Genomic DNA, 72,089 nt, shown 5'->3' with positions numbered 1-72,089 from the left:
CTTTATTTTTGTGTCATTTATCATTTCTGAGAGTTTCACCAAGTTTTGGGTAGAGGTCTAGATCCTATCTCTGGAAAAGTGGCTCAGATCTTGCAGTCGCTGGCACATAACTGAGTAATTTAGATTGCAGTCACTGGGATTGCAGACAGGAATGCAAACTCATCCAACATTTGTTAGATGGCCTCAACCCGCCCACTGGGAAACTAGATTTGTTGGCCATCTAACTGCATGATAAGCCATCCAAAATTCAAATGTTTTCAGAATGTCTAGAAGTGCAATATAGGTTTGAATATCTTTAACAGTCCTAATATCTAGATATCTACAACAACATGTAAATTTATAAGAAGTTAAACTAAACATTGCTCAAAATTTTCCAAAAAAAAACCATTATAATCTAACCCTTATTCGTCTGAAGATTCCACAAGTGTCAGATCTTTGGCATTGGAACCCGACAACTCAGTCTGTGGAAGACACAAGATATGCTTCTCAATCCGGCTGAGATAAACATTCTGAAGTTGAATTTGACGTTGAATCAACTGAAATTCCCTATGAATTTCCTGGAGCTCAGAATTGGGTTTAGATGGACCAGTTGAGCTGGACCCAATAGCTTTTTCCACTATGTTCTTCATAAGCCAGTATAAGTATATCGACTGCTGGAATTGGGTGTATCTTCCCCTGGAATGACCTGGATCCTGCACTAAGGATAACCACTCTCCCAAATTAGGATCAGTATTTTCAACTTGCTCCTTTAATTTTGCTTCCCATCCTGATATTAGTTGGCGAATAGGAGGAGGGGTGCTGCTATAATAAACATTGACAGCATCTCAAGCTTTTCCAACTATACACCGACAACCTCTGCCCCCCGCTGATGGAGTTGGAGTCTGCCTATCCCCATGCCTACGACCATGACTTTGACCTTGATCATTTCAGCCCCGACCGAAGTTTCTTTTGGAAGAGGCAAGGTAAGCCATAGTATTTAAACTTGAACAACCCCAATAACCATTGGACCAGAAACTGGTCACCTGAAACAACACAGAGCCTGGGCAAGTAATACTACCACTGCCTAGCAACCTAAACGTCACCCAAGAAAACACCCGTCCAATGAAAAGACTAAAAGGAATGGGAGCAGAGCCTAGCAGGAGGAAAAAGAGACCTATATAGATACGAGGGCATATGCAAAATATATATGAGCAAGAAATTCAAAAAACTAGTTAAACTCTCTACCTTTAATCCGACCATAGCTCAATGAGCTATCATTACTTTTCGACAAAGCCCAGAGCCCGAATGAGGATAGGGATATCCACCATGCGAGGTTACCATCATCCCAATTTTCCTAGATGCAATTGGTACTTTCTTAGGTAGCTCTCCTCCTGGAGTATCCAACCCCCCATACATTAAAAATGGGCCTAGACTGAATTTCTACATACAAAGTCATCAAAGACAGAAAAATTCCGTAAATCACAAAGAGATTGACAAAACGCAAAGGGTGTGCTTCGCATTTCATGCTTAAAGTTTCAGAACCAACGCAGATTGCCTCAGGACTTGCCAAAATCCACATTTTAGAAACAACCATTAAACCAACTGAAGATAGATACATGACTAGGTTCAAGAGGATGGAATTAGGGAAAACAAAAGAATGATACCCACACTATATGCACAACTTCTGGAGGCCACAAATAAGCCTACGTCTCCCACCCAAGACCAAACCTACAGCATGAACCAAGCACCTAATGCTAGTCGATGAGTGTATGATCTAATTGTAACCAAAACACTATAGAAAACCATGTCTCCGTCTCCCACAACTCCTAAGATATCCTCTCTCTGTCGATGCCACCTTACACATGCAAATGATTAAATTTGAGTCGTCAAATGACTACATCGCCTTATGGGTGATATTTCCATTGTCCTTGACTCGGATCCCACCGAGTTCGACACCCTAACACACATCTCGATCGGTGGTAAGTTTGCTATCTTTTTTGAGATATGAATATTTGTTTAATTTGTTTTATTGGTTTTATTAGTAGCTACATAATCAAAGATTCTACATCCACTCTTTTGAAAAGATATATGTTATTAATTTAATATATATATATTTTATAGGTGTCAAATACAAATATTCAATTGAGTTTTGGTTTCCAAATAAGCTAAATCTAGTCCATGTAGTTAGTATCTCTTGATGACACAAGATCTTTTGTTTCCATCCTTTATTAGAATTTGTTTGTTTTTAAGAAAACCTTGATACCAAAACAATGCTTCCTAATTTTTGGAGATCCATGTATTTATTTTAAACATTAGTTAACTTTGTATTATCATAACTCTATGAAGTATAAATAGAGTATGAAAAACTAATGAAGGGGGATGGAAAAGATGATACTTTCATGAATTAAGGCAATGAAATATTGTACTTAATCAAAATTTCGTAAGTTTTGTATTGAATGTATTTAATGCAAAATCATAGTTGTTTATCCTTTAAATGTTTCATTGCCATATGTTGTTCCTTCTGACACTTCTTTGACTGTGTTTCAAGTGTATTTGGAGGTTACATTACTGCCATGTTCCTCAGTTGTGTATAAGGGATTAATGGTTTAATTTTAGTTCATCTTTCCTACCTTTGTTATTTCTTTTTGCTTGAATTTAGATTGGATTAGTTCTTGCGGATGTTACTCATAGGAATAACTTTAACTCTTTGTGATATGTGTGTTATGGTTTATGGAATGATTTCATAAGTTAAAGCTGCCATATATACATCTTTGATGCAAATAGAATTAACTCTATGATTGTTTTGCTTTCAGGATGAATATAACATAGTCCTTCATTTTCACGAATTAAATGTCTCCCGTTCGTACTTAATGAATAATTACTCTATCAATTAGGAAGTGAAATCAATCATTTGATTCGTTTTAGCACTTGGCTAAGATAGGTAATTAGAATTTTTCATTTATTCCTTTTCTGATTTTTAGTGTGAATTAGTTAAAATAATCAAAGACTTTTTGTTTTAATTTTTTTAGAGAATTGACAAGTTAGATATGATCTATTTTGTTGCCTCTTATTTTATGTTGGCATTAGAAATCGATTTTGTTTTGTAGTTTTAGAATTATTCTTTCTCCTTATTTAGAATTCAAATTGCTTTCATAATTCTTTTATAGCTTATATTAAATATCGTTCCTCACTATTTTAGAGTTAATTCTGGTGATTTTATAGTTAGTGTATTTGTATATAATAGATGTAAATACTAGCATAGTACCCTTATGAGAGTTTTTTTATGCTTTCTTTCTCTTTAGGGGGGAGAATATTATTTGGTTAACAGAGCCATTAAACCCGTGAGGGACAACCATACCAAATAACTTGTTAGGATATTCCGACACATAGGATATAGTTAAGTTCAACTTGGTCTAGTATAGAGTTAGGTAAAGTGTGTTTCTTTACCGTTGTACATTTTGTAACTTACAATCCGACGGTCACGATATGTAGTGATCCGACGGTTCACTCTCACCTCGGTATTACCGACACTTGATCCGTGGCTTGACACCCGATTGGTCCATGAGTTCTATTTAAAGCGCATGGAGGGTCATTGTTCGGGTAATCCGTGCATGAGAGAAGCTTATGTAAATTTTCATTCTTTGATTAATAAATTGCCTGTAGTACCCACGTTGGGACAGGCCGTGGACTGTTTCCCTCCTTGCACTTTGAGGGTTTTAACCACGTCAAAAATACTGGTGTATTGATTTGAGATCTGGTTGTGAGCGGTGTCCTTTTGGTGTTCTTTCTGAGGAACTTACCCTGTAAATTCCTACATGGTATCAGAGCAATTTGAGGGCCGCGTCCGTTGGTGATCCAAATCTGAAGCCGGTAGAACTGCATGCGGCTGTCGTTTCCTAGATCTGCTGTTTCTGACTGCTTTCGGGCCGAGAGGACTGCTCTGTTGCGTTCAGAGCATCTGTTCCAGTGAGGAACCCCTTTCATTTCACGCGAAAAGGTTTCCGGTAGCCCTAGCTGCGTCATTTTTCAGATCGGGAGGTATACAGTGTTTTTTTTTTTTGCAGTTTACTGTTATTTTCTCTCTGCTTATTTCGGTCTCAGTTTATTTAGCCTTTTTTTTTAACCGGATCTATACCTTTCATTTCTGCGTATGCTCTTTGCCCTGCGACTCTGTTCGATCTGGGCAAATCAGAAACAGAAAGGAAGGATTTTTCTCATGCGTATGCTCTTTTCCCTGCACCTTAGTGTGATCTCGGAAAATCAGAAACATTGAGAAAAATATTTAGTTTTTCGACTAAAACTAACTTTGAGATTTTTTTTAAAAAAATTTCTAGTTTTTTGGCTAAAGCTAACTTCGAGCCGCAAGGTTCGTTTTTCTTTGCATATTCGTGTTGGGTTTTGTGTTTTGTGTTTTGTAGGGAAAAAAGAGCTTTCTGAAGGCAAGCACGCAAACCGAGGCCCCCCCCCCCCCCCCCCCTCTCTCTCTCTCTCTCTCTCTCAAATTTTTTGTATAGATCAATTGGTTCAAAGCTATTTTAAGAGAGTAGAGGTCTTGGGTTCAAGTCTCCATTTTGTGGGGGCGGATTTTTTCATTCCCGCACATTCGCGCACTTTGCCGGCAACGTCAACAATTTTTTTTTCAAAAAGCCATAACTTCTTCATCCGGAAGCCTTTTTCAGAGCCGTTTTTTTTAAAACCGCCTATTTTTTCGAGATCTATCCATTGGAACACTTACTTTCAGCATCTTCAGCTTCAGTTTTAAAAAAAAAATGGAAAGTCCATGCCAAGTCATTCTTGACAGCACTAACTACTTCCAATGGGTAGCCTACATGGAAGATTTACTTAGAAGTAAAGGTCTCTACAGAATAGCCACAGACCAAGAGAAGAGACCAAAAGATGAAGACAAGGCTGCAAAATGGGAAAATAGACAAGATCAAGCACGTGATTTGATAGGGATGTCTATTTCTCACGATCTTAGATTCCACATTGCAGAACTTGAGACTCCTCATGAAGCATTAGAAAAACTCGCTAAAGTTTTTGGGATTAAAAATGAAATTAGAACCCATCAACTTGAAAATGAGCTGCTTACTTTGGATCCTAATACTTTTTCTTGCATTGAAGATTTCTTGTCCAAATTCAAGACCCTTAGATATCTCTTGGAAGGTGTTAAAGTTAAGAAAGAAGATGGTAACCTTATTTATTCCATCCTTACTAAGTTGGGACCAGCCTACTCTGTATTTGTTTCAACTTTCCATTCTACAAGGGAAGCTTTCATTTGTCAAGGACAAGAATACAAGGCCCCTTCCTTTGACTCCTTTTGTGATTCCTTAATAAGAGAACAAGAAAAACTCTTACACCTTGGTCTTCTTAATCTTGGAAACTCTTCCACGAAAGCGTTAGCCGCCCAGCAGCAACCAAATTCAAAGAATCCTAAGAAGTCATATCCTCAAAAGAATGGTCCTAAACCATCTCAGCCTCAAAATGAAAGATCATTTCAGCAAAATGATAAGACCAATAAAAACAAATGGAAGAAGACTGATAGACATTGTAACTTTTGTAATCGAGATGGCCACTTAGAATCTAAATGTTTTAAGAAGATGGAAGCCTTGGAAGCCGCAATGAAGAAACATAACATCCATGTGGAGCCTACTTCAACTTCAACTTCCGGAATGGCACTTTCTGCATGTCATTGTCAATCATCTCAGTCTGGTTATGCATTAAATGTATCTTCTTCTTCTTCTCATTCTCATGAGTGGCTCATTGATTCTGGAGCCTCTTGTCACATGGCCAAAAACCAAGCCATGTTTTCTTCTTTAAATGATTGTAACACCAAAAATATATATGTTGGTGATGATAGATCTCTTAATGTTGTAGGGACTGGAACTGTTCATCTAGACAATGGTCAGTTTAATGATGTATTATGTGTTCCAACCTTATCCTGCAACCTTCTATCTGTCTATCAGATAACTCATTCAGGTGAAGGTAAAATTGTTGAATTTTCACCTCATGATGTTGTAATCAAGGATCTAAAAGATCCTAAACAGATTCTAGCTACTGGTCTTGCTGATGATTCCAAAAGGTTGTATAAGTTTCACAACTTTGGGTCATCAAATCTTCCCTCAGTATTTATTGCTCATAATGATGAAGTGAGCAAACTTTGGCATGAGCGATTTGGTCACTTAAACTATCGCTCCCTTCAGCATCTATGTAAAGAAAATATGGTGACAGGTCTTCCTATGGTATCTTGCAGAGATGGTGTTTGTTCCGGATGTGTACTCGGAAAACATCATCGGGACAGTTTTGACAAACGTGCCTCTTGGCACGCCTCAGCCCCTTTACAGCTTGTGCACAGTGATTTATGTGGTCCTCTTCCTGTTGCTTCATTCTCTGGCTGCAAGTACTTCTTAACTTTCATTGATGATTTCTCCAGACGCACTTGGGTATACTTCTTAAAACTCAAGAGCGAAGTATTTAACACCTTTTTGGCCTTCAAAGCCTTCGTTGAAAAACAATCTGGACATCAAATTCTTAAGCTAAGAACTGATAATGGTGGAGAATATGTTAAAAACACATTCATCAACTTTTGCACCGAAAATGGGATTCAAATGCAACATACTGTTCCATACACTCCACAACAAAATGGTGTAGCTGAAAGGAAAAATCGCACCTTAAAGGAAATGGCTAATTGTATGCTGCAATCTAAAGGACTCAGTCTTAGTTTTTGGGCCGAAGCAATTAATTGTGCAAATTATATAATCAATCGCACTCCTACTAAGGTTCTAGAGAATATCACTCCAGAAGAAGCTTGGAGTTCCATTAAACCAGATGTAAGTCACTTTCGTGTGTTTGGAAGTGAAGCATGGGCCCATATTCCAGATGAAAAGCATAAAGCTTTAGAACCTAAGAGTGAGAAATGTACTTTTGTTGGATATTCTGAAGATGTAAAAGGTTATAGACTTATTCCATTTAAGTCCAAAAATGTTATCATTAGAAGAGATGTAAAGTTTGATGAAAATAAATCGGCCTGCAGGCCTAGTCCGGCGGATGTGCCACCTCTTCCTATCTCTTCTACTTTTGAAAACATTTCTTCTTCAGATGATGAAAGCGAGGATGATAATCCTCCCCCACCTTCTCAGGATCCTCAACTTCCACGATGGGTCCATACTACTCGGGATGCAGCAGGTGATCTTGCCGGTGATCCTACAGATCAGCGACGTACACGTTCTCAGTTTGAAAGAGCCTCTTCTTTACTGGCTCAAGCTCCAGTAAATCATGATCCTGACACTTTTGCAGAAGCTTCAGGCCATCCACATTGGGAAGCAGCTATGAATGAAGAATATCATTCATTGATGACAAATGATACATGGGATCTTGTTCCTCTACCAAAGGGACGCAAACTTGTTAGATGTAAATGGGTTTACAGAACCAAGTATGGACCAGATGGGAAAGTTGATAAACATAAAGCTCGTCTCGTTGCTAAGGGCTTTTCACAGGTTGAAGGCATTGACTACACTGAAACCTTCTCCCCTGTTGCCAAAATGAACTCTATCCGCCTTGTTCTTTCCCTTGCTGCCTCTTTAAAATGGGAAGTCCATCAGATGGATGTTAAATCTGCCTTCTTGCATGGGGACTTGCAGGAAGAAATCTATATGGAACAACCCATTGGCTTCATACAAACAGACTCCAGCCTTGTTTTTCGACTTAAGAAATCCCTTTATGGCCTCAAGCAAGCTCCTCGGGCTTGGTATGCCAAAATGGATAGCTTTCTTTTAGAATCTGGCTTTTCTAGGTGTCATTCTGACAATACTGTCTACACCAAGAAAGTGGGCAACTCTCTTATCATCCTTGTTCTTTATGTTGATGATCTTATTCTTACTGGTAGTGATCCCAACCTTATAAACCATGTGAAGTCCAGCCTTAAAAAGAAATTTGAAATGACAGACTTAGGACACTTACACTATTTTCTCGGTCTTCAAGTCTTGCAATCCCAAGAGGGTATTTTCCTTTCCCAGTCCAAGTATGCTTGTGATATTCTTCGTCATTTTCACATGGAAGACTGTAAGCCAGCCCCTTCTCCCTTTCAGTCTGGAGTCAAACTTTCAGTCTCTTGTACTTCTCCTGAAGTTGATGCTACCTTATACCGTCAACTTGTCGGAAAACTCTTGTATTTAACCCATACTCGTCCTGATCTTTCCTTTGCTGTTGGCCTTGTTGCTCGTTTTATGCAAAACCCCCGTGAAAGTCATTGGAAAGCAGCTAAAAGAATACTTCGTTATGTTCGAGGTACAGTACAGTTTGGGATTCATTACAGTGCCAAAGCAGCTCCTCTGTTAGTTGGTTTCACTGATTCTGATTGGGCTGGTGACCATGATGATCGGAAGTCTACTGCCGGTTATGTCTTCACTCTTGGTTCAGGACCTATTACATGGGCTTGTAAGAAACAGGCTGCCATTTCTCTTTCGTCAGTAGAAGCAGAGTATCGTGGTGCCGTGGAAGCTAGTAAGGAAGCCTTGTGGCTTCGTCAGATCCTATCAGAGTTTGGCTTTGAGCAGCAGCATCCAACCACACTTTGGTGTGATAATCAAAGTGCCATTCAGCTATGCAAAGATCCAGTCCAGCATCAGCGCAGCAAACACATTGAACTACACATGCACTTCATCAGAAAGCTCTTTCATGACCATGTTCTTGAAGTGCAATATTGTCCAACAGATGATCAGGTTGCAGACATCTTCACAAAGGCTCTCACAGAGGCGAAGTTCACTAAACTTCGATACATGCTTGGAGTTCAGGAAGTTGTCACTAAGGGGGGATAGGCTCTAGTGCCTCCTTCCTTCTCCTATTGTGTCATATTTGTAAATCCTTCAATCCTATCCCAAGTTGTTCTTAAGGGGGGATGTTAGGATATTCCGACACATAGGATATAGTTAAGTTCAACTTGGTCTAGTATAGAGTTAGGTTAGAGTTAGGTAAAGTGTGTTTCTTTACCGTTGTACATTTTGTAACTTACAATCCGACGGTCACGATATGTAGTGATCCGACGGTTCACTCTCACCTCGGTATTACCGACACTTGATCCGTGGCTTGACACCCGATTGGTCCATGAGTTCTATTTAAAGCGCATGGAGGGTCATTGTTCGGGTAATCCGTGCATGAGAGAAGCTTATGTAAATTTTCATTCTTTGATTAATAAATTGCCTGTAGTACCCACGTTGGGACAGGCCGTGGACTGTTTCCCTCCTTGCACTTTGAGGGTTTTAACCACGTCAAAAATACGGGCGTATTGATTTGAGATCTGGTTGTGAGCGGTGTCCTTTTGGTGTTCTTTCTGAGGAACTTACCCTCTAAATTCCTACATAACTTGGGTTAGATCTAAAGAACCTTAGATCATGTTGTTTACTCTTGTTGACATATGGTTGATTACATCCGTCAACGAGATTCAAAATGAAAAATATATGGAAATGGGGACCCATATTATAATATATGCATCCAAAATGATCACTAGAAATGTTAAGAAAAGCGGCCTTGGCCTCCATTCTGGAGACAATAAATAACATAGTAAATAATGATTTTTTTCTTAGAATTGCGGGGGTTGGGCTCCGATAAATGAATGTCTGAAGTTAAATCTAATAAAAGAGGAAATGTCAGGCATACTCTTTCTATAGGAGATGAATCTGGGGAAATAGAGTCCCTCCAAAAGTTGTCAAAATTATGGAAGAATTCTAAACTTAGAGTGATTGGATCACATGGGGATTCTAGGGGGCTCTATTTGATTTGGTCTACCTTTGTTTTGAAGTTAACTAACTCACTTTTGACGCCTCATTGTTTGGTGGTTCACTTGATTCATCTCCCATCGAATACGATGTGTAATGTTGTTAATGTATATGTGTGTATTCAATATATAAAAAATATCAATGGTTAGGCGTCTCTCCTAAACCTCATAGGCTCTCCTTGGAGTCAAGATTGTTTTATGGTAGGGGATTTTAATACAACCCTCCATTCTTGGGAAAAAAGGAGGCTCCCCTGTTTGACATAAGTTTTAAGAATTTTTTGAGGATTTGATTACTTTTTTGGATCTAATGGATCAGACCGAATACCAAAAAAATTACATGGAATATCGTAGAACTAGCCTGGGGCATATTGGAGACTACCTAGACATAATTTTAGTTTCATGTTCTTTTTTATCTCAAGAATTTCAAGTCTACTCTCACATTCTTCCCTAGGCGATTTTAGATCATTGACCAATTTCTCTTGAAGTATCGTAGACAATAGAATATGGGTCATTTCCCTTCCACTTCTCTCCTTTCTGGATCTAAAGGGAAGGATTCTCGGATTTGGTAATGGCAACATGGAGCAGGTGGGAAATTGGTTCTCTAATTACCATATGGGGATAAAAAAAATTGAAGTTAACTATTGAGAAATGGATAAAAACAAATAATGAAGACAAGGGAGCCAAAATAAATATGCATAAATCAAATGTGGAAGAAGCCCAAAGGAAGAGAGAGTAGGGAGCTATCACAAAGGAGCTTCTACAATATAACCAATTAAAATTCAAAGCCTTCCATCATGTGCTCAAATTAATAGAGGAAGAATGACACCTCAAGTCTCATAGCTTATGGCTACTAGTTGGAGATTACAACACCAAGTTCTTCCATAATCAATATAAGGCACAAGTTTGGAGGAATAATATTAAATGTTTTAGCATGGTTGGAGTGAAAATAAGCACTTCAAGGGGATATAAAAGGTGCTTGTTGATTACTTCAATTTACTATACTCTACCCAATTTGTACCCAATTCAGAGATTGTCCAATATATGTTAGATAAAATCCCAAAATTGGTGTTCGAAGACAACAATTTGGACTTGCTACGATGCATTATAGAAGAGGAGATCTGAAAAATGATTTTTTCTTTAAGCCAAGACTAAGCTTCGAGTCCATATGGGTTTTCAACCCACTTTTATCAGGCTTATTGGAATGTCATTAAGTTTGATTTGATTCATCTAGTGGATTACATCTTTAAGCATTATTGTATGCGAGGATGGATTAACTCATCTTTCATTGCCTTGATTCCCAAAGAATTTAATCTATCCTCCTTCGCTAGGTATATACCAATCTCTTTATGCAATGTTTGATATAAAATAATTTCTAAAATTTTAGCACAACACGTAAAGCCTCTCCTTCCCAAGCTCATCTCTAAGAATCGGGGGGCATTCATGGTATAGGGGCACATAATAGATAATATTATCTTGGTCTAAGAAGTAGTACATTTGAGTTGCGTAACGAAGGATAAAGGTATGCTCATCAAACTTGATATTGAAAATTCATTTGACCGTGTCAATAAAGACTTTTATTAAAAGTGTTATCTAAATTTGGTTTCGATAGGAAATTTATAAAATGGGTGGAGATTTGTATCGCGTCCCCTTGGATCTCCCCCTCGGTGAATGGTTGCTCCTCAATCTTTATTAAAGCTTCTAGAGGGCTTCAAAAAGGTTGCCCCTTGTTACCTTTCCTATGAATCTTGATGGCAGATTCATTAAGCTAGCATCTTGAATATGAATGAAGGAATGACATCCTTTTGGGTATAAGATATGTCGCAAGTATCAAGAGTATAAATCACTTCCAATTTGATGATGATACCCTCTTATTGAAAGGATCCTCATTAATTATTGCATAGTGCTTCAAGCAGGTTCTAGATTAGTATTTATTGGCTTCTGGAGATCTTATTAATAATAGGAAACCATAGATTAATTCTTGGAATATCAACCCTCTTCTTCTGAACTAGTTGGGTCTTGTTAGGTCCCTATAATACTAGTGCATTCCCTTATTATTATTGTCATCGTAGCCCCTTATTCTTATTTTTGTGCCCATGTTGTCCCCATATTGTTATTATTGTGCCCCATAGAAGCCCACTATTGTAATTGTCGTGCCCTTACATTATTATTGTTATGTTGGCTCTGATTATATTGTGATCCCTTAGACTCCTATATATAGAAAGGAGGTCTTGTCATTTGTATCATCAAAGAATTGTTCATTTATGTAATGTAAAGGAGGTTTCCCCCTCGAAGAGGCTACTTTTGAAGTCATTGATCTTTCTCATTCTTCTATTTTATGAGCTGGTTGCATAACAATTGGTATTAGAGATTTGGATTCTAGGGTTTCATTGCTTCAAATAGGTCATCGTGGAATTTTAACTATAATTTTTTTCTACGAAGATTCAAAAGCTTAAATTAAAACCCATTTGAGTCAAAGCCGCGATGAACCTCAGGACCAAACATCAAATCTTGTATAACTATATTTTTGGAGATATGAACTGAGGAAGTTAGGGTTTTTGCAGGCTCCCGAATTTGATCTCAAACATCATTATAACTTTTTCTCTGAGCATCGGATTGAAATTTAGTAAACATTTATAGAAAGAGGATGGACTGCAGTTTTCTTTGTATCATTTTCAGGTCCGAAGTCAAAACAATGACACGTGGCACTTCGTACAAGTTCGCTCTACTGAACCAGTCTATAATCAGGTCATCGTGGGAGATTTGACATAACTGTTTCTTGGAGAATCCAATCTAGATTAGACTTATGGGGTTGGAAAGAGGACGCAGAGGGCTATCACAAGAAGAAATTTTAGACCTTGGAGATCCAAAATTATAGATATACAATAGATTCAATGTCGAGCTCCTATAAAGAGAAAAAATGTGTGTAGTCTTTTATTTATTTTTTGCATAAGTTTGGTTTGAAAAAATTGTTTGAAGTGATTTAAAGGGCACAATGAAGCATATCTATCATTAATTGATGCCTCGAAGAAAGAAAATGGAAACACCTAGTAACCAACCTGAAATCTCTAGCATGACTCATGAAGAAGAGGAAGAAATGAAACATGATATATCAAAATTACGAGACCAAGTGCAACAAATTTCACTCTCACAAAAAGTAACAGAAGCTAAGATGGATGGTTTAAAGAAAGGCGTGGAAGCTAAGATGAATGGCGTGGAAGCTGAGATGGATGGCGTGGGAGTTAAGATGGATGGTTTAGAAGTAAACATTGAAGATTTGAAGAAAGACATGGAAGGTTTAGCAAAGTTGCTACAAGAAATGCTTCCTAATGGCGAAAAGGTAGTAGAGGAAACTTATGATGAGAACAAAAGGAATGTTAGTCATGATTTCATAGAATCTAAAGTTGGATTGAAGACCCACCATGTTCCAAATATTGATATGAGGAAGTTTGATGGCAAGGATCCCGTAACATGGATACTACAGATGTTGCAATATTTCGATCTCCATAATGTGCAAAACACACAAAAGGTACGCATTACGACTTTATATTTGGAACCCAATCAGTTTGTATGGTATCAATGGATTTGCTTTCGTAAACATATTGTCACTTGGACAATTTTTATGGAAGAAATGGTAGCACATTATGAGGATACAAAAAGCAACACCTTTTTTAGCCAATTGATAAATCTCAAACAAAAGGGTTCAGTGGTGAAGCACATTGAGGACTTCCAAAAATTGAATATAAGGGTAAAATATATTCCAGGGGAGCATAGGATTGATGTGTTCATAGTTACTTTAAAGGATAACATCCAACACGAGGTTCGCCTTTGGGAACTTGATTCATTGGAGAAGGCATTTAGGTTGGCAAGAAAAATTGAAAGCAAAATTATGGCAACAAGGAATCCTATCAATCACAAACATAAAGATGGAAGTGTTGTTGCTCCTAGCCCTCCAAAACCTACAAGGTTGACACCACAACAATTGGAAGAAAAAAGAGAAAAGGGGATTTTTTTACAGTTGTGATAGCAAATACACTAAAGGTCATAAGTGTGTTGAGAATAAATTATTTTACATAGATTGTAAAGAGGAAGAATAAAAGGAACAAGAAACATCACAAGAAGAGGATACACACCAGGAACAAACCCTAGAGAAAGAAGAAATGAATCCGACCATATCTTGTAATGCATTGGTCAGAATTTGCACTCCTCAAACTACCAAGATAGAAGGACATATCAAGATGAAAAACGTAATAGTGTTGATTGATTCGGGTAGTACCTATAATTTTATTCATTGTAAGAGATCGAAGGAAATGAATTGCTTCCTATATCTAGCACCAGAGCGTCAAGTGATGGTTGCAAATGAAGGAACCATAAATTTCTCTGGAAAGTGCCATAATATCAAGCTATCCATGGGAGAATATGTGTTGAATAGTCCAATGCTTTCCATTCCAATGGGTGGTGCTGATGTTGTACTAGGATTCCAATGGCTACAATATTTGGGTACGATAGCTTTTAATTTTTAATAACTTTTCTTGAAATTCTTTTTAGAAGGAAAGTAAGTTGAATTAAGGGGTATCGCAGGGAAAATGGGAAAGATAATCAACTCTAACAAAATGACAAAGCTTCTAAAGAAAGAACAACACGGCGTAATTGCACAATTATGTTCGCTAGAGGATCCCACATCGAAATCATCTATTTCTCAGATCTCCAAAAAGTCTTGGACAATCATGCCAAGGTATTTGAGACTCCCAAAGGCCTCCCACCTATTCATGATCATAATCATGCTATTCATTTGTTTCCAGGAAGTGTTCCTCCAAACATCAGGCCTTATAGATATCCATATGCCCAAAAGAGTGAAATTGAATGTATGGTTGCAGAAATGCTAGAGGCTAGTATAATTCAACCTAGTCAAAGTTCTTTCTCTGCTCCAGTAGTATTGATGCACAAGAATGATGGATCATGGCGCATGGGTCCAAATTATAGGGAATTCAACAAGCTCATTATAAAAGATAAATTTCCCATTCATGTCGTTGATGAATTATTAGATGAATGGCATGGAGCAATTTACTTCACCAAGTTGGACCTTAGTTCAGGATATCATCAAATCAGAATGAAGACTGAAGACATTCCAAAAACAACATTTAAAACTCAGGAGGGTCATTATGAATTTTTGGTCATGCCTTTTGGCCTTACCAATGCACCTTCTACATTTCAAGGTTTGATGAATTCTGTTTTCAAACCCTTCCTTAGAAAATTTGTGTTAGTATTTTTTGATGATATACTAATCTACAACAAGTCTTGGAAGGATCATGTTCAACATGTTGATAGAGTGCTCAAACTATTGGAGGAGAAACAATTATATGCAAAAACCTCCAAATGTTTCTTTGGAGTACAAGAGTTGGAATATTTGAGTCATATTGTATCTCATGAAGGTGTTAAGGTAGACCCTGGCAAAATTAAAGCCATTAAGGAATGGAAAATCCCCACATCGAAAAAGCATCTGTGAGGATTTCTCGGGTTGACAGGGTATTATCACAAGTTTGTTAAGAATTATGGGAGAATAACGACACCTCTAACAACATTACTGAAGAAAGATGAATTTTCTTGGACTCTAGAAGCAACGAAATCCTTTGAACATCTTAAAGAGATAATGTGTCAAGCACCGATCTTAGCTACGCTAGACTTGACAAAAACATTTATTGTGGAATGTGATGCCTCGGGAAATGGAATTGGTGTTGTTTTAATGCAAGAAGAAAGACCCATTGCTTTTGAAAGTTTCCCAATCAAAGGAAAGTATTTACACGAGTCTATTTATGAGAAGGAAATGTTGGAAATACTACATGCACTTAAGAAATGGCGACCTTACCTAATGGGAAGACACTTCAAGGTAAAAACAGATCATGATAGTCTTAAATACTTTTTAGAACAAAGATTACCTTCAGAAGAGCAGCAAAAATGGGTCACAAAGATGTTGGGTTATGACTTTGAAATTATCTACAAAAAAGGGAAGCAAAATGTTGTTGCAGATGCACTCTCAAGAAAGGATGAGGACGTGGAAGAATTGCTTTGTGATTTGGATAAATGAAGCAAGGGATGAATGGAAGAATGATGAAGAAGTGTGGGAACTCATTCAAAAGTTGCAGCAAGATCCCAATACATCTGATACATTTAGCTGGAAAAATGATTCGTTATGGTACAAAGATCGCTTATACCTCTGTAAGAATTCCCAACTCAAACAAAATATTCTTCTAGAATTGCACACCTATCCCTTAGGAGGGCATTCATTATTTTTAAAAACTTACCACAGGGTTAAGAAATATTTTTTTTGGGATGGCCTTAAATCTGATATTCAAAAGTTTGTGGTGAAATTTTTGGTTTGCCAACAAAATAAAGTTGAGACAATTAAGACCCCAGTTCTATTACAACCTTTATCCATTCCAAGTCAATGTTGGGAGGAGGTTTCAATGGATTTTATCATAGGTTTACCCAAGTCCGAAGGAAAGAGTGTCATCATGGTGGTAGTTGATAGACTTACCAACTATGCACACTTTTGTGCATTATCTCATCCATTTAAAGCTAGTATAGTTGCTACTGCATTTATGGAAACAATTCAAAAGCTACATGGAAACCCAAAGATTATTGTAAGAGACATAGATCCTATTTTCACTGGAAATTTTTGGACAGAATTATTTTCTTATCTGGGGACTCAGTTAGCTCATAAATCATCTTATCATCCTCAATCTGATGGGCAAACTGAGATAGTGAAAAAATGTTTGGAAGGATATCTTCATTGCTTTGTATTTGAAAAACAAACACAATGGGTCAAATGGCTTCCTTTGGTTGAATGGTGGTATAACACTTCCTCCCATACTGCAACAAAAATGACCCCATTTAGAGCACTTTATGGATATCATCCACCATCCATCACATCATATTTAAGAGAAAATTCTAAGGTTCAAGCAGTGGAAGATCACATCGAGCATCAACAGTAGGCAGATCAACATCACAGTGAAAGAAGTTTTGATGTAGGTGACTCGATTTCTACGACTACAACCATACAAACAAATGTGCCTCTAGAAAGCTAAGAAGGATAATAAATTATCACCAAAGTATTATGGTCCGTACAAGGTGTTGCAAAAGATTAGTACTATGGCATACAAATTGGAACGTCTTGCATCTTCACGAGTGCACCCACTTTTCCATTTTTCATGCTTAAAGAAGGTCATAGGTGACACGCTCCTAGTTCAAACATATTTCCAGAACTTGAGGAGGAAGGAAAAATCATATTGGAACCTGAAGCAGTCACTGAAACAAGAACTTGAAAGCTACGAAATCGATCAATTTCAGAGTATCTCATCAAGTGGAAGAACTTACACGCTGAAGATTCCACATGGGAGGATGAGAATTTTATAAAGAAGCATCCAGAACTACTCAAGCGTTGAGGACAACACTTTTTTTAAGGAGAGGGTCATGTTAGGACCCTATAATACTAGTGTATTCCCTTATTATTATTGTCATTGTAGTCCGTTATTCTTATTGTTCTTCCCATGTTGTCCCCATATTGTTATTATTGTGCCCAATAGAAGCCCACTATTGTAATTGTTGTGCCCTTACATTATTATTGTTATGTTGGCTTTGATTATATTGTGACCCCTTAGACTCCTATATATAGTAAGGAGGCCTTGTCATTTGTATCATCCAAGAATTGCTCATTTGTGTAATGTAAAGGAGGTTGCCCCTCGAAGAGGCTACTTTTGAAGTCATTGATCTATCTCATTCTTCTATTTTGTGACCTGGTTGCATAACAGGTCTCCTCCTTGGGTTTCATCTTGTAGCCTCTTGGAAGGTTTTCAAATATTTAGGGATTTCAATCTAAATTTAAAATCCCACTCTTCTCAAGCATGGTAAGGAATTATTGTGAAATTCAAGTCCAACCTACTATAGTGGGGAGCGATTTGGTTGAACTGATATAGGCGTCAAGTTCTTATAAAAGCGGTATTATCAACTTTTCCTCTTTACCAGTTCACAACTCTCCTAGTGCTAACTAGGACTCTTTGCGAACTAGCTAAAATTATGAGGAATTTTTCATGGGAGGGTAGTAAGCAGAGCCATAAAATTTTTTATCTCATCAAATGGGATGTGGTAAAATCCCCAAAGTCTCATGGTAGCCAGGGGATTCAAGATCCTTCCCTTATGAATATTGTATTGAGTGCCAATTTTTTTATTTTTATTTTGTAAGTAAGTAAGAATCACATTATATTATAAAAATCGATGAGTACAATCGTTTGTGAACGTGAATGGTCGATTAGATCCCAACCCTGACCATCGACAAAAAATAGTTTTTTTGGCTTTCCACCCTTACAAAAATATAATTCATCCTGATTTGTATGTTTTTATAAATACTATGATCATCTAGGCTTTTGAAAAAATGGGTGATAAATTTGGTGGGGCCATGGAATGTAACAAAATTGACAACAGTTGCGGCTTAAACCTGGTGCTCCTTGCCTTTACCAATTACATGTTTTTCGACAGATTGTAGCCAAAACCAAAAAATACTTGCCTAGAGGGTACAGATTCGAGACAAAAAGGAGTCAGAATTCATCAAACCATTTAGCTCAAGGGGTCTTCTTCTAGCAAGATCGTCTTTTAGGAGTGCCACCAACAGGAGCATCCGCTAATGCAGGGTGACTAGTTGAAGCACCTCCAGTCTCTCGCTTGATGGTGGGCATGTCATCTTCTCCTTCCTGCATTGTCACCATTCTCCTCTTGAGAAGAGAATAATGTGGAGAGTCTTTGGTGATGAAGCGACTATGGTGGACAGTATCCACATAAACTGTGAACTTATCATTGAGCATGTCCAACTTGGCTTCTAGGCTTTTAGTGGATTCACTGTTCCCTTCCAAAACCAAGACGAAAATAGTTATTAACTGCCATGAGAGCTCTATGGTTTGACTGTAGAGATTTTCCCTAGCCCTAGTGAAGCTAGGGTCAGGAATCCATGCGAATTGAGCATCAATATCCTCGTTGTTGATTCGACGTTGAATTCCCTGGCTTGGTTCTCTAGCTCCTAGAAGCGCTCTCAGGCCTCTTGGGTTACAAAGCTATTGTAGTTGAGGGCAACCTACCTTGTAGCTACTTCAACTCGCGTTCTCGGCTGCATGTTGGCCTGATTCCAGCTATCCCTGTTCTTGCCTCTACGTCTGTTAGGGGAGCAAGCAGAGCTTTGCCGAGGGGCCATGATTTTGGGCGAGGTGGTGGGGGTGTTATTGGTAGGGTGAAGAGAAAATATTTGGAAGGAATTAACTGAGGGGGCTCGAATGAGGTCGGATTGATGATCAGGATTGTCAAGTCTAAGGTATTCATAAGTGAGCTGAGAGATGGGGAGGTCGAGGAGGAAGGTGGTGATAATAATGTTATTAATTTTGGCGAGAGCTAAGTACTTTGCCTCCATAGTGATGCAGGGGATATGACTGGTACTTGGGTTGGAGAGGTGGCGGTCGAAGATCAGAGGCATGATTGGGATATTAAGTCCCATGTGTGAATAGTTAGAATTGATGGTAGAGGCGAAGTTCATGATATTGAGTTAGGGAGAATGACCGCTGTGCCTATGAGATTTGTTGTCCTATGGCAGAGTAATGATGATTGTTGCCCTCATTGTTGATCCGAATGGAAAATGGCATCAACCATGGTACTCATCCACCCATATTATTCATCGACCCATGGAATTTACCCATGGTATTGTAAGTGGCATCCGCCCGTGGTATTGTAAAATCCACCCATGGTATTCATCCACCCATGGAATTGACCCGTGGTATTGTAACTGAAAAATACTATAAGTACCAAGTCACATTTTGTAAAAGGAGAGATTGTCCCCCACAATGTAGCCCTTACAGTTCAGAGGCATGTAGCCACCACATCTCTTCTCAGAGATAAGCTACCATCGCCCTAGTTGGTTTATTTCCATTTCTGGTTGTAAGCATATTTCAGTATTTTCCATTAATGAAATGAAGTATTATTTCCGCTGCATAACTATCTTTATGGTTACCTCTGTATTTTGTTGCATTCATGTTTAAATCCAGATCAATGGGTTTTCATAAAAAAAGTGTCTTTGTGGTTTTGTTTATTGGTCATTCTCCTATTTTGCTTCTAGCAATGCAAGTTTTCAGATCTTGGGGGTCTCTCCTCCCAAGATCCATTTCAATCTTTCAAATCTTGAGGGCCTCCTCCCTTAAATCTGGATCAATTGTCCTTGGCATTTATAGCCTCGCACTCCTGGTTGAGGGGAACTTCCCCCAGATCCCTCCATGCAAGGGACTGTAACTTGTCATTACCAGTTGTACCCTCCTTGGATAACTTGTTCGCCAAGCCATTTGTTGTCCTTTTGACCACCTGGAAGTGGAGCCCACTAAGGTCGTTAATTTGTTGATGGATGTAATGAAGAATTTTGGTTAAGCACCAATTGTCCATTACCCTGCTTACCGCAGAGCCTTACTGGCATTTGCGGGTATCCATAGTTGCCAGCATCGAGTCTGCTTTGACGATTGAGGTGCCGAAGTGCTGCTCTTTGGCTATAGCTAGATCGTGCTCCATTACATGGAGCTCCGCCACATTGTTGGTGGAAATTCCTAGATTCCCAAAGTAAATCCACATAATTTCTCCCGCAATATTTCTGAAAACACCATTGAAAGCTGCTGCTCCAGGATTGCCTTTAGTCACACCATCGTAATTCATTTTTATCACATTATTCTTTGGGGGTGACCAATGATAGGGGACTTCGGGGGAAACATTTGCAGGGTTGGGGGTAGCTTGTAAAGGGAGATGCAGGTCTAAAAGAAGCATATATGTTGATTTACAAGGCGAGGGGGGCCTTGGAAGCTGGAAATATTGGATATGGCTATGGTTCCCTAGATGATTTGTTTGATGATGGTAAAAAGGTTTTCCCTAGGCTTCTTGTCATTCTTGAAAGTTATTCCATTACATTTTTTTCCAGATAACCCAACAGATGGTGCTCTAAATGACATTCCAAGTGTAGTCGATTACATGGTGGGGGGATATAATAGATCACCATTCATCGAGTGGTCTGAATTGAGGCTCACGATATTTCACTTACAGAACAAATTTTACTAACACAAGTCTTCTAGCCATATTGAGGGATTGAAAGGTCCAGTGAGAGAGATTTTTGTGCAGTCTATTGAGAAGGTCCTCCTAATTAGATTTTTTGTAGGATTTATCAGTGAGGGGGATTCCCAGGTAACTGAGGGGAGAGAGAACATCTAAAGACCTAAGATTCAGGTGATATGTATTTAATTGGCCAAGGGGATATTAAAGATTTTTTGCTTTTTGTTTTTCCAAGGTTAATAAAGGTTCTTGACACTTCAGAAAAGAGGCTTAGGATGCATTTGGAGGCAATGACTTCATCAATAGTGGGGATTCCCATCAAGAGAGTGTCATCGATGAATTGATGATGAGTGGAGGCTGGGGCATGAATATGGAGCTAAAGGCCGGTGAGGCTATTATTGGTGATGACAACTCAAAGGGTTCTACTTCTTTGTCCATGATGACAAAGAGGAAGGGGGACAAAGAGTCTCCCTACCTGATTCCCCTTGAGGGGGAAAATGGATTGGAGGGTAAACCGTTGACTAGGATAGAGAAGAAATCTCCCGAGACCAGAGCCATGATCCTTTCAATGCAGTCCTATTGAAACCCACAACTGATTTTGTTGAAGACTTTCGACATATCCAATTGCATCATCATGTCAGGCCTTCTGAGGGTTCATAGCGAGTATATCGTTTCATGAGAGAGGATATTGTTATCCAAGATTTATCTGCCTTCCACATATCCCGCTTGGTTGGCCGAGATTAGAAGGGGTAGAACGGTCTTGATTCTGTTGGACAGAACCTTCGAGATGATTTTGTAGATTACATTACACAAGGCTATTGGTCGGAATCGGTCAGGAGAATCAATCCCTTCCTCCTTCAGGATGAGAGTTAGGAGCGTGGTGTTCGGGGCTCTGTTAACTGTTTTGTTGATCCTTGAGTTCTCCACCAGAGCATGAACTTCATCTTTGATGAAGGACCAACAACTTTTAAAAATGTTAATGGTGAAAGCATCAGGTCGTGGAGCTTTACCCAAGGGCATCGTCATCATCGCTTCCTCCACTTCTTGCATTGAAACCTATCCGAGAAGCATTTTATTATGATCCTGGTTAAGGATGGCGGGGATGTTATGAGTGATTTCTCGGATGGCCCGAGATCTGTCAGCAATGGGTTCCTCAAGGAGTTTGTTGTAGAAGTTATTTAGTTCTCCCGATATTTCTTCATGGAAGTTAACAATTCTCCCATCCTTTATCCTTAGGTCAAGAATTATGTTGTTCCTTCTGTGTTGGACCATAAAGTGATGGAAGAAAGAGGAGTTTATTTCCCACATTTGAGCCAACAGATTCTCGATTTTTGTTGCCAGAGTTTTTCCTCCTACTTAGCTCTTTCTTCCCATTTGTTTGAAGATCCATTTCCTCCTCCTTCATCTGGCCTGTGATACCTTGTTTGATGATTATTTGCTAGAGCGCCTCCATGCTTTGTTCCAAATCTTTTTTGTCCTCGGTGATATTACCAAATACTCCTTTGTTCCATTGTTTAATTTTGTTTTTTATGTGCTTGAAATTTTTCTTGAATTGGTACATTCGAGTGCCACTCTACGGTGGAGAGATATCCCACTAAATTTTCATGTTGCTCAAGAAGTCCGGATGCTCTAGCTAAAAATATTTAAATCTAGAGGGGTGATTACTGGGGGTTGTGGAGCTATAAATCCCCAGTGCTATCGACCAATGATCTGATCCTGATTGGGGTAGAATTTTGCATTCAGTTTCCCAAGAGGTTAGGTAGATTGCTTATGAGATAAGGAATATATCTAGCATTGAAGCAATATACCTATCCCCTCCTATTCTATTGTTCCAGGTGTAGGTACCATTCACTGTTATCATGTCCACCAGGTCCATTTTGTCTATGGATTCTTGGAAAGCTTCAGAGCCTCTGTCCAGCTTCCTTAGTCCTCCTTTGTTTTCTGACATATTGAGGATCATGTTAAAGTCCCCCATATGATCTTGAAAGGATGGGGTATGTTCTCAAGGTTGCTCATGACAAAGGATAGCATTTGAATCCTTTCTTTTGCCATGTGGGGTCCATATATATTGGTTACACAAATAGTTCCAGTGGTTCCTATTATTTTGAGGACCGCAATGATAGAGCTTCTGGTTGCCATTGAGGAGGTCAATTCATATTGTGAGATCTTCCACATAATTATTTTCCCTCCTATTCTTCCACATGCTGCGTTGGCTAAGTAGCTGTAGAATTTGCAACATTCCCTTTGCAGGGTTGCTAGATTCTCCATTGCAAGCTTTGTCTCCTGGAGGAGCACTATGTCTAGTTTTCGAGCCAATATTCTTTGTTTTAATAGTCTTTTTTTTTCCAGGGCCATTTATGCCTCTGATGTTCCATGAGATGCAATTCATTGAGAAAGATGGGGAGTTAGTGTGAGAACTCTTACCTTTCCCTCATTGATTAATCTTGCTCCTAGCCCTTGGAGGAGGTGGCTTGTAGTTTTCCTCTCTCAATTTCTGCTTGGACCTTTTGGGTTGTACTAATCCACTGTGATGTTTAATAAAATTCCTCTGTGGGCATTATCTTCGAGGTGTTTCCTTGTCGTGACCTACTTTAAATATTCTTGTAGTCGCTATGCCCCTCCTATTTTTTGGATATACTCCTCAGGTATGGTAACCAATCCACTTTTGTCCCATGCTTCTGTTATCGAGTTGAGATCCACTCCTTTGAGAACTTCTTCTATGACATGGTCCTCTTCTAAGTTTCCTTTGGGTTCAAGGTCCATATCAATATCTTATGATGTTTGTCCATTCTCAATGTGGCTCTGCCTGGTATTGTCCCTTGGATTTTGGTATTGTATTATTGGGTTTTGGTTTGGCATTTTGCTCCCTTATTCAACACGATCTTCTAAATGTGGTTCTACTTGTTCTTCTTGTAGGGCTTCGAACTTGTTTTTGTTGGTTGAGTTTTGTTGGCCCTGTTTTCCTTGAGTCTTCCTACTGTTCCTGTTTTTGGAGGCGGCCTTGGTGAAGCCTTGTTCATCGACCTTAATTTTCATTTGTGTTTTGGTTTGTTGAGATATATTATGGGGATAATCTCTAAAGAGATGTCCATGCTCATGAAATTTTCTGAATCTGAAGGGTATGTGCTCATAGTCTATCTTATGGAGCCATACCTCATCTTGAAATACCAGCTTGATGGCTTATGGTAGCACCCCTGATATGTCCATGTAGACACGAATTTTGGCGTATGGGACATAGTAACCATTCTTGGTACCCTTCGACATTTTGTTGTATTCTCCCAACTCGTCTCCTATTCCTTTTAGCATAGAGGGAAACCAATAGTCCGTGGGGAGTGATTAGAGTCTTACCCAAACGGGAACCCTGCTAAAATATTTCTTTTCAAGGGTGAGGTTTTCCTTCGAGTACCTCATATACAACCTTTCCGAGTTGAAGAAATATGGGCTGCCTTCAAATATATGGTCATGGTCCTCCAGGAGATCAAATATGACTGTGAAGAAGCCCTTGGATCCTAGGTGTAGTGTTATTTATCCTTTTGGGCGCCATTTGGTCTGAATCCACCAGTTTAGGGATTTCTCCATGGGCTAGATACTCATGAATTTATAGGTGATGGCATGTTCCTGTAATGAAGTCTCTATATGCAACAACATTCAGGTCTTGAATCTTTAGAAATGGTATTTTTTTTCACCTTGGGTTTGCAGTTATTATTTGATTGCATTTGAGGAATATGTCTTTCTTTTGCGCTTGGATGGCTAGAGCCCATTGTAGCATTAGGCCGTGAGGTTGAGGGTTTTCTTGAAAGTTTTTCTTTCCCTTTTTTTCCTAGGTCGATGATGCTTGATTTCATGGAGGAGTGGAAGGCATTGTAGGTTGTTAGCTTGGTGAAGAACGACGCATTAGGTTCCCTGCCTTTACCAGAGACTATGTCCCGAAAGGAGGGGGCCTTTGAGCCCCCCCCCCCGACTTTGCCATGGCAAAGCAGAGCAACGTGAATCATAAAACCTAGCTTGGATGACTCAAAGCACAATCCTTTTCTTTTCAGTTCAAAATCTAGTTATGGTTCGTATTGAGTGCTAAGTTGGTGTGGAGATACATTTCAAATATTTTCAACAAAGAAGACTCTTTAGCCTCAAAGATCACATAGCTCCAAAAGGATGCTCATCCATCTAGAAGCTCTTATATTCATCTATGTATTTGATTAAAGATAATCTTACCAATATTTAAGGAATGAGAAGTTAATCAATTTATGGTTGGATTGAATCCTTAATAAGTAGGCTTTAGAAAGTTATGAGGAGCTAAACCCCTTGAGAGATTAGCTTATCTCTAAATGAGATTCCATGCTATCAGATATTTCAAAATAGGATAGCTCTGATTCGTGGATTCACTGGGACCTGGGTTTCATTCCACACCATCTCTCTATTGGACCGTTGACACTACTGGGGGGGGGTGAACATATCACTTTTTAACCTCTTTTAACTTATCTTTCACTTTAATTGACCATTCATCCATTAGCAGAACATTATTCCAATGAACACCATAAGAATGTAAAACATATTTGCAATAATACAAATGAACATATAACCATAAACAACACATAAACATGTAAACGATGAGAGCATCAATGATCAACACATAAAAATGACACCGGATGTTAGGTGGAAAACCCAAATCAAAAAAACCATTGTTGTTGTTGTCTTCATCTTCTTTTATTCCTATCATCAAAATATTCGTTTATATATGATTTCTAGACACCACCAATGTGCAAGCCTCTACTTGCAAAGTAATGTGAGCCACCACTCCCATAAACTATGTGTTGGGTCGTTAATATGCCATTGTTATTGTCACTTGTGAACGTTTATTCCATCCATTTCTACCATTCTTCATCACATCATTTATTATAATTTATTATATAAATCCATTTTATGATGATTTATGCTCTTACATTATTTATTCTCCTTTATTTCTAATAAATTGATTATTATGCATTATTTTACCAATGATAGTTCTAATAAGTTGGTTGTAACATTATTCACCATTTTTAGCCTCCAAGGTAACTTCCAGATTGAAGATTTGATTTTTAAATCTGCCAACTCAGAAATTCGCTGGTTGAAGGAGTGATAGTTTTGCGGTTGAGATTCTGAGCAAATGAAGACGAATTTGGAAAATCCGGAACATGGGTTTTGTCCAGAACGGGCCCAATTAACTTTACTAAAGAACGGTTTGCCCAAATTCGGCTTGTACAGGGAGAAACGCAGGGTTCTTTGAGCACAATTTTCTCAGATTTGCAGTTGCGGCCGTCCTCCAAATCTCAGCTGCCAACCCAAATTCGTCTTGCTTTTGTTGAAGAGATGAAGGGAAATATATTTTCTTGTTGATCATCTGGTTAGAATCAACCCAAATTTGTAAAAGAAATCATGTTGTAATTATCTATGCTCTGATCTTTCTCTATTTAATGAAACAAAAGATCAGAGGAGAGAGGACTGTTTTTGTAATTCTAAGTTTCGGAACCAACTGTGATCATTGAGTCTCGCTGAGACCTGACTTTGTTATACTTCTGTTGATGCGATTGATATAAAAGACTTGGTGTTCATTCCGTCTCTGTGTCTGGAGTAATCTAAGGCGGTGTACCATCGGCAGCTAAGGGCCCGGCTCCGAAGGACACTTGCCTTTGTATTATTATACGGTGATCTGCGTGTGGTTTGTTTATTTCTATTATTAAGTAATCTGATACATCTTTTATGTGATATACTATGCCTCATTATAACTGATATCTAAATGAGTTCTTTATCTCGTGTCTCTGCATTGTCTAAGTGGATCTATTCGAATTGCATCCCTCAGCTATTTCTGTAGCGGAGTGTTGGTATGAATGTTATTGTTATTAGATCCATGTGAAATAGTATTTGTAAGACTTGAAAGCAATATTACTTCGTTCAGAAACATAGTCATATCATCCATTACTCTCAGATTGCTGTAGTAGTAGAGAACATGTACATACGGTTGAGGATTGTTGTTCTATTAATGTGTTTTGTATATATGATAACTGCTGTTCCATAATTCATTTGTAAATATCTTCTCGTAAAGTAAAGATCATTGGAATTGCTTTTGCCGATTGTTATTTGATTGCGGAATGAGAGTTCAGTTCTAACTCGCGAGATTTAGTTCTTTTAATTGCTGTTTCATTTACTGCTGTCCATTTCGTTTCATGCTGCTTTTTGCCATTCCTTTTACTTGCATTTATTGCTTTGGTGTGAGAGAAGGTCCAAGGCTGTCGTGAGCCTCAGCAAATGCTACCACGCTCCCTGATCCATGGTCCATGCTCTAATTCCTTTTGCATCAATTTCTAGAGGACTGAGTTATTGCTACTATATCCTCGATTGATGGTTGTTTGAATGAATGATTTAGGTTAGAACATTTCAGTTTCTTGTTGTTCCAATTAGATTTTGTTTCAAGCATTCATTTACTTTTGGGTTTTAAGCACTATACTGCAAAACATTACTCTTAAGTAAATAGCCGCCTCAGACAGAGTACACTCTTGAAATAAAAAGTCGTCCATGGGTTGATAATTAATGTGAGGTAATTAGGAGTTCACAAGACACCTTTTTATCACTCCACATTTTGGCGCCGTTGCCGGGGAGAGTGTAGCCATTTCTAAAGAGTAGTGTGAATCTGATGAGTGCCTGCTAGGGAAGAGTTGGATCTTAAAAACGGAAGGTAAGAACCTGCGTACGGAGCATGTAAAAGCCCTGCTCCCCCGTCCGCTTTCCAGCAGGACTGTTAAAGAACCTAGAGTAGAAATAGATGTTTGAATTTTTGTGTGAATTATTAGGAAAAATAGAAATTTAAAAAAAAATAAATGAATCACATGATTTCACTTAAGTGGTGATGTAAGCACCACCCATTTCACTAACTAATTGACAGGAACAATTGAAGAAGGAGCCTCGAAGAAACACATGAAGAACATCTTCTATTATGGTAAGAAATGGCTCACGTTTCTACTTTTGAATTTCCTATCAAAGATCTAGGAGTGACACAAATGCACATAATTCCCCCATCTTTACCAAATTTTCACGGTTTAGCAAATGAAGATCCACATACATTTATGTTTGAGTTTGAAATACTTTGTAGAGGATATGATTATTGTACTAATGATCAAAGATTGAAAGTGTTTCCTCTTACTCTAAAAGGAGCAGCTCTCCGATGGTTCATGAGCCTAGGTGGGAATTGCATCCAATCATGGGAGGACATGAAGAACATATTCTTGAAAAAGTACCAAGACTATTGCAAAGCCAATGAAGATATTTTCTATATGATACAAGGGGAAGATGAAAGTTTGGAGGACTATGTAGATCGATTTCATTATAACCTTCAAAAATCAAAGCATAAGCATTTGGAAAAAGAGATCTTAAAAACACTCATTCTTAAAGGAATCAAAGATGAATGTTTAGAAATCTTAAATCTGATAGGAGAAGGTGATGTTTTTCAGTTATCATATGATGATGTTTGTGAGTTGTGCATAAGGTATTCAAGAGGAATCTCCAAGGCTGGTAAGAATTATAGAGATGTTTTTTCTTTGTTTTCCAAATCAGCTACAAGAATAGGAGACATAAGAGCTGAAATCAATGTTTTATTTGAAAATTTTAAAGTTGATTTTATTAGCTCTCTAAATGAAAAATTGGATGTTTTGCAGGTTCATAAAAATGAAGAATTTGATGAAGTGTTTTGTTCTCATGACCAAAAGGAGCATCTCATAGATACTCACTCTTCCTTATCTACGATGGAAGTAGCATATCAAAGAGATGAGGAAGCAGCAACAAGGTCAAAACCACGGAAATCATGGCCTACAGGTATGGTTCAAAACACTTTTTCTCCATTGTCATACTTGCATAATCCATTATGGAATGCTAATGTGTTAGGGCAGCCATGTCAATTTCAATATAACCACCTATCTTGTTTACAAGTTGGGCATGGTTCATATTATGATGGCATGACTACTCTCCCTCATCTTGTAGCACAAGCACATTCTCCATATTCTCCACCAGCTCTTTCACAACACCTTGCTTGCCCATCAAAACCATTCACACAACCCAATCAACCACATCATCAAAATGCTCCATTCCATACACATTTTCCTGCTCAACTAATTCCACACCCTCACCATAATAAACCAGTACAACATGCTTACAATGTTGAACTGACAAATTTACTCACCCTTCCCACCCATTCTATCTCACATGCGCCATTAAAGAAAACCTACAATGAGATTCAGAATGTTTCAAATGCAAAAATTGTAGAAGCTATGGAAGAAAATGAGGTTTCTTTTACTATGCATCAACAAACCATTTTAAAAGCTCAAGAACTTCATGATATGATGGATATGGGAAATCAAGAAAATAAAGTATACATTGAAGATTGGTTTCACTCAATCATTTGTTTGCAACATCACTCCATGCTTCAACAATTTTTGATACCATTTTTTGAAGGGAAGTTGACTTCTCATACTCTAATATCCATTAACATGCATTTTTCAAATTTGGGTATGTGCATACGTGAAGCCGTATTTCAAAAATGGCTTCACTGGAAGTACTCATACACGTAGTCATATTCATCCTTCAATCAAAGTAGGTTAGTGAAAAAATAAAATAAAACAAAATAAGGATATAAATAAGTGCATTTTGTTTTTTTGTAAAATTAGTTGTTTCTTTTATTGCAACATGCTATCGAAATCAACATCGGTGATAATTTTTTTAATAATTTGTGTATGTAGATGAATCATAATGGAAATAATAAGTTCTACAAACACTCATTTTCATTTTTATCACCAATTTGAAAAAATGCTTGAATTTCATTTTTTTGGCTTGCGGGCTTGATGAACTTTCTGGAAAAACAGTCGGGACAGTCATGTTTTGAGGGACCAAAAGTGAATATTTTTAAAACCTATTTCTACCCTAAGTAGCCCTTGATGTCTACTTTCTAACCCAATTTGAATCACTCAATTTGGATTTGAAACGAAAAAGTTAGAACCAAAACATTGACCGGTTATCTAGCGGGCAGCTCAGGAACAGAGTTGGGACAGTCAGTTTTTGGAGGCCTAAATGACCATATTTTTAAAACCTGTTTCTATCATAAGTAGCCCTTGATGTCTACTTTCCAATCCAATTTGAATCACTCAATTTGGATTTGAAACGAAAAAGTTAGAGCCAAAACATTGACCGGATGTCTAGCGGGCAGCTCAGGAACAGAGTTGGGACAGTCAGTTTTTGGAGGCCTAAATGAATGAATTTTTAAAACCTGTTTCTATGGTAGATTCCCTATGAATCTAGATTACAATGCAATTGGAATCACTCATTTTCAATATCGTATGGGGAAGTTATGATCAAAATACTGATTGTCTATCGTAAATCAGCACTCTTAAAACTTTGTCTTTCCAGCTATTCCTTAAAGTATTTGACCTATCAATTCTTCTTGTCTTCAAAACCTGTTTCTATTGGAGATCAATAAATGAATTTACTTTCATTTCCAATTTGAATCATTCGAATCTGACATCAAACGAAAAAGTTATGCTTGAAATATCAACTGTTGGTCTAAGCCGGGTAATCGAAAATGACTCTATTATGCAGGTTGTTCTAAACAAATTTGACATATCATATCATTGAGTTTTTAAAACCTGTTTCTATGGGAGATACACCTTTGAATTAGCTCTCATTTGGCTTTGGAATCACTCAATTTGGACGAAAAACAAAGAAGTTGTGATTAAAACACTGCTGGTTAGTATGGTCGACCACTGCTCTCCCGCAAGTAACAAATAAATTTTACTTTGTTATTTTCTCTATGGATTTGTTATACAGAATAACTACTTGTTGTTTTTTGTATAATTCTTGGATTAAAGGAGCCCGTACACCTCTCTTTCTTCATGATTTAATGCTTTATTGCAGGTAGATACTCGTTTTTTGCAGGTCCTGGGAAAATAAAGAAGGTCAATTTATGGACGAGTGATTTTTCAAAGAAATTTTTATAAAACAAAGGAATTTTATCCAAATCATTACCCAACGGATTCATAATAGAACAAATGAAGAATTGATTTCAATTTCAAGATTCATGTCTTGTCACTGCTGCCAAAACACTTTTCAAAAAGATCAATTTTTTTACATAATATCATAGCTGTTGTAACTTAATTTACATATTGTTTTTAAATAAAATGTTGTTTCTTTTCTAATTTCTTTTATATTTTGTGTTTCAGGTGTTGCTTCATTCAAAAGCATCAATGCAGTGAACAGCTAATTCATTCTTTGCGTGTTTGCATTTTATGGTTGTGTATTTTGCTGTTCCTTTTCTAAAGGAACAACATTTGTGTGCATTTTTGTCGTTCCTGCTGTTCCTTTTTCAAAGGGACATCATTTTCGTTTTGCTATTTATTTTCTAAAGGAATAGCACTTTTTGGTCCAGCCATTCATTTTGTTGGTCCTTTTTCACAGTTCATTTTGCTGTTCCTTTTCGAAATGGAACAGCTGCTGTTCCTTTTCGAAATGGAACAACTGTTGTTCCTTTTCGAAATGGAACAGCACTTTTGCACTTTCACGTTGGGTGTGTTTTTGCTGTTCCTTTTTCAAAAGGAACAGCATTTGGTGTGTTTTTGCTGTTCATTTTTCAAAAGGAACAGCAGTGCGTGTTTTTGCTGTTCCTTTTTCAAAAGGAACAGCAGTTTGAGTTTTTGTTGTTCCTTTTTCAAAAGGAACAACAGTTCGTGTTTTTGCTGTTCCTTTTTCAAAATGAACAGTAGTTTGAGTTTTTGCTATTCCTTTTTCAAAAGGAACAGCAGTTCGTGTTTTTGCTGTTCCTTTTTCAAAATGAACAACAGTTTGAGTTTTTGCTGTTCCTTTTTTTCAAAAGGAACAACAGTGCGTGTTTTTGCTGTTCCTTTTTCAAAAGGAACAGCAGTTTGGGTTTTTGCTATTCCTTTTTTTCAAAAGGAACAACAGTGCGTGTTTTTGCTGTGCCTTTTTCAAAAGGAACAACAGTTTGAGTTTTTGCTGTTCCTTTTTTCAAAAGGAACAGCAGTGCGTGTTTTTGTTGTTCTTTTTTCAAAAGGAACAACAGTTTGCGTTTTTGCAGCAGTGCGTGTTTTTGTTGTTCCTTTTTCAAAAGGAACAACAGTTTGCGTTTTTGCTGAAAAGGAACAGCAGTGCGTGTTTTTGTTGTTCCTTTTTCAAAATAAACAACAGTTTCGCGTTTTTGTGTGTATTTTTGCTTTTTTTTGGTATGCATTTTCTTTGTTGTTCCCTAACAGAACACCACTTTCTTTTTGAGTGTTTTTGCTGTTCCTTCAAAAAAAAAAAAAAAAAAAAAAAGCAATACTTTGAGAGTATTTTTGAGAGCAACCCTTCCTTTCTCTTGTGGGATTATTCATAGTTCATCTCAACAACATTTTCCTGATTCTCTTTCATGGCATGGAGTACACTACTTTTATGAGGACAAGAATTATGGATTCTTTTGAAGCGAGTTATTATCATTTACGTTATGATCTTTAACAGGACAGCTCCTTGATGTTAGATTCTTTTCAGAAGGGACACAATTATTTATATATCACTTTACTGCATTGTTTTCTATTGAACATGATATTGATTGACCATCTTAATACCATGCTGGTTCCATCATCCCTGGTTATAATCTTCTCTGTCTGTAATAAATGAGATTATGGGTATATTTTTTTCTATTGACATCTTCAACTTCTTCCGCCATCCCTGCTCTTAAGGAGTACTGAGCCTCCCTCATTTTATCATAAAAATATGTAATAACAACAAAATTTTGTTCGCAGATGGAGGATAGGGGGTCTCATTACGAGCCAGCCTACCATGTTCATAAGGCTGTAACAAAGTGACATTCCCATTATGGCCACCACACCAGGGTTATGATCCATTGGATAGCCAAATTATCCATGGAACAGGAGGTCTCATCACGAGCCGGCCTGATCACTTTTGCTACATCCTAGTGAATGGCAGTGTGGTTATCTGGTTACCATGCCAGCACATTGATCTCTTCTGTAGAACAACACTGAAACTCTCTAGTTATAAGTTGAGGATTCTGGCTCATATGGGTTAAAAAGCAACCCTGCCGGGGCTATGGACGCCTGCTGGCAGCAGCGGCTCTGCTTATGGTATTGAAGTTATATCTTATCGTCAATTATTATTATAATACCCTTTTCTTATTTTTCTTTTTATCAGAGAAGTTATTTCCTTAACTTTTTCCCTGTTTGAACCTTTATGCATGAGAAATTGTTTTATGATCAATCACATCATTTTCAGCTAGAATACCGTCAGTAAAGCATCTTTTTAGCATATTGTTGTCCTTTTTCGTTTTGTATAAACTATCATCAATCCAAAGCGTCCTATCCCTTATTCATAACTATCTTTACACACTTTGCTCTCAATATAACCATAATTTTCACCGTCCTATCATTGATAAGTGTACTCTGCTTCACTTACTGATATATTGTTCATTCCATTGCCTTGCCATCAGCACCACCCCTTTCATATGCTTTATGGTTATGGGACCCATTTTCCAATTGGAGGGGGAATGTATGCATTATGGGGTTGCATGTGATATGATTACTACACTCTGCCATAACTTGTTGATTTGACAACAGTTTTTCTGACTGAAAGTTTTGCATGCATCTTATCTATTTCTATTCAAAACTAACACTATGGATTCAAGAACATTGTATGCAAAATAGTGCTTTGTTTACAGGCGAACAAAAAGTATGGGCAGAATTCTATTCGTAGCATGACCACATTATTGCACTTCACAGTAGAGGCTCGCGAACGTGAACAATTCTTTAGACATGATGTGCTTCCTTGGATTCCACCTTTTGCATCACTTTCAGCGCCAACTCTGTCTACATCAGCTTCAACAAACTGCCCGTCCATATATGTCATTCCACATTTTTTGGAGGTAAAATCGCATAGTTTTCTAATTTATTATGAATTTAGGAGAATTTAATGAAAATCTATTTTGAGCATTATTTGTCATCTTTCATTCCACATCTTTACCACTTCCCCTTTTTCCGCAGCATGTCATTTTCGAGTGTGGGGGAGTGTTCCTTTTCATTCATTTCTTTCTTATGACCACGCCATTCATATTCTTTATCATCCATTGCTATTCTTATTCACTCTCAACACCTCCCTTATTCCCTGTTGTTTTACACCAAGCATAGACTTCCACAGCTGGTAGCAACCACCTCTACTTGTTTTCTAGCATCGCATGAGGACATGCTAATTTTTCAGAGAGGGGGAGGAATTGCTATGCATGATGGATGTTTTCTACTTTCTTCCTTATTTAAGGCATACAATTTCATTTTTACACAGTGCAGAAATTGATTTCCACATATTTTTTAAAAAAACTATGAACTCAATCCTTGTAATTTTTGGAAAACACATACGTATCATTCATACAAATCCACACAATTTCAAGAGATATTGGTTCATAAAATTTCGGAAATCATGCACTCTCACTTACAACCATTTTGTTTATATCTCATGATCTATGCATCAAAACGATTTGATTTTTGGATCATAAAGGCCTTCATATATTACAAATCTACTTGCAACATTTCAACAAAATCTGGTTTGTAGTTTTGACAAAATGGTTAATGAAGTTTGTTGTTATCTATATCACATTTTGTTGCAACTTCATATATACATATAATTGAATGTCAATGTAAAGATTGTTATGCCTTCATCAAGATCACTAAAAGTGAATATTCATTAATTAAGGAAGCATTCATTTATTCTCAAATTTTTATTGCTTGGTTAACACATGGTTTTTGTCTTTGGGTTGCATGAGGACATGCAATATATTCAGTTTTCGTTGCATGAGGACATGCAACATATTGAGTGTGGGGGTATGTTGGGTCGTTAATATGCCATTGTTATTGTCACTTGTGAACGTTTATTCCATCCATTTCTACCATTCTTCATCACATCATTTATTATAATTTATTATATAAATCCATTTTATGATGATTTATGCTCTTACATTATTTATTCTCCTTTATTTCTAATAAATTGATTATTATGCATTATTTTACCAATGATAGTTCTAATAAGTTGGTTGTAACATTATTCACCATTTTTAGCCTCCAAGGTAACTTCCAGATTGAAGATTTGATTTTTAAATCTGCCAACTCAGAAATTCGCTGGTTGAAGGAGTGACAGTTTTGCGGTTGAGATTCTGAGCAAATGAAGACGAATTTGGAAAATCCGGAACATGGGTTTTGTCCAGAACGGGCCCAATTAATTTTACTAAAGAACAATTTGCCCAAATTCGGCTTGTACAGGGAGAAACGCAGGGTTCTTTGAGCACGATTTTCTCAGATTTGCAGTTGCGGCCGTCCTCCAAATCTCAGCTGCCAACCCAAATTCATCTTGCTTTTGTTGAAGAGATGAAGGGAAATATATTTTCTTGTTGATCATCTGGTTAGAATCAAGCCAAATTTGTAAAAGAAATCATGTTGTAATTATCTATGCTCTGATCTTTCTCTATTTAATGAAACCAAAGATCAGAGGAGAGAGGACTGTTTTTGTAATTCTAAGTTTCAGAACCAACTGTGATCATTGAGTCTCGCTGAGACCTGACTTTGTTATACTTCTGTTGATGCGATTGATATAAAAGACTTGGTGTTCATTCCGTCTCTGTGTCTGGAGTAATCTAAGGCGGTGTACCATCGGCAGCTAAGGGCCCGGCTCCGAAGGACACTTGCCTTTGTATTATTATACGGTGATCTGCGTGTGGTTTGTTTATTTCTATTATTAAGTAATCTGATACATCTTTTATGTGATATACTATGCCTCATTATAACTGATATCTGAATGAGTTCTTTATCTCGTGTCTCTGCATTGTCTAAGTGGATCTATTCGAATTGCATCCCTCAGCTATTTCTGTAGCGGAGTGTTGGTATGAATGTTATTGTTATTAGATCCATGTGAAATAGTATTTGTAAGACTTGAAAGCAATATTACTTCGTTCAGAAACATAGTCATATCATCCATTACTCTCAGATTGCTGTAGTAGTAGAGAACATGTACATACGGTTGAGGATTGTTGTTCTATTAGTGTGTTTTGTATATATGATAACTACTGTTCCATAATTCATTTGTAAATATCTTCTCGTAAAGTAAAGATCATTGGAATTGCTTTTGCCGATTGTTATTTGATTGCGGAATGAGAGTTCAGTTCTAACTCGCGAGATTTAGTTCTTTTAATTGCTGTTTCATTTACTGCTGTCCATTTCGTTTCATGCTGCTTTTTGCCATTCCTTTTACTTGCATTTATTGCTTTGGTGTGAGAGAAGGTCCAAGGCTGTCGTGAGCCTCAGCAAATGCTACCACGCTCCCTGATCCATGGTCCATGCTCTAATTCCTTTTGCATCAATTTCTAGAGAACTGAGTTATTGCTACTATATCCTCGATTGATGGTTGTTTGAATGAATGATTTAGGTTAGAACATTTCAGTTTCTTGCTGTTCCAATTAGATTTTGTTTCAAGCATTCATTTACTTTTGGGTTTTAAGCACTATACTGCAAAACATTACTCTTAAGTAAATAGCCGCCTCAGACATAGTACACTCTTGAAATAAAAAGTCGTCCCTGGGTTGATAATTAATGTGAGGTAATTAGGAGTTCACAAGACACCTTTTTATCACTCCACACTATGTAGGCCAACACCTATTAAAGGCCACTACCTTCACTGGTTTTCCAGCCACCACTGGAAGGAAGCCTATACTCCTTGAGAAAGTTCTTTGGCCTCCACTGTAAGGAAGCCACAACTCCTTGGAAAGCCACCACGTTCCTGCAAGCTTCTGTAGAAATCAATGTGTAGATTCAATACTACTCATGAAATTTTCTAAATCACAAGACTTGAAGCTACTCTAATGATCTGCGGAAGTTAATTCACCATCTAAAACAAGAATCATTGACATGTAAAAGGAAACATCACACATGCACAAATATTTATCTAGTGGAAAGCAGCTGCTCAAAACCCCTTACTATCTGTATTGCATTAATCAGAGAATAGAGAAGAAATACAATACTTGTTCAAGCCTGAGCAGACCCTGCAAGTGTATAGTCTATTTCTTTGCCTGATGGACTAAACCTGACCCAACACTTAGCCAATTTCAAGCCTTCCCAAGATCCTATTTCCTTGCATTGTTCCCTTGGGAAATTGCCCCTATTTTTTAGGAATTTCACACCAAGGAATTATGCAATAGCCTTAGGTCAATCTCTGACTGCATGCACCACCTGTACACATGGGAATATACTACAACTGATAGTACACTGCCTTCAAATCTCCATCTCAATTGAGTAACTCAAATTCTTTGTATGCAACAATTATTTTGGGCTGATTGATTAGTTAACTGGTTGATCATTGAGTGTGGTTGAAGTTCCACTTCCACAACTTGACCTCCACTAGTTCTTCTTACAATTATGACAATAACTCAAATTAACTGAAATAGATTTCTATAAATTACCAATCAATCATGTAGAACTGAACTCAAGTGTCTCCAACTCAAATTTACTTAGTTAACTGAGTGACAAGAGCCATGTCACCTCAGTTAACTACCTCCAAGTATTCTGTTGAAATAGAAATTCGAATTTTAGTCTAGTTTGGCCAAGGCAAAGTCAAAATTATATTTTCTTGCTTCACTTTCAACACTCCCTCTCAACAAGAGGGATTATCAACCACCCCTATATTGCACCTATGGAACTCAAATTTCCCTCTTGACAAATCCTTTGTCAAAATAACTACATCTTATTCCTCTGTCACAATGTATTGCAACAACATAATCTGCCTTTGCACACAATCCCGTCGATGGTGATACGAGATATCAATATACTTGGATCGATCATGAAATACATGATTCTTAGAGAGTTTGATACAACTTTGATTATCATAGTAAATCACAGTAGGATCCATCATCTGACCAAACAAGCCAACAAGTATCTTCCTCATCCAGATCGCCTCACATGTTGCTTGACTTGCAGCCATGTATTTTGCTTATGCTGAGTTGAGTGCCACTAATCTCTGCTTCCTACTATACCAATAAATTGTTGCGAACCCAACACTGAAGATTCCATATGATGTGCTCTTCCTGTTTGATGGACTTCCAGCTCAATCTGAAGCCTTGTAGCTTCACTCCCTATGTCCATCTGTACCAAAGACCAAACTGAGTAGTGCCTTCGAGGTATCTCAACATATGATTTGTTGCCTTCCAATATATTTTAGTTGGCTTAACCATTGCTTGACTAAGTTGGTTAACTACATAACACATGTTTGGTTGTGTGTTCACCAAATACGTAAGTGAACCCACAAGCTGCCTATAAATGGTATCCTCCACTACTTCACCTAAAGTAACATCCTCTTTCCTCTAGTTTCCTGCTATAGTAGTCTCCATGGGTTTGCACCTATCCTTGCACACCCTTTGGAGTATATCATTGGCATACTTGCCCTAAGAGACAAACATTTACCCATCAACTTGCCATACCTCCAATCCAAGGAAGTAGTGCATGAGGTCCATGTCCTTCATGTTGAACTCTCTTGCAAGGTCCTCCTTGAAAGATCTAAGCAGATGCTCATCACTAGTAAGGATCAAGTCATCAACATATAAAATAATAATCAATAATTTACCTTCTACCAAAATATGATAGAGGTTTGCATCTACTTCACTTTTGGTGAAGCCCAAACTAGTGAGATAGCTATCGATCCTGGTGTACCAAGCATGGGGTGCTTGCTTGAGTCCATACAACACTCGCTTGAGTTTTCACACATGCGACTCTCTGTCAAAGGTCTCAAACCCCTTCGGATGCTCAATAAACATCTCCTCCTCAATAAATCCATTGAGGAATGTTGTCTTCACACCCATATGGTGGATCTTCTACCTCATTTTCACTGACAGTGTTAGAATTGACCTAATGGATGAGTACCTTGCTACTGGAGAAAAGGTCTCCTCATAGTCAATTCCTTCAACCTGAGAGAACCCCTTGGCCACAAATATGGACTTCTATTTCTTTATGCTTTCATCTACTATACAGTTTACCCTGTAAATCCATCTCGAACCAACCATTGACTTGTTTTCTAGTCTTAGGACCACTTCCAAACATTGTTTCTAATAATGGAATCATATTCCTCTACCATAGAATTAACCCATACTGGTTTCTCTACAACTTCCTCGAATGAGGATGGCTTAGTCTCTACAAGATCACTCATCAGAGCCATGCAACCAGTGTACCGATTCGGTGACCTCCTCTGCCTGCGTTGTGATGTGGGTGCTCCTGCATTCTCTCTAGCATCCAACAACAATCTATAAGCTTCCCTGGTTTGCTTCCTTCCTTCTTTGGATGTCTCTTCTTGAGTGGATGTCTCCACTCTCTCCTCCTATTCTTGTGGCTACTCCACAACTTCCTAAGGTTCTTCCTTCGGAGCCAAAAGATCCTAATTAGGCTTCCACTGAATCTCCCTCTCAAGAGAACACATCATTTCCTTCTTCTCATCAAATTTCACATCCCTTCTAACCACTGTCATCCTAAGGGATGGCAAGTACACACGATAGTTGTGAGGTGTTTCTGTGTACCCCACAAATATGCCCAACTCTACTGCCAACTCTAGCTTTTTCCTTGCTTCCTTTGAAACATGATAGTAAGCTATTGATCCAAAGATATTAAAGTGTGACACATTTGGTTTCTTCCCTAAAAAAGCTTCCTCTGGTGTACTCATGCCAAGAATCTTGTGAGGACTCTTGTTCTGCAAATAGACCATTGTGTTGCATGCTTCAACCCACAAGTATGGTGGTAGGCTTTGGTCACGCAACATCGCCCTTGTTGCTCCCACAATGCCTCTGTTCTTCCTCTCAACCAGCCCATTCTGTTGTGGGTTGTGGGGTGTTGTCAACTCTCGTCGAATGCCTTCCTTTGCACATAATTTTTTAAACTCATTCGACATGCACTGACCTCTGTTATCGCTCCTGAGAGCCTTCACTTTCTTGCTAGTTTCTTTCTCAACAATTGATTTAAATTCAACAAATTTGTAGAATCTTTGGTCTTTCTTTTGCATGAAGTCGGTCTAGAACTTTCGTGAGAAATCATCTACAAATATAACATAATACCTGTGCTTGGCAATGGAGGCTGTCGAGAAAGGTCCACAAAGATCAGAGTGGATCCTTTCGAGGACTGTGTTATCACTAGAATCTATAGTTCATGTATATGTTAATTATCCATAAGTTTTTATAAAGTCTTGAGGTCTTGTAAATAAGTTTGTTAACTTATGTCAATTTCAAATTTTGAAATTCAAGAGTTATGAATGAAATTCGTGTAAAGGCAAGGGCATTAGTCATCTTCCATCATGGTTAGTTATGTCATGTCATGTCATTGGTACTTGCGCAGTTTCGCAGCGCGGGTATGATCTCTTAGGTACTTGCGCAGTTTCGTAGCGCGAGTGTGATTGGTCAGTTCTGCTGCTAAATAATGTTTGCGTGTTTTCGTAGCGGCCCATTTGCCAGCGATTTCGTAGCGCATTCCTTTAAATTTGAACTGCCCGCGCTACGAAATCGGGGTTTCGGGCTGTTGTCTAGCTTTTTTCCTGGAATGTCTAATCCGAGAAGTGGTGAGTCACGAGTCCGGTTATGATTGTTTCCTCACACCATTTACGTGTCATGATTAGCCATTACTTTGCCATCAGGTCTGATTTCATTGAGTTAGGTGTCAGTTTGGAGGACGTTATAGGAAGTGGTCATTCCATAATGTGTTTTTCATAGCATATGAATGTCTTCTAATCTATGAAAAGCGTGAGCTTTATTCTAATCAGACTACTGCAAACGAGCCTGAGTTCTACAGCCAAAGAGTGTTATCGTGCTGCAAACCACCGTCATTGCCTTGTGTAGAATTGTGCAAAGAAACATGGAAAGAAAGGAGCACCGTTCGGGTAGATGTGTGAGAACAGAGCCGGAGGGATTAGATGCAACCCTCAGGGATGAGGAAGTAGCAAAGGCGTTTAGAGCTGCTGGTTGTTGGCGGTTCTGTGAAAAACTCAAAGGTGGACATGCAGAAGTGACCAAGGCATTTGCAGTGAACTTCACGGGATTAAATTCAAAGGTGGCCATGCTGGAGTTTCCGGTTTCCCCTGAAGTCATTTCTACAGTCACAGAAATCCCAAGAGGTGGCCAAGAATGGTTCAAGAATTTCAAGTTTGATATGGGTCCGTGTAAGGAGTTCTTAAAGGCACCATATGTAGACGAAGATCTTACTAAAGCTGTCCCAAGGAGCTATCTTAAGGAGAATTATGCTACATTATTGACATGCATCCAGAAGTACTTGACATGTGAAGGTCGGTACAACAAAGTCTACTCATATCATTTCAAGCTGCTACTACACTTCACTGGTAAGAGCTCAATAGACATCCCTTTTTACTTATTCAGGAGTATTTCTAAGATGTGTGACAAGATTCAGTTGAAAAAGGAAGCTTATGAAACATCTCTTTTCCATCATGGTCTGGTTAAATTATTGGTGTTGGATAGTCTACATAAAATTGGTAAAGACTGGGATTCGTTTGTATTCATGGCCGGTTTCCCTAGTAAAACGGGCCTCACTCCATTACCTGTAAGAGAAAGAGAAGATAGGAGTGAGGATACTACTTTGGCTGAGATTAGGAAAGAAATAACAGACCATCAGAAGCCCGAGCTCCCTTCATGCTTGATGAGGAGTCTCGTATAGCAGTGTTTTGATAGGCTATATATAGGAATAACTTAGATGTAAAAAAGGTTGGATACTTAATAGAAAAAGTGTGTTGTTTTGGGCCACTGTAAGATCTTTTTTGGACAGTAATAGTAAAACAGAGTTATACTCTTCTCAAGATTCTCGAAGGATTGTCATGGTCAAATGAAGTGATGATGTGTTATACCTTATGTTATTTTATGGTTTTGTTGTATGCAATCACTCAGAATTCATACTTATATGCTCTGACTTCCTGTGTATACAGCAAGCTATGTGTGGTGGAATATGTTTGACTTGTAATGCTAAGAGCCTTGATTTCTATGAGTTCACTGTGTTTTTCTTGTTTACTTGATATTATAGACTCCATAGCCCAATGAGATATCTTTTGGTGTGTTTCCAACCAGTTATGCTTACATTAAATCTATTGTACAAGAGTTAGCCCTCTTATCAACATTCAAAATCAATAACCTTTTCTTGAGAGAGCCCTCTCAGGCTAGGGAGGCTAATCCTTAGTCAAAAGCTTGGTCTGAAATAGTTACACAGAGTCTGCCTGATCAGCAGCCCTTCAGTTGTGATTTTGTGATAACAGACTGCATGCACCTTGTTGTCCCAATCATTGAAGGTGGATTTTGTGTACTTCCCCAATGTATACACTTTGCATGTATCTCGCTGCTCTAGTGCTCCTTTGGGGAGGCATGTAGAAATCTGCTATAGGATCTTCAAAGTGCCATCATGCAAATGGCCAAGTCTTCTATGCCATAATTCATCAAGATCTCGACTCTTCACCTTCTCTGCTTTTGTGCTCAATGTTACATAGTCTTCCACATCTCATTTTTAGAGGTTCTTCACTTGAACCTCGATCTACTTCACTCGTCGCATGTCAATATGTCTTAGGAAATCCTTCCCTTTTCTAAATATCACATCGTAGCCGCAATCTTCAAACATAGCTACGAAAACTAGATTCTTCTTCAGACTCGGTACAAACATCACATCCTTGAGCCTCAGAGGGGAGCCAGGTTCCCTCTAAAAAGTAATTGTACCAATACTAGTCGTGCTATACCTTCCATCATCTCCCATATCTATGTGCATATGGAGATCCTTCTCCTCCAAGTCACTAAAAAATATTTGTTTCCCTCCATGTGGAATGAGGCACCACTATCTAGATACCACACACTACCCATCACTATGCTTGCCATGCATGCAATGAGGGTAAAATAAAGTTCGAAATGTGAAGCCAAGGCTTCACTCATTGCTCCTCCTACAATATTATTGCTTGCCTTCTTGTGTGGACAATTTGTGGCATAGTGCTCAAATTCATGACAGTGAGAGCACTTGATTATGGACAAGTCTTTCTTCTTGCCCCCTTGACCTAATTATGCTTTGGCTTGCGATTTCTTGCCTTTCCCTTTCTTTGCCTTTCCATCCAAGGCACATTACTCCTCATCCTCACCCTTGGATGAGGTCCTGTCTCTGGTGTTTTGTCATATCTTCTCCTGTACCAAATCAGACCACAAGCATTCCCAATTTGGTAGATTCTCCCTCCCGGTCACTGAATCTTGGTAGTTGTAGCAAATCTTAGGAAGGCCTAGGAGGGAAAGGCTCACCAAATCATCCTCTGTTATGTAACACCAACTTGACCCAGTTCATCATGACACTATGTGAACTTGCTCAGGTAATGTGGAAGGTCTCGTTCCTCTACATCTTGATATTTTGAAGCTTGTCCTTGAGTGCCAATTTCCTATGGTCACTACTATTCTGGAACAAATTTGTCAGCGCTTTCCATATTGCATATGAAGTCTCTTTCCCATGGAGATTGGAGACAATATGGTCTCGTACTCCCTCCAATATGATCCTCCTCACCTTGGCAACACACTTCTTCCAATCTGCTAGATCCTGAGCATCAACTGTTGTTGGTTTCAGAATATTATCATCAATGAATTCCTTCAACCCATTATCCTCCAGTACTACCTCCATGCGGTCCTCCCATGCAAAATAATTCAAGCTTCCCTCAAGGGCATACTCGAGCCTTAGTCCATTGAAAACCATCTTCCCAGTCCTAAAGAAAACTTGCAACATGATATGCTATCTTGAACCTCCTCCAATTACAAATTCAAAATCTCTTCTCTACAATGATTCCAACTCTGATACCATGTAGAAACCAATGTGTAGATTCAATACTGCTTGTGAAATTTGCTAGACCACAAGACTTGAAGCCTCTCTACTGATGTGTGGAAGTTAATTCACCATCTAAAATAAGAATCATACACATGCAAAAGGAAATATTACACATGTACAAAGATTTATCTAGGGGAAAACAACTGCTTAAAACCCCTTACTATCTGTATTGCATTAATCAGAGAATAGAGAAGAAATACAATGCTTGTTCATGCTTGAGGGCACCCTACAAGTGTATAGTCTATCCCTTTGCCTAACTGACTGAACCTGGCCCAACACTTTGCCAATTTCAAGCCTTCCCAAGCTCCTATTTGTTGAAAAGTGAGACTAGATTTGGTCTTCATAATGACATGCGTAATTTGTGATTTTATGTAAATTGCTGAAAATAAGAAAATACAATTATTTTTGTAGTACCTGAATGATGAGTTTCATGATTAAGGAATTTTATTTTAGATAAGGTTCCCATTGTGAACCTTTAGGTTTTTTCATTTAGTCATAAAATTCAAAGAGAGTCAATGTCATGTATGAAGGACCCTTCTTGGGCATGTTATACTTGTATATGAGTCAACGAAAATGTAAAATAGCCCTCCAAGATAAGGACAAGCATATCCTCTCAAGTCAACCTTAAATAAAGAGATGAAACCTCTCCAAAAGGCATGTCAGCCTATTTTACTATCAAGTTGACTTATTATCATGGGAAAACACTATTAATAGGTAGGTCAGCCTCATTTCAAAAGGCAGAATTTCAGTGATGCATTTTCGGTCAAGGTTTGAAATAAAGAGTGTGAAGTTCACAAGAAGGAAACCTACTAACTAGCAAATAAGGGAAGAGGAAGATCAAACTTATTTGGGACTATTTCTTGGGTAAACTCCTTCACACATGTGACAAAAACTAGGGTTTCTACAATGGATACATCTGTTGTAATTAAGGACGAGAAAAGGGTCTCCAAATCAGTCTTATTGCTAGTCGAGTTCATATAGAGAAGCCTCCAAGTATAGTGAAGGAAGGAAACACCTCCAAACTTGGTTCCTACTCCTCACACATGTGGAATCACAACAATACAAATTATAGATCTGTGGGAAAGAGGCTGAAGTTTTAAGGTAGCCGAGAAGTGTAGAAGAAAGAAAAAGTTTTGACTAGTATTGACTTGGTCAAGAAGAAGGCAGAAAAGGAAGGATCTTTTGTCTTGGTCTTAGAGTGGAAAATAGTTCAAGGTTCTTGGTCTTGGTATTCGTCAATTGAGGTCTCTATAAGAAGAAGAATTTTTTCAGGGTTTCCTCTCAAGTGGGAAAGGTTTTGGCCCTAGATGATAGCCTATATTCCGTGTCTCTTGTCTCTTTATGGTTTATGCATTGTTAGTTGTTTGACGAATAAGAACACTATAAAGTAAAATAGATCCTAATCTAATAAGTAAAAAGAATTCACAAGCAGTTATCTAAAGAAGAGAAATCACCTAATTGCTATGTCCTAGATTTCTCAACATGGTACGAGAGCCAGGTTACTAAATCAAGGAAGGGCATCTTATCAAGGGACGCTTAAGGATCAAATATCTAGGAGTACATCAAATCAAAGATCATCTTGAAGTCAAGATCTACAAAGGAAGCATCATAACCCTAGATCAAAGAAGTATTGGGATCATCATCAAGAAAATAAGGCCAAAACCCTACATATACTCAAGTTGAAGAGATCTATGAATCAAGGTAAGCTTGAAGTTTCATGCAAGAAAAGCACTTCAATATCAAGATCATATTATCATCAATCAAAGAAGCATTTGTGGGATCCGCTCTCAATCACTTTAAAGTTGAAGTGCTTTGGAGAGTATTCATCCAAAGTGTAGAAATTCCTTGTAGATTCAAACTGCAAACTGTAATATGCAAAAATAATTGACTTGAATCTACTCTACTCATTAGTGGAGATTGATGAAATCACAAAGCATATAAGAGAAAGAATCCAATCACACATAACACAATGATTTTATGGGGAAAGCCACAGCTAAAAGCCCTTGCTATCTGTATATTCCATTAATCAGAAAATATGAGAATATTACAGTGCTTTTCCCAAGCCCGAGTAACCTCTGCACTATCTATATCTATCTCACTACTTGTCAGACAAGCTTAAGGCAATACTTAGCCAAATTCTTGCTTGCCCAAGTCCCTATTTCATTGTGATGTTCCCTTGGGAATTAGCCCCTATTTAATTGGGAAATTCCACAATTGTGAATTGCGTAATCCTTATAGACCTTCCTATAATTGCATTCACCATCGATTTAATTTAGAAGATTTTACAACTGATAGTACACTGTCCCTGAACTCCAATCTCAACTGGGTCTTTCTATGATATGACATGCATGAGTTAATTATGAGTGAATCTTCAGTTTACTGGTTGATCACTGTAGGCAACACCCCACTGCTCAATGGGTTGCACCCCACCACTATAGGTTACACCCCACTACTGTAGCTTACACCCCACTACTATTGGTTACACCCCACTATTGGATCTCCCACTAATTCCTCCATCAGTTGGAACTAGTTTAACTGACTTTAACTTAGTTAGACTGAATTAAATAATTACAAATCAAAATAGACTCAACTAGTGTTCCTAATTGTAGGAGACACTCTACCTAACTCAAGTTAAACCCTAAAATTTAATTAACTAAGCTAATTAAGTCAAATTAACTTAGTTAACTATTACAAGTCGAGTTACAATTTTATTCCCAATTTAATTCAAGGACAAAATTAAATTAGGATTTTCTTGTTGCATTTTCAACGCCCCCTCTCAAAAAGAAAGGAATTATTTGCTACCCCGATCTTGCCTTTGTGAAACTCGAATTTGCATCTTGACAATTCCTTTGCCAAAATACTTGTAGCTTGCTCCTCTATAGGAATCTACTATAGCAACATGATTCTCCTCTGCACACAATCTCATAGATGGTTATACCAGATGTCGATATGCTTGAAGAAATCATGAAAAATTGAATTCTCAGATAGTTTGATACAACTCTGTTTGTCACAGTAAATCACTGTAGGATCCATCTGCTGACCAAATAACCCAACAAGGATCTTCTTCATCCAAATAACCTCATAACATGCTTAACTAGGAGCCATTTATTATGCTTATGTTGAACTGAGTGCAAGTGATATCTGCTTCCCGTTGTACCAAGAAACTGTTGCTGACCCAATATTGAAGATTCCCCCTGATGTGCTCTTCCTGTCGGATGGACTCCCTACCAAATTTTCTTCTATGAAGCTTTGAAGCTTCACTCCCTCTATCCGCTTGTACTAAAGACCAAACTGAGTGGTGCCTTTGAGGTATCTCAACACATGTTTAGCTGCCTTCCAATAGAGTCTGGTTGGCTTAATCATGGCTTGACTAAGATGGTTAACTGCAAAACACATGTCTGATCATGTGTTCACAAAATAAATAAGTGAACTCACAAGCTATCTATAAATAGTAGCCTCCACTACACCTGAAGTAGCATCTTCCTTCCTCCAATTACCTGCTAGAGGAGTCTCTATGGGTTTGCTACTATCCATGTGGAACTTCTTCAATATATTTTTGGCATACTTTCCCTAAGAGGCAAACAGTTCCCCATCTCTTTGCCATACTTTCATACAAAGAAATTAATGCATGAGCCCTAGGTCCTTCATCTCGAATTCTCTTGCAAGATCCTCTTTGAAATGTTTTATCGACTTCTCATCACCTGTTGGAATCAAATCATCAACATAGAATACTATAATCAACAATTTACCTTCAACCACTATATGGTAAAGGTTCACATCCCAACCTAGTGAAATAACTGTCAATCTTGGTGTACCAATCACAAGGTGCTTGTTTTAGTCCATACAATGCTCGCTTGAGTCTACACACATGCGACTCTCTATTGAAGGTCTCAAATCCTTCTGACCGCTTAATATACACCTCTTCCTCAATCATACCGTTGAGGAATATTGTCTTGACATCCATTTGATGTATCTTCCATCCCATCTATGCTGACAGTGCTAGAATAGATTTGATTGAAGGGTACCTTGATACTGGATCAAAGGTATCATCGTAATCAATTCCCTCCACCTGAGAGAACCCTCTAGCCACAAATATGGCCTTGTGTTTCTCCACACTCGCATATGTTGCTTGATTTAGCTTGAAAACCCATATGGAACTCACCACTGACTTGTTTTCTAGTCTTGGGACCACTTTCCAAACATTGTTTTTGATAATGAAGTCATACTCCTCAACCATGACATCAACCCATATTGGTTGCTACACTGCTTCCTCGAATGAGGATGGCTCAACCTCTACACTATCACTCATCAGATTCATGTAGCCAGTGTACCAATATGGTAACCTCCTCTTCCTGTGTTGTGACATGGGTGCTCCCACATTCTCTCTAGCATCACGAATCAATTTGTTAGCCTCTATGGTGTGCTTCCTTCCATTTTTGGAAGTATCTGCATGAGTGGGTGTTTCCACTCTATGATCCTTTGCATGTGGATGCTCCACATCATCTCGAGGTCCCTCCTATGAAGCTAAAATCTCCTCATCTGCATGTAACTGAAGCTCCCTCTCAAGGGAACATCTCATGGAATTCTCTTCATCAAACTTCACATATCTACAAACCATTGTCATCCTGTTGGATGGAAGGTACACCTGATAGTTGTGAGGCGTATCAGTGTACCCGACAAATATGCCCAACTCAGCTGTTGGCTCTAGCTTTTTCCGTGCATCCTTGGTAACATGACAGTAGATTGATGAATCAAAGATCCTAAAGTGTGCCACATTTGGGTTCTTGTTGTTGGGAAAAGTATCTATTCAGAATGCCCCTATCCCACTATAAGGTGTGACAATGCCTTAGCAACAAACAAGGAAAACTACTTGTGTATTCTTCTTTATGAAATGTAAACGAAGAGGAAGGATAAACTAACCTGTGTCTTGCGCTAGTTTGTTGATCCAATCACTCTCCTCTTCAATAGCTTCTAGCTCCCTGCTCCCTTACCGGTCCCAGCTTCACCAAATTCCTGCAAGATCACAGAAGAGAGAAACTACACGAAGATATAGATTTACATTCATAAAAAGCTTAGGATAAGATTAAGCTAAACATGCAAATATAAAAAACATCACTGATACACAAGCATGTAGAAGAAACTCAAATAGTTTTATTAATGTAATAAGAAGATCCAGGAGGAGATACAACCAAGTGAGTCCCGATCCAGCATCTACCTCCCAGCAAAGGAATCCCTTCCTCACCTCCAACAAAGCATAAATCACCCAATGCACTAATCTCAATCTCAAACCAACATCAATTCTCTGCAAAGTACAAAATTCCAACCTCTGGATCTCTGGGATGAGGGATCCATATATAGATGTAAGCAGAGAGGATGAGTCAGCTTATGTTTTGACTTGTGGCTTCTCTCTGTTAGTTCTTGCTTCCACTTGGAGACTGAGAGCCTCTTACTCATCACTGGTCGAATTCAGTGAGGCAAGTGTCATTGGAGAAGATTCTGGAAGCTTCCATTGTCTCTCCACCTCGTTGAATGACTCTGCCACTTGTCATTTCCAGCTCAACGCACCTGGGTAGTGCATTCAAGTGCGTTGCAATGCACCTAGCCAGTGTATTTGGGTGCTTTGCAACGCAGCCAGCTAGTGGAGCTTCTGAATTGATCCTGATTTGACTAGTTTTGAGCAGTTTCTGGTGGAGAACTTCTGGGAGAAGCTGTCATTGGTTGAACTTGTTCCTTTAGGGGCAGGAACAACACTTTTAGAGACTTTGGATCCCTTGGTTTATGGACATTTCATGCTCAGAGCTGTAAGGCACAAAAATGTCTATAACAGTTGCCCCCTAAAGTATGAGGCCGTTTATCGGGTGAAATGCTTTATTAGGAGGATCCGAAGTTCTTTCAATGCTGGGAGGAGACCTGTAATAAGATACAATACAATACATTATTTTCATACTGTTTTCATGATCTAGCTGAGGCGGGCATTCCCATGCTCAGCTTTATAAATTCATTTTTATGTACACAGGACAGACAATCGTCTGATGGAAGACTGATGATTTTGATGAAGTCATCATCCTTTTGGTAGGATGATCATCTATGCTGCAATGCCATACATGTCAATGTTTTTATTTTTCCTGAATATATATCGCAGCCCGTATGGATGAAACTAGATCCGGGGTCTTCAATCTCGTCCGATATTCACTCGAAGTACAAGTCGATCCATGTGAGAAATGTTTTGAAGTCGAACATGGAAAGACATCGCTTGATTACCAGTCAATAATGTAAACTGTTAACAAGCGCGAGAGGAATCACCGATAAGGATGATGACCCTCAAGGTACTGCAGTACAATTCACGTGGTGTGAATAAAGGACTTGGCGTCGAACACCACGCAAAATCTTTCGGTCGAAGGTCATTGATGTATACCTGTCGCCGGAAGTGAGAAACTTGCCATTGAGGCATGCAAGCTTCAAAGTACTGAATGGGGTGTTCCTAGATCAACTTCTTGGATAATGAGCTGATGTCGACAAGAAGCGATCCGTCAAAGGAGGGCCTTGATGAATCCCACATCAATGACACGGAACGGAGTAAATGATTTTGATGGAGGTGAAAAACAATCTGATGATATATGGTTCAGGGTGGCGGTCATGAAAGAATGAAGTATAATGTATGGCAGTGGATGGGACACGGTTGACTTCTCTGGATGACTTCTCTTGAACATGTTGGCGACACTTATGTGATGGATTGGTAGCATTTACCCCAAATGTGTATGGTATGGCGAGACCATGGTGATGTGACCGGTGAATGAAACAACCCAACCCGACTCAGGCACGAAGTGGAAGTGTCATGTTCAAGAGCGACTTGCTACCAATAAAGATTTTTTGAGTTTCTTCCCAATTTTTCTCCAGTCATTGCTGACCAGTACCTCTTTATTTTTGTCAAGCTTGAGGAGGATAACATATGCTTGTTCTATAATTTGCCCTTCGGGCAAACCCATCGCTATGTTTTAACGAGCCTAGCAATAGTGAAACTCGTTCTCGTCTAAAGACAAGTTTGTCGCTATTAATGTTTTTAACGAGTCTAACGACAAAGATAACTCGGTCCTTTTTATTTTTAGAGAGTCTGAAAAGGTACGTAAAGTTAACTCCGGAATTCCTTTTTCGTCATCTAATACCTTAAGTTCGAAAAAGTATAAAACAATACAGAAGGGATGAATTTTCGATAGTTTTAATGAGCCGAACAAAACAAGCGCTCGATCTTTTTGTGCAATAATCCCTCAGGTCCAAAAAGATTAAAATCTAGAGGAGGGATAGCACTTCCGGTCGCTTTAACGAGCTGGAAGGCCAAAACTCGGCAATCTTTTCATATTTTACGAGTCAGATGAAAAGAGCTTAAAGAAGACTCGTCTTTTGAGGAACGAGTGATAAAAAGGGTAGTAGCTGATTCCAGGTAAGGGTTGGAATTTTCCAAGCACGGCAGCGTCACAAGGATGGCTAGTGAAATCACTCTTCGCAACTGTTCCTCAAAATGGGTAAACAATCATATGGAGGTGAATGATCGGCCAATGGAAAAGTGGATGTGACGGTGCAAACACGACCAAGGCTTTAATGGCTGATAATGTTACATTCACGGTGGTTATTTACCGGAGGATAGTTCATTTTTTAACGAGCTTAAACGCGGATTGAAACACTTGCTCGGTCTTATGTTTATTTTTTAACGAGCATGAATTATGTGCTAAAACTGCTCGATGATAAGTTTACATGCCCCCAGCATAATAACGCAAATCGAGGTGCATGCCCCCGAAGCTTCATTGCATTCAACTCGGTGGTTGGAATGAAGGTTTACCTTTGAGATTTAAAAAGGGGATTTGTTTCATTTTTTAATGAGGTTGACACAATAAAATAACTATCCTTTTGAATAATTGACCGGAGAATCCACAGTTTTGTCATTTTTGAACCAACGTTTCAAATCCCAAGTGGGATCCATCATCAGGATGAGAGAATGATGATGACAGAAGAGCAGCGGAGAAGTAATAGATAGTGATGAGAAAGAAACATTTAGGAATAACAAACCTGTCGGCTCAATTATTAATTTTTATCATTTTTATTTATTTTAATTAATTTTAATTTTTTTTTTTTATTTTAAATTTTTAATAATATTAAAATGTTTTAAATTTTTTAAAAATTTTTAATTTTTTTTTTTTTTTTATAATTAATATTAATCTTAATAAGAAATTAAATTCTATTTAGATTTGATAATTAATATTAATCTTAATAAGAAATTAATTTCAAAATAATTTAATTAAATTATTAATAATATTAATGATACTAATTAATTATATTATTAATATATTATTAATATTAATTAAATTGATTATATTAATATTAATATTATTATATTAACTAATTAATAATAATTGTATTAATAATATTAATCATTGTTATTAATTAATTATATTATATTAATTATTTATGGTTATTGAATATATTATTAATCCTAAATATATTAATTAAATATTATTAATATATTATTAATACTAATTATTATTAATTATATTAATAATATATTATTATTGTTAATATATTACTTAATTAATATTTAATTATATTAATCATATTATTAATTATAAAACTAATCATACTACTTATATTATTAATATTAAATCTATTTATTTTTATTTTTAATTTGTTTAAGTATATAATATTAATTTTATTATGAAATTAAATTAATTTTATATCTGGGAAGAAGTAATTCTAATAAGAAATTGAAATAAACCTAGGGGAAATTAATAATATTATTAATAATATAATATTAATATAATATTATTATTAATGTTAATTATTTTAATTATATAATATATTGTTATTCTTAATATTAATTATATTAAATTATATTATTATTAATATATTAGTTAATATTATTAATAATATTAATTATAATGATTATATTAATTTTTATTATTAATTAATTAATTATATTATTATTTATAATTATAAAATAATTCCTCAATATATTAATTAAATTATTATTAATATATTATCAATTATATTATGATTATTAATATATTAATTAATATTAATTATTTATTTATTTATATTAGTTATATTATTTATTAATTATAATATTATTAGTAATAATTCTTATTAATAAAATTATTATTCATATTGATTTGTTTTAATATATAATATTATTAATTCTAAAGTGAGATTAATGTTATACCTAGGTAAAAAGAATTCTAAAAAGAAATAATTTTTTATTTTTTTTTATTTTTTTATTTTTTAACCTAGGGAATATTAATGCCAAAAGGAAAATAATATCTAGGGTTAGAATATTCTAGAATATTACCAAAGTCCTATACCTAGATCTAAATGAAAACAAAGATTAAAGACACAAGAAAGGAGAGGGATAACTTACCTGCTAGAGGCCTTTACCTATTACCAGGGGAAGTGCTTGCGCTTTTTATTTCCTTGATCAAGGGAAGCCAGCTCTCGCTAATCTCCACGCCATTATCTCTGTTCAGATTATGAGGATGTTTGATGATCTCAAGCGCTTCTCTGATCTTTCGTCTCTGATGTTGCTCTTCCCTAGCAATAATTGATGCGCTTTCGAGACAGATATGGTGTTTTGTCTTTAAGGAGTGCTCTGCCAGGGCTGAAGTACGAGATCTTTCGTTCTTAATATCCGCGCCATGTTCTTTGAGTCTTGTCTGGAGGGAGCGACCTGTTTCACCAATGTAGCATTTTCCGCAGGAACACTCTATTTTATAAACTCCTTTAAGCTGCTGCTTGTCGATATCATCTTTAACGGACCTCAAACTTTGTCTGATAGTACCTGGGGCAGAGAAATGAGTGATAATGCTTTTCTTTTTTAGGACTTTGGCGATTTTGTCCGTAACCCCATGGATATACGGAAGAAAGACAATACCACAGTTAGGCTGGTTTTGAGCTTTAGGCTCATGGGACTATCCTGATGACTCCTTGTTTCATTTTTTAACGAGGTTGACACGAGATAAGAACCGTCCTCGGAGTCCAAATCCATTAGATATAGAAGGTTTCATATTCCACTATGGCCACTTCCGCCAGATTACTCGGAGGCGGTAGGGCAAAAGTACCCATTAAGGCAGGGTCTTTTAGGAGACCTACTCTGATATTTTGGAGCGAATGATTGCTTCCATGGATCATTGGAATGCTTCCCGTAACTTGTGAACTGTTGGGGAGAAATGTTTGTTGGTCGACGATTGTAATTCCTCCTTGGAAGGGAAATGCAATATTTTTGAAGTAGGTCGACACAACTGCGGCCATGGCATATATCCAGGGTCTTCCCAATAGGATGTTGTAATCAAGGTTTCCGTCGATTACTTCAACATCAATTTCTACTGTTTTCCCTCCTAGTTCAACTTTCAAGTTACTTAGGATACCATATGGTGTATATATCCTTCCGTCGAATGCTTTTAATGTCGTCGAAGATTGCGACAAGGTTGGAGATCCTAAATTTTTCCAGCAACTCATCGACATAATGCATGTAGATGCCCCCTCATCAATAATTGTTCGATGAACAGTTTTGTTGAGGGCTTTCACTTGAATAAGGAAAGCTAGTTGAGCTGGTAACTGAGGGTCATATCCTTTATGATCAAAGGCCACAAGATTGGAATCCATTGGGTCAATCCCACTTATTGCTGATAATAAAACTTGCTCTTGGGAGAGGCAATTTTGCGGTACCTCAAGTGTTGACATAGCGGACGGCGATTGGGCCAGGTCCTCTATTATATTATAATTCTGTGCTATTTTTGCACGAGGATTAAATGTCGATTTGTGCACTACTCCCTTTGGAAACTTTATCATTTGTTCAGGAATGATGGGTGGCACAACTTTGGTCAAAGTTGTTGTCGAACTACTAGGTTGTTCATTAGCCTTGTTATTCGACACCTGTGGATTCCCGTAATCTTTATTCCTTGCCAAAGCATCATTTTGCTGCTTTGAGATAGACAACATAAGCACCTGGGATCGGGAAGCATTTTGATTAGCAACCAGTTTGGTTCCCGGGCTTGGAAACGGATCAGTCAATACTGCTGAGGTTTTTGAACTCTTAAAGAGTTTCTTAACTTCAGCTATATGTGGACAATCTCTCGTCCAATGATCCTCATCGCATATATGACACCTCGCAGGGGGTTTCCTTTTTCTCCCTTTCTTTTTCTTCTTGCCCCCTGGTTGCTTCAGTTGTTTGCCCTTGTCGGTCGACACGACATTTACTTCCGAGGCAAGAAGTTCCTCATTTGCATTTTGACTGGAAATCTTACAGGCCTTTTTAGATGTAGCCTTTGTCGATTTCGTGTCTGTCGCGCCAATCACGCCATCGATGGCATGAGAGTCATTGTTTGATTTAGGAGGAGGAGGAACTGAGAATTCTGGTCTAGGGGCGTCAAGTATTTTATCGTAGAGCGTGCCAGACTGAGTGTAAATCAAGTCCAAATATTGCGCACGAGCGATAACTTGCTCTTCTGTGACGACTCCCCCTTTTGCCACATCTTCCGTGATGAAAGGCAGTAATGAATTAATAAACCATTCAACTAAAAGCTGATCGGGAACATACGTTTTCACCGTTCTACGACGACGTCGCCATTCATGTATATGATCAGATATGTGAGTGGTCGTCGTTTGTTTGAAGTTGGTAAGAAGTTCGGTTCCCGTTTCGTACCTTATCGGTAACTGAAAATGAGTTAAAAAGGTTGTGGCTAGGGTACTGAAGTTGTCGAATGAAGCTCTAGGCAATTCGATATACCATTTTTCTGCCGGACCAGTTAACATCCTCTGAAAAAATGCGAAGCCTAATCGAATCACCGTTTAGGGTGTTTGATGAACACCACAGATGAAATGTCATCACATGATTCGACGGATCTTCACCCAGATTTCCATTAAATTTAGGAATATCTGACGGAAGTTTATGCGGAATCGCTGGCCACCAAGGGGCATAAGCAATTGGATCATTCGTCAGCCGGTTTAGATCTGGTAATTCTAGAGTTGCTACAAAGGGCAACTGTTGATTCAGGTTAGGCAAAGCATACCCAGGATAAGATGGAATCGCCTGAGCAATGGGTCTTTGCATACCAGCATAATGTATTTGATGTTGGCAACTTTGACAAGGTTGATGGGCATAACCACTATAATATGGTTGTTGATAACCGCTTTGGAAATGTGGTTGCCCATTATTTACAAAGACTTGTTGCTCAGGTCCTTGATATGATTGCTGGAATGGCGGTTGTTGAGATTGAACCAGCCCTGGTTGTTGGACCATTTGTTGTTGTCCAATACTGGATGATTGACCAAGATGAGGAGTCATAGTACTTGTTTGAGCCTGAGTCGCTCAAGATAAGGAGGCACTAACCTAAGGTTGTGATTGAGTCGTTGAGACAAGGGGCTGTTGTATTGCAACCTGAGAAACCTGGGGTTGACATACAACAGGTAATGCTTGTACTTGCGATGCAGTCACCATAGCAGGTATAGTGGGAATATTCGACACAGGGTGGACTGGTTGCATTGAATATACAACCCTTGGTTGCTGAGGCAGTATTGGTACCCAACCGCTGGATGTAATTCCAACTTGACCTGAACTTTGTTGTAAACTCCCATATGGTTGTTCTCCTGGAGGGAACAATGAAAAGGCATACTGCCCTCCATATGGTGGAAATCCAGTACTTAAAGGGTAGATTGGCCCTTGAAGACACATTGGATCAACTTGTTGAGTTTCAACATAAGAAATACCAGATGATAATCCGGATGAAGAAATAGGAACTGACCATGTCGTTGAAACAGTCCCCGATTGGACTCCGGCTTGTTGTTGATAACTTGCCGGGACAGTTGGTATACCATCGAACATCGTTGGAGTAGCAGCAGGAGGCTCTGCCACTGCTGCATCGGATGACACAGTCCTGGATGTTGATGGTTGTTCAGACATATCTAATCTATCCAAAAGATTTCCTAGCGATTCTACAAGAACTTGTGATGAACGGAGACTAACTTCGAAGATCAACGAGGGAAAGGTGATGATTATTCCGTTTAAAATAAATTTTAGACGCTTTGACACAACTTGTTTTTTCAATTTTTAAGAGTTGAGAAAAAACAAAAGATGACTCTAGTCTCCTTCGATTTTTAATGAGCCTGAAGTGACAAGTGCTCAGATGGACCTTTTCCGTTAAGGAGTCTGAAAAGGAACGAAAGGGACTGCTCTGGAGATCTAGGTAGAGGGTGTGCCAAACCAATCACAAAACTGCAGAATACGTTTTACGGTACGGCAGTCAATCTTCCCGAATGCTGTGTTCGTTGCATTGCGATCAGTAGGGCGGTCGACACGACTTCCTATGGATAAAAGGTTTTAAGCCTATAGGGGTCTCCCAATATATACTCGACGGTACGTAGGAGCACAATCCGTACTGGCACTTATCGTCTCACAGTGGAGGAATCACCCAACCATCAGTGAGGACAACAGTTACTAGGCTTTACAACGCCGGAACACGTCTCTAGCCTAGACCTCTATGTTGTGCGTTAAGTTCCAAAGCGTTGTTAGATTCATTCAATTTATTTTAGGTTGATCTTTCTTAGAAGTTTGCCTTTTTGGATCACCACGAGATGTAGATGTAATTCCTAAATGCAATCTAAAGATGATAAGCAAGCTTTATCTCTTTTCAACAATGAAAATCGTAGCTACAAGGGGAAAAGAAAGACACAATCTTTTCTCAAAGAGCAAAGAGCACACTGTAAATGCACTTTTTCCTAAATCAAACCATACAAACTATCAATATGCAAATGCACAAATGCATGTATTTGTTTTCACTTTCTTAATATTGATGCCTAAAAAGAAAGTTGATATACAAATTTGAATTTGCTTTCAAGTAATAAACACAAACAAGCTTCTTTTTCGAAATCAAAAAGGTAGAGAAGATTACGACACTTTATGATTTTGAAACAAACACTCGTTTCGACACTAGAAAGAGACAAATTCAAACCAAAGCAAAAGTAAAAAGTATAATCAACTGTCAACAGCAAAGGAACTTTCTCCTAAGATCAAAATCGACACTTACGACAGATCTAAATCTAAGGACAACAGTATGACTATTTTACTTTTCAATGGAAAACTGTAAATGATGTAACAAATACACAAAGAACACCTACAGTCTTTTTGTACAAAGGAGGCGGAATTAAGGCAGAGAAAAGGGGTTTGCAGACAGGTACACACACTGATAACAGGCTGCAAAAATCATAGATAAAACTGAACAAAATGAAGCAAAGAACCTCAGCTGCACAGGGCAAGGGCTGATCAGTGCACCTGTTGCACAGAGAAACTGAATTGCAGCGTAGGTAGCCCTCTCGGGACCTGCGTTGAAATGTAGAACCTCTTCATGGAGCCTGCGCTGGGGCAGAAACGAGACTTCTATCCGGGTTCTGGGTCACGGTTTGTAGTTTAATCTATGGATTTTGGCCGAGTAAAAGCAATCAGTAAGGTACAATTAGAGGGATGATTTAAAGGAGGACTAAGAGCTATCGCAAAGGGCAATTAGAGCATTTGTGGATCAGCTGTTCAAATCATAAACAAATCCAAAGGGTGGATTGAAGTAGCAGCTACTTTGCATTTGATAATGGCAAATGCAGTTCGATTGCTACTTCTGTGTTTATGAAGCAAACAACAAAAGAAACACAAACAAACTAACTAGACACGATCCCCAGCGGAGTCGCCATTTTGTTGTTGGGAAAAGTATCTATTTAGAATGCCCCTATCCCACTCTAAGGTGTGACAGTGCCTTAGCAACAAACAAGGAAAACTACTTGTGTATTCTTCTTTATGAAATGTAAACGAAGAGGAAGGATAAACTAACTTGTGTCTTGCGCTAGTTTGTTGATCCAATCGCTCTCCTCTTCAATAGCTTCCAGCTCCCTGCTCCCTTACCGGTCCCAGCTTCACCAAATTCCTGCAAGATCACAGAAGAGAGAAACTACACGAAGATATAGATTTACATTCATAAAAAGCTTAGGATCAGATTAAGCTAAACATGCAAATATAACAAAACATCACTGATACACAAGCATGTAGAAGAAACTCAAATAGTTTTATTAATGCAATAAGAAGATCCAGGAGGAGATACAACCAAGTGAGTCCCGATCTAGCATCTACCTCCCAGCAAAGGAATCCCTTCCTCACCTCCAACAAAGCATAAATCACCCAATGCACTAATCTCAATCTCAAACCAACAACAATTCTCTGCAAAGTACAAAATTCCAGCCTCTGGATCTCTGGGATGAGGGATCCATATATAGATGTAAGTAGAGAGGATGAGTTAGCTTATGTTTTGACTTGTGGCTTCTCTCTGTCAGTTCTTGCTTCCACTTGGAGACTGAGAGCCTCTTACTCATCACTGGTCGAATTCAGTGAGGCAAGTGTCATTGGAGAAGATTCTGGAAGCTTCCATTGTCTCTCCACCTCGTTGAATGACTCTGCCACTTGTCATTTCCCGCTCAACGCACCTGGGTAGTGCATTCAAGTGCGTTACAACGCACCTAGCCAGTGTATTTAGGTGCTTTGCAATGCAACCAGCTAGTGGAGCTTCTGAATTGATCATGATTTAACTAGTTTTGAGCAGTTTCTGGTGGAGAACGTCTGGGAGAAGCTGTCATTGGTTGACCTTGTTCCTTTAGGGGCAGAAGCAACACTTTTAGAGACTTTGGATCCCTTGGTTTATGGACATTTCATGCTCAGAGTTGTAAGGCACAAAAATGTCTATAACAGTTCTTACCTTAAAAAGCTTCTTCTGGTGTACTCATCTCGAGAATTCGATGAGGGATTTTGTTCTGCAAATAAACAACTTTGTTGTATGCTTTAGCCCACAAGTGTAATGGTAGGCCCTAATCATGTAAAGACACCCATGCATCTCCCATAATACTTATGTTTTCCTTTTAGCCACCTCATTCTGCAGTGGGTTGTGAGGTGATATTAACTCATGTCGAATATCTTGTGATGCACATAAGTTCTTGAATTCATTCGCCACATATTCTCCACTGTTATTGCTTCTGAGAGATCTAAATTTCTTGCTAGTATCTTTCTCGACAAGTGCGTTAACTTCAAAAAATTTAGGGAACATATGATATTTCTTCTGCATGAATAAAATTCAGCACTTACAAGAAAAATCATCAACAAATATTACATAATACCTATGCTTGACTGTGGAGGCTGTCGAGAATGGTTTACACACATCTGAGTGAATTCTATCAAGGATCGCTTGCGCTTGTCTGTCTTTATCATGAAAGGAAGATTTGATGTACTTCCCCAATGTACACCCTTTGCTTGTGTCTCTCTGCACCATTGTACCCTTGGGAAGTCGTGTAGAAATTTGATGCATGATCTTCAAAGCTCTGTGGTGAAAGTGACCCAATATTTTATGCCACAACTCACCAATGTCTCAACTCTGCACCTTCTCTGCTTTTGTGCTCAAAGTAACACAATCTTATACATCCAATTTGTAGAGGTTCTTCACCCGAACCCCAATCTGCTTCACCTATCCTGAGGCTATGCGACGAAGGAAAGCCGATCTCTTGCTAAATATCACATCGTAGCCATGATCCTCCAACATGGAAAATGAAACCAAATTCTTCTTCAAACTTGGAACATACATGATATCTTTTAATGTGAGAGGAGAAATAGACTCCATCTGAAAGGTTTATAGTACCAATGTCAGTCGCGATATACCTCTCATCATCTCCCATCTCGATGTGCATCTGGAGGTCCTTCTCCTCCAAGTCATTGAATAACTGTTTGTTGTTGTTCATATGCAATGAGACTCCATTATCCAAGTACCACAGACTACCCATCATCGATGTCACCATGCAAGCAATGAGGGTGAAATCCAACTCAAATTGTGAAGCAAGAGATTCACCTACCGCTCCTCTTGAGGGCTTCTTACGGGCCTTCTTGTGTGGACACTTTGTGGCATAGTGTCCCAACTTGTGACAATGAAAAATTTAATCTTCGACATGTCCTTCTTCTTTCCTCCATGACTGGAATCTGATTTGGAATGGGATGACTTCCCCTTCCCTTTCTTCACCTTTCCAACCAAGGCACAATTCTCCTCATCATCATGCTTGGATGAGGATCCATATCTGATGTTCTGCCGAATCTCTTCTTATACCAAGTAAGACCACAAACGCTCCCACTTTGGTAGCTTCTCCCTCCCATTAACTAAGTCATGGTAACTTTGCTAGCTCTTGGGAAGGCCTAGAAGTGTTAGAATCACCATATCATCTTCAACAACTATAACACCGACACTTCCAAGCTCATCCCGACATTGGGTGAACTTGGTCAAGTACTTTGGTATTGTGTCACCCTTCTCCATCTTGATCTTTCTGAGCTTGTCCTTCAATGCCAGCTTCCCGTGGTCACTACTATTTTGAAACATGTCTATTAAGGCCTTTCACATTGCAAATGGATTTTCCTTACCGTGGATGTGTTGAGAAATGGCAACAAGAAATTCCAGTTTAATTTGTCCTTGAATTAAACTATGAATTCAAATCGAATTCTATTCTCATAGCAACTTGTAAATAGTTAATTAAGTTTAATTAACTTAATTATCTTAGGAATTTCAAGTTGGGAGTATTTCTGTAGTCATGTATATGTTCTCCCTAAATTTTAGGGGTCCATGATGAGTTTATTTGAGTTGTAATTAGATAACTTAGTTTGACTAAGTTATATACAATTAAACTAGTTCTAACTATTTGTGGGACTAGTAGAGGATCAGTAGTGAGTTGGTGCATTGGTGCATCCTCAGTGCTACTCCAACTAACTGAATATTCCCTCATGAGAAACTCATGCATGTTAGTTCAGAGAAAGACCCAGTTGAGACTAGAGTGCAGGGACAATGTATTATCAATTGTAGAGTGATCCGAGTTGTACAGATCATGCATGTAATCAGGAAGAGGACCTAGTTTGGATTGCGCAATTTTGAGGAAGGATTTCCCACATTAAATATGGGTTGATTCTCACAGGAATTGCGCAAGGAAATAGGGGCTCAGTAGGCAGCAGAAATTGGCTAAGTGTTGGTCAGTGCGAGCTTGTGAGGCAGAGAGTTGATCATACTTGTGCAAGAATTGTTCTTGTGAGAACAAGCTTTGTATTATCACTCAGATTTCTGATTAATGCAATAGATAATCGAGGTTTTGAGTAGTGGATTTCACTAGAGAAACAATTGTGTTATGTGTCTTTGATTATCTTCCTCTTGTCGATTATTGTTTTCATCGATTCTTGGTTTCTGTTGTTTAAAGAGTAGAGTAGATTCTTGTCTTGTGTTTTAGTACATTACATGAGATGTGAATCTACATGAAAAGCTATATGGTATCAGAGCTGAAGACAATATATTAGAGGAGATTTCAAAGTTTTGAGTTTTGGGTTACAGGTGAATTTGAATTTGCAATACATACTTCAGGATCGACAGATAATGTTCTACGGTTTACGGCTCAAGTATGCTTTGGAAGGTAGATTGAATTATATAGCCTGGAAGGATAGAATGGTGGCTGTGTTGGAGGATAATGACTTGAAGGAATTAGTTGATCAAGACATTGCTAAGCCAACATCATCAGATGCATAGAATCTAGCTGAATGGAAGAAGTGTGTGGCGAAAGCGAGGCAGATAATCCTTGAGGGAGTTTGAGACCACATTTTCTCGAGTCTCCATGGGAATGAAACTCCGTATGCTATGTGGAAAGCATTCACATACCTATTCCAGAACAATAATGACCATAGGAAGTTGGCGCTAAAAGACAAAATTTGAAAAATCAAGATGGAGAAAGGCAAGACCATTCCAAAATATTTGACCAAGTTCACCCATTGTTGTGATGAGTTTAGAAGTGTTGGAATAACTGTTGTCGAGGATGATATGGTGAGCCTAGCTCTCCTAGGCCTTCCAAATTGTTGGAATAACTATTAGGACCCTGTGAATGGAAGGGATAAGCTACTAGATTGGGAACGACTATGGTCGGATTTGATGCAGGAGGAGATCAGAAGGAACACTAGAGATGGTTCCTCATCAAAGACTGATGATGAGGAAAATTGTGCCTTAGCAAGTAAGGAAAGGAAAGGGAAAGGGAAGGTGTCCCATTCCAAATCGGATTCTTTCCATGGAGGTAATAAGAAAGACACGACGAAAGTTAAGTTCTTTCATTGTCACGAGCTGGGCCATTTTGCTACAAATTGTTCGCTCAAGAAGTCCAAGAATAAGTCCTCAGGAGGAGTGGTGGGTGAGGCTTTGGCCTCTTAATTCGAATTGGACATTAATCTCATTGCATGCATAGTGTCATCAATGATGGGTAGTGTATGGTACGTTGACTGGTGATAAGGAGTTGTTTAGTGACATGGAGGAGAAAAATCTCCAAATGCATATCAAGATGGGATGACAATGGGAGGTATAATGCTACTGGATTGGGCACAGTTACTTTTCAGAGGGAGCAGGGTGCTCCTCCCACCTTGGGGGATGCTATGTATGTGCCCGAGTTGAAGAAGAACTTAGTATCGATTACCATGCTTGAGGATAGAGGCTATGATGTGATTTTCTCAAAAGGAAATGCGTTCCTTCGACACATAGCCATGGGTAAAGTAAAGAAGATATGGATTCGAGTTAAGAATCTCTATAAGATGGAGGTAAATGATTATGTTGCTTTGTGCATGAAAGCATAGAAGGTTCAGAGCTGAGACGTTGGCGAGTTGTGGCACAGACGATTGGGCCACTTGCATCATGGGGCTTTGAAAGTCATGCAACAAATCTCTACTGGTCTTCTCAAAGGTATGCTAGAGCAAGTTGATACATGCAAGGGGTGTACTTTGGGAAAATCCACCAAGGCTTCCTTTCACGATAGAGACAATCAAGCAGAGGTGATTCTAGAGCGAGTTCATTCATATCTGTGTGGACCATTATCGACAACATCCACGGCCAAACATAGGTATTATGTTATATTTGTTGACAACTTTTCTTATAAATGTTGGATATTTTTCATGCAGAAGAAGAATCAAACTTTCACAAACTTTTGTGAATTTAAAGCATTAGTCAGAAATAGTTTGGCAACAAGGTTAAAGCTCTGAGGAGTGATAATAATGGTGAGTATGTCTCAAATGAGTTTAAGAACTTCTCCGCAGCAGAAGGGATTAAACGAGAGTTGATGACACCCCATAACCCACAACAGAATGGGGTGGCTGAGAGGAAGAATAGAAACATTGTAAGGGTAGCACAGGCGATGTTGCATGATCAGGGCCTACCACTACACTTGTGGGCTGAGGTATGCAACACAATGGTTTATGTGTAGAACTGTAGCTCGCATAAGATTCTTGGGATGAAGACACCAGAGGAGGTTTATTCCAGCAAGAGGCTAGATGTTGGTCACTTCAGGATTTTTGGGTCATCGGTATATTGCCATGTGACCAAAGATGCAAGGAAGAATCTTGAGCCGACAAAAAAGTTGGGGATATTTGTGGGGTACATTGATACACCCCACAACTATTGGGTGTACTTGTCGACCAACAGGATGACAGTTGTTCGCAAGGATGTCAGATTCAATAAGGAGAACGCCATGCGAGCTTCCCTTGAGAGGGAGCTTGAGCTACATGTGGTTGAGGAGATTTTAGCTCCTAAGGTTGAGGAGCCTCAGATTGATGTGGAGCAACCACATGCAGAGGATCGGGAGTGGAGAAATCCACTCAGGTGGAGTCTTCTAGAGATGGGAGAAATCGCACCAGAGAGGATGATAGGTTATTGCATGATACACGAGAGAATGTGGGAGCACCCACATATTAGCGTAGGCAGAGGAGGTAACCTGAGAGGTACATTAGATACATGGCTCTTATGAGCGGATGTGTTGAGACATTGCCATATTCCTTTGAGGAAGTAGTGCAAAAATTGGTTTGGGTTGATGCCACGGTGGAGGAGTATGGCTCCATAGTTCATAACAATGTTTGGGATGTGGTCCTGAGACTGGAGGACAAGTCAGTGGTGAGCTATCGATGGCTTTACAAGGTAAAGAAAGCTGTGGATGGTAGTGTGGAGAAGCATAAGCTAGGTTTGTGGCCCGTGTCTTTTCACAGGTAGAGGGGATTGAGTATGATGAGACCTTTTCCCTATTGCAAGGTACACATTGATCAGATCTATATTGGCACTATCAGTGCAGATGGGTTGGAAGATACATCAGATGGATGTAAAGAAAACCTTCCTTAATGGCACGATTGAGGAAGAGGTGTACATAAAGCAGCCTGAAGGTTTTGAGACCTTCGACCGTGAGTCACATGTGTGCCGACTCAAGAGGGCATTGTATGGGCTGAAGCAAGCACCCCGTGCTTGGTACACCAAGATCGATAGCTAATTCACGGGTTGGGCTTCACCAAGAGTGAAGCAGATGCGAACCTATACCACATAGTGGTGGAAGGTAAATTGTTGATCATAGTTTTCTATGTTGACGATTTGATTCTAACTGCTGATGATCAATTGATCAAGTCTTCCAAGGAGGACCTTGCAAGAGGGTTTGAGATGAAGGACATGGGGATCCTGCATTACTTTCTAGGCATGGAAGTATGGCAGGGTGACGGGGAATTATTTGTGTCTTAGAGAAAGTATGCTAATGAGATAGTGAGGAGATTCTGCATGGAGAGCAACAAACCCATGGAGACTCCTCTAGCAGGTAACTGGAGGAAAAAGGATGTTACTTTAGGGGAAGTAGTGGAAGCTACTGTTTATAGGCAACTTATGGTTTCACTCATGTATTTGGTGAACACACGATCAGATATGTGCTATGGAGTTAACCAACTTAGTCAAGTGATGGTTAGGCCTACCAAGATGTATTGGAAGGCAAAAAATCATGTGTTGTGATACCTCAAGGGCACTACTTAGTATGGATTGTGGTATAAATTGAAAGAGGGAATGAAGCTTCAAGGCTTCACCGATGCAAATTAGGAAGGGAGTACATCTGGAAAGAAGAGCACATCAGGAGGGATCTTCAGTATTGGGTCAACGAAAGTTTCTCGGTACAACAGGAAACAAAGACTGGTTACACTCAGTTCGGCAGAGGCAGAGTACATAGCTGCAAATCAGGCAGCATGTGAGGCCATTTAGATGAGGAAGATCCTAGTTGGTTTGTTTGGTCAGCAGATGGATCCAACTGTGATTTAATGCGATAATAAGAGTTGTATCAAACTCTCTAAAAATCAATTTTTTCATGATCAGTCCAAGCATATTGTTATCTGATATCATCATCTTAGAGATTGTGTATTGAGGCAGATTATGTTGTTGGAGTACATTCCCACGAAGGAACAAGATGCTGACATTTTGACAAAGGCAATGTTAAGATGTAAATTCAAGTTTCAAAGAGACAAGATCGGGGTAGCTGACAATCCCTTTCTTATTGAGAGGGAGTGTTGAGAAATGGCAACAAGAAATTCCAGTTTAATTTGTCCTTGAATTAAACTGTCAATTAAAATCGAAGTCTATTCTCATAGCAACTTGTAAATAGTTAATTAAGTTTAATTAGGTTAAGAATTTCGAGCTGGAAGTCTTTCTATAGTCATGTATATGTTTTCCCTAAATTTTAGGGGTCCAGGATGAGTTTATTTGAGTTGTAACTAGATAGCTCAATTTGATTGAGTTATAGACAGTTAAACTAGTCCTAACTATTTGTGGAACTAGTAGAGGATTAGAAGGGAGTTGGTGCACTGGTGCATCCTTAGTGCTACTCCAACTAACTAAAGATTCCCTCCTGAGAAAATCATGCATGTCAAGTCAGAGAAATAGCCAGTTGAGACTAGAGTGCAGGGACAATGTACTATCAGTTGTAGAGTGATCCGAGTTGTACAAATCATCCATGAAATCAGGAAGAGGACGTAGTGTTGATTGCGCAGTTTTCAAGAAGGATTTCTCACATTAAATATGGGTTGATTCTCATAGGAATTGCACAAGGAAATAGGAGCTCAACATGCAGAATAAATTGGCTAAGTTTTGGTCAGTGCGAACTTGTGAGGCAAAGAGTTGATCATACTTGCGTAGGAATTGTTCTTGTGAGAACAAGCTTTGTATTATCACTCAGATTTCTGTTTGATGCAATAGATAGTCAGGGTTTTGAGCAGTGGCTTTCCTCAGAGAAACAATTGTCTTATGTGTCTTTTATTATCTTCCTCTTGTCGATTATTGTTTTCATCGATTCTTGGTTTCCACTGTTTAAAGAGTAGAGTAGATTCTTGTCTTGTGTTTTAGTACATTACATGAGTTGTTAATCTACAGGAAAATCTATAGGACGTTTGAGACAATATGATCTTGAACTCCTTCTAGGATTATCCTTCTTACCTTTTCCACACACTTTCTCCACTCTGCCAGATCCTGAGCATTACCTACTAGAGGCTTAGGAATATATTTGTCTATGAATTCCTTAATCCCGTTGTCTTCCAACACTACCTCCATCTTTTCCTTCCAAGAAATATAGTTCGAAACACCCTCAAGGGAATATTCGAGTCTCAATCCATAGAACAACATCCTTCTAGCTCTGAAGTATGATACTGCAAATTCAATTTCTCCTGCAAAATACAAAGTCATATTCTTCTCTTCTATAGTGTTTTCAGCTTCGATGCCATGTAGAAATTCCTTGTAGATTCAAACTGCAAATTGTAATATGCTAAAGCAATTGACTTGAATCTACTCTACTCATCAACAAAAACAATAAATGATTGAAGAAATCATGAAATATATAAGAGAAAGAATTCAATCAAACATAACCCAATGATTTTCTGGGGAAAGCCACAACTAAAAAACCCCACTATCTGTATATTGCATAAATAAGAAAATATGAGAAGATTACAATGCTTTTCTCAAGCCTGAGCAACCTATGAACTATCTCTATCTATATCTCTGCTTCCTAGACAAGCTTAAGCCAATACTTAGCCAAATTCTTGCTTGCCCAAGTCTCTATTTCCTTGAGTTGTTCCCTTGGGAATTAACCCTTATTTAATTAGGAAATTCCACAATTATGAATTGCACAATCCTCATAGGCATTCCTCTGATTGCATGCACCATCAATTTAATTTAGATGATTTTACAACTATTAGTACACTGTCCGTGGACTCCAATCTCAAATGGGTCTTTCTCTGATCTGACATGCATGAGTTAATTATGAGTGAATCTTCAGTTTACTAGTTGATCGCTACAGGAAGCACCCCACTATTCGACAGGATGCACCCCACTACTGCATATTACACCCCACTACTGCAGGTTACACCCCACTACTGGACCTCCCACCAATTCCTCCATCAATTGGAACTAGTTTAATTGACTTTAACTAAGTTAAACTCAATTAAATGATTACAACTCAAAATAAACTCAACTAGTGTTCCTAATTGTAGGAGACACTCTACATGACTCTAGTTAGACATTCAACTTGAAATAATTGAGCTAACTAAGTAAAATTAACTTAGTTACTATTACAAATTATCATGAGAAGTGGAGTTGCAATTTTATTCTCGATTTAATTCAAGGACAAAATTAAATTAGGATTTTCTTGTTGCACTTTCAACACAAAGGAAGCTAGATCAAAAGGTGTTGTCAACAAGACTTTGTGGTGATCTCTCTCTTGTTGAAAAAATATTCCTACCATTAAAGAAATAATCAAGAATTCATCATTGATCTTCATCAACAAGACTTCACCATCAAAGGATCCTAAGGGATCTCCCTCTCTGTGAGATCAAGGATCACTATTGAAGAAAACTATCTTCATCAAGGAGAATTTTTATATTCTCTATATCATCACCGACATTAAGGAAGCAACAAGGAGAAGGAGCATCCTATAAAGTAATTATATTTATGTCCACATCTGAATCTCTCAAAATGTCTTTTTGCAAGGAAATCAACAAATTGGTTGGGGCTTCGAACTATCTTGCATGGAAGAAAAGGGTAGATCTGAATCTCATTGAAAATGAGGTTATGGAACATATCAAAGGATCTATCACTAAACTAGGAAAGGAATATGATCAAGCTGTTTCAAAGTATACGAAAGGGGAAGCTAGGGATTAAAGGATTCTCTTGGAATCCATCAAGGATCCCCTCATTCAATATGTGTCCAAACTCGAAACTTCAAAAGAAATCTATGACAAACTGGTAGAGTTGTATTCTATAAGCACTAATGGAGAAGTCATCTCATTAAGGCAAGAACTCTACAAGCTAAAGATGTTAAGGGTGTATAATTTCCCACTGTAGATCACCAAATAATGCAATATACTAAAGCAAAATACTTGATCTACATCTACAAACAAACTTGCGGAAGCTTAATCCATTATGAGCAAGATCAAATAAAACACATATAACAGAGAATGAGAAATCAATCACACATGAACATAGAAGAATACTCTGGGGAAAGCCTTAGCTAAAAACCCCGATCTTTGTATTATCATACAAGTGGAAATTTGTCTGGATTACACAAAGCTTTAGCTCACAAGCTATCCAACTCTCAGTACAATCCCTCAATACTGCTCATAGACTGAATAGACACAACATATGCCTTCCCTCAGTCCTCCAATCCTCCTATTTCCTTGCACAGTTTCTCCTGGGTCCTCTGGCTGCCACCTGTGTGAATTGACCTCTCACACAACTCTCCAAACTCAGAAGTAACTGCGCAATCTCCAAGGAATGAATTCCTTCTGCACGCAAGAGATATCCTCAATGAAATATTCCTGCAACTGATAGTACATTGTCCCATCATTTGATCTCAACTGGGTCTCTGACTGAACTGACATGCATGAGTTATTTATGAGAGAATATTTAGTTTTCTGAAGTGCAGCAGTTACATGCATGCATGCATTAACTAACTAAACTCACAATCAGTTCCACAAACTATTGGAACTAATCTAACTGGACTTAACTCAATTAACTAAGCTAACTAATTACAACTCAAGGTACAAGTCATCCTGATCTCCTTAATCAAGGGATAACTTCCTCAATCAAAGGGGAAACTGTTGCATGTCTTCACATATACTTCATGTTTGATTTTCTACAACTAATTAACTCAAGATGAATTAATTAATTATTTTACAAATAGCTGCTAAGATCAAATTCGAATTTTAATTTTCAGTTTTAGTTTAGGGACTAACTAAATTTGGAATGTATCTCAAAATGCTATTTATAGCAGTGCTATTTTTAGCACTTCTATTTTTAGCATTTCTTGTTGCTATTTTCAACACTCCCTCTCAACAAGAAAGGGATTATCAGTCACCCCAATCCTGTCTCTGTGGAACTCAAACTTGCATTTTGATAATGCCTTAGTCAAAATATCTGCATCCTGTTCCTCGGTCAAAACATACAGCAACAACATGATCCTCTTCACCACACAGTCTCGAAGATGATGATACCGGATATCAATGTGCTTGGACTTGTCATGAAATACTGGATTCTCAGAGAGTTTGATACAACTCTGATTATCGCAGTAGATCATAGTTGGATCCATCCTCTGACCAAACAATCCAACTAGAATCTTCCGCATCCAAATGGCCTCACATGCTGCCTGACTGGCAGTGATGTATTCAGCCTCTGCTGAGCTAAGTGCAACTGACCTCTATTTCCTGTTGTACCAAGAAACTACATTTGAACCAAGGTTGAAGATTCCTCCTGAAGTGCTCTTCTGGTCTGATGGACTCCCTGCTCAATCTGCATCTGTGAAGCCCTGAAGCTTCACTCCCTCTATCCGTCTGCATCACAATCCATTGTAAGATGTGCCTCTGAGGTATCTCAGCACATGCTTTGCTGCCTTCCAAAACAACTTGGTAGGCTGGACCATAGCTTGACTCAGATGGTTCACCGCAAAGCACAAATCTGGTCATGTGTTCACTAAATACATCAATGAACCTGCAAGCTGCCGATAAACAGTAGCAACTACTACCTCACCTGAAGTAGCATCCTCCTTCCTCCAGTTACCAGCTAGAGGAGTTTGCATGGGCTTGCACTTCTCCATGTGGAATCGCCTGAGTATCTCATTGGCATACTTGCCTTGAGACACAAATAATTCCCCATCTTTCTACCACACTTCCATGCCTAGAAAGTAGTGCATAAGACCCATGTCTTTCATCTCGAACTCTCTTTCAAGGTCCTTCTTGCAAGACTTGATCAACTGATCATCACCTGTCAAAATCAGATCATCAACATAAAGAACAATGATCAATGGATTACCTTCTACCATGATGTGGTAGAGGTTCACATATGCTTCACTCTTGGTGAAGCCCAACCTAGTGAAATCGCTGTCGATCCTAGTGTACCAAGCGCAAGGTGCTTGCTTCAGCCCATACAAAGCCCTCTTGAGTCAGCACACATGTGACTCACGATCGAAGGTCTCAAAACCTTCCGGCTGCTCAATGTACACCTCTTCCTCAATCTTCCCATTGAGGAACGCAGTCTTCACATCCATCTGATGGATCTTCCAACCCATCTAAGATGATAGTGCCAACATCAATATAATAGATGAGTACTTTGCTACAAGAGAAAAAGTCTCTTCGTCGTCGATCCCCTTGACCTGTGAGAAACCACAGGCAACAAACCTTGCCTTATGTTTCTCAACACTGCCATCAACTGCCTGCTTTACCTTGTAAAGCCATCGGGAACTCACCACTGACTTGTCCTCCGGTCTTGGGACAACATCCCAAACACAGTTCCGAACGATGGAGTCGTACTCCTCCACCATTGCATCAACCCAGACTGGTTGCTGCACTACTTCCTCAAAAGAAGAAGGTTCAGTCTCTACACACTCCCCAACTAGGGCCATGTAACCAGTGTACCGCTTGGGTGACCTCCTCTGTCTGCGCTGAGAAGATGGTTGTCCCACATTCTCTCGTGCATCCATCATCAACCTGTCAGCTTCCCTTGAGCATTTCCACCCATCTCTGGAAGACTCAGCATGAGTGGATGTCTCCACTCCCGGATCCTCTGCATGCGGCTACTCCGCATCAGTCTGAGGCTCCTCCTCCTTAGGAATTGAAAGTTCCTCCTCTGCATGCAACTTGAGCTCCCTCTCAAGTGATACTCGCATGGCTTTCTACTTGTCGAACTTCAGATCTCTGCGTACCACTGTCCTCTAACTAGTAGGCAAGAACACCCGATAGTTGTGGGGTGTATCGGTGTACCACACAAGTAGACCCAACTTAGCTGTTGGATCTAGCTTCTTCTGGCCATATTTGGTCACATGGAAATAAATCAATGATCCAAAGATCCTGAAGTGACTGACATCTGGTCTCTTCCCGGAAAAGGCCTCCATAGGTGTCTTCATTCCCAATATAT

This window comes from Pinus tabuliformis, chromosome 5_1 (assembly GCF_031772625.1).
Source record: "Pinus tabuliformis cultivar Carrire ecotype Pingquan chromosome 5_1, CPIR1, whole genome shotgun sequence".
NCBI lineage: Eukaryota > Viridiplantae > Streptophyta > Pinopsida > Pinales > Pinaceae > Pinus > Pinus tabuliformis.
This window is presented reverse-complemented; position numbering follows the sequence as displayed.